Source organism: Aulostomus chinensis, chromosome 6, assembly GCF_037954235.1.
Source record: "Aulostomus chinensis isolate RoL2024-O1b breed Wild chromosome 6, RoL_Achi_v1.0, whole genome shotgun sequence".
In the NCBI taxonomy this organism is placed as follows: Eukaryota; Metazoa; Chordata; class Actinopteri; order Syngnathiformes; family Aulostomidae; genus Aulostomus; species Aulostomus chinensis.
The window spans coordinates 25,338,093-25,410,181 of NC_141325.1; the positions used below are offsets into that span (position 1 = coordinate 25,338,093).

General features: G+C 41.0%; 1 protein-coding gene across 1 annotated transcript; it reads left to right on the plus strand.

Moving 5' to 3' along the window:
• The first annotated feature begins 870 nt into the window (after nt 1-870).
• On the plus strand, nt 871-52,590 carry tacr1a (tachykinin receptor 1a). The gene is made up of 5 exons (XM_086205457.1): nt 871-1,578; nt 17,786-17,980; nt 42,896-43,046; nt 44,414-44,610; nt 50,680-52,590. The coding sequence occupies exons 1-5, from the start codon at nt 1,175-1,177 to the stop codon at nt 51,071-51,073; spliced, it is 1,341 nt and encodes a 446-aa protein (XP_086061583.1). The 5' UTR covers nt 871-1,174; the 3' UTR covers nt 51,074-52,590.
• Nucleotides 52,591-72,089: the final 19,499 nt, after the last annotated feature.

Here is a 72,089-nt window from a genome sequence, read left to right on the forward strand (position 1 = left end):
AGACAAGCAAAGTATTTCACAATCATATAAAACGGGCAGTACAGATTACTATCGCTGATCTTCACAGCAAATGCACACAGAGGCACAACTGAGCATGTACAGCCAAGGGAGAAATTTGGATAAAAATAATAGAAGCATAATCCCCCTGTGTGATTATATTTGAGGGGTAGGGGGTTGTTCTTGAATGCGTTGTACTGCATGATGGATGCAATAACATCATTTAAAGTGATACGTCACACAGAAAGTTTTCCATTTCAAGCACTCACCAAAAAGTGACTTGAGCTCATGGAGCCATTTTCTCACTCTGCATCACTTCTTCATGTCTCCGGAATGCAGAAAAAGCTTGGCATGTATGCTTGAAGCTAAAGGCTACGGGATTAACGAAGTCGTAACACTAACCTTTATGAATGTACTCTCATGGTTGAGTGCTATTGAATGGTGTTTGTCATATTCAGCCCCTCTGGTATGTTGCGGTCATAAATAATAAAAAAGTAAAAGTGCCTCTCATCACTGCAATCTGCATTCTCAATAATAAAGAGGTAAATTAAAACCTCTCAAACGATGTAAGTCCGAAGTGGACATTAATATCACTGTTGTAAAGACAGTCAGGCTGTACAGTTGCATCTCCTTAGGTGGCCGGTGACTGTCAAACGTACCATGTGTGATGTTTATTGCTGGCAAAGAAATTGAAGCAGGTGACGTATTTAGGCATGATAATCCTGTTAGTCACCTGAGAGGTTTGATTCAAATGGAATGAATAACTTACGGGCTTCATGCATAATTATCATGACAGTGCTTCAGCTCGCTTATTGGCCGGTGCGCAGCAGCACGCTCCATAAGCTGCTGGTGCTGCCGCTCAGTAGGAGCAGAAGAGCAGGAGGACAGACGCACAGAGCCGAGGAGGGAGCAAAGACGATCGAACGCAACTCTGAGATCACGTGTGACCCTCTACAGCAGCACAAATTCACTCTGGTTGCCCGCCGTTATGCGCGTAAAAGATCTGAGTTTTTACGCACTGTGAAAAGTTTAGGAGCTTGATTCGTGTGGACTGTTGCTGACTTCCCCAAGACAGAGGAAACTCTTAAGACCCCACTTATGTCTGTCAAGTGAGCACAAACTTTCGATCTTGCCTTTGAATCTGTTTCATCTGCTGTGTACGGTCCTAGACATCAACATGGATTTTTTATTTAATTCCACGAAGATGGTGAATTGGACCGGCGACAACAATGATACCAACAACAGGACTGACAGCGCGAACCAGTTTGTGCAGCCAGCCTGGAAAATTGCTCTCTGGGCCATCGCATACAGCTGTATAGTTATCGTGTCCGTAGTTGGTAATGTGACGGTGATCTGGATTATTTTGGCGCATAAACGCATGAGAACCGTCACCAACTATTTTCTGCTGAATCTAGCTTTCGCCGAAGCTTCCATGTCCGCTTTCAACACGGTCATCAACTTCACCTTCTCGGTGCACAACGATTGGTACTTCGGACTCGTCTACTGTCGCTTTCACAACTTCTTCCCTATCGCGGCTGTCTTCGCCAGCATCTACTCCATGACCGCCATCGCCCTGGACAGGTGGGTGGCCGAAACACTTGAGACATAATTACTGAATAAAGGTCCTTGAAAATCGTGTACTTTAATCAAACTGAAGGATTTAAAATATTATCTGTCCTTACATTTTAGGCAAAATATGCACAATTGTTGAGCCCTGGTGTGGTCGTTGAGAGAAAAAAATTCTTGTGGGAGCGAAAAATATACATATTTTGTAAAACATATACAGAAAGAAGCCAATAAATGCATTTGTTCGCTCAATTTAGTTGTACTGTATTGAAGCCACAGCACATTCCAAATTTTCTAAATTGAATTAATTTGCATCTCACATCTTGTACCTTCAATTTAATTATTTTATATTTTTAACTAAGATACATCTTATGGCCATGAATAATTACACTGAGAGATTAGTTCCATCTTGTCACCTCAAAACAATGGAATTATGGGAAGATTTGCTTTGTGGCCTCAAAATAACTCATTTGACTCATTGAAAATAACTCATTTGATGGCTACGCCAGGGCTCCACACAATAGATAAACACTGAATGTGAAATTCGTATTCCAACTAAACACCGAATAAGTAAGAAAAAAACACATCATTGTCCTCTCAAGAGTTTCAGGGTTAATATCCATCCATCACATGCTGCTAATTTGAACTGTCGGTTTTAAAGATTTTGAATGCAGATGTTTTCAAAATCTGTATTTCTCTCATTTGCGTTTCATAACCTCACATAAAAATTTAGTATGTATTCATGGAATATGTGGAGCTCTTGTGTGTCATGAAGATTGACTGATATGTTGAAGGAAGCTGAACCCAGCCAGTGAGTGCATACACTCTGCTGCAAGCTGCTGTGTGTGGTTTTATCTGCTCGCGCCAGATGTCTTTACTCTGTAGTGACTCTGCTGGGAAACACCGGCTGGAAGATTCATGTGTAAGAAGCCTATTCATCAATGGAAGGGTTCCTTGTGACAATGAGGCTAAATGGAAATGAGATACATAAAAAGCTGTGTGTGTGTGTACGCGCGTGTGTGTGTGATACAGAAAGATACCCTTACTGTATTCACACGTAAAGCTTTTCCTTTTCTGCCTGAAGCTTATCATGTCTAGTTCCAGTCATGTATCTCAGGAGATAACGGCCGATAACCCCTCCTCACGTATCCTCCTCTTGCCAAGAGAGCCATTAAATTGACCTTTTCCAAATATGCATCAACCTTTAGAGCTAGAAGGAGTGAGAATGGAAAGACAGATTGCAACAAGTTTCTCTCTCACACACTCAGACTCACACACACACACACACACACACTGAATCAGCACATTGCCAGTTAGGATGATAATTAACAGGTTCATAGATCATTCAGAAAGGTGGCGACCCTCCGACCTCCCTCCATGAAAGGCAAAGGTGTCATATAAATGTTGGTAGCGTCAACGCCACACTGACAGCTTCATGTTCTACCCCTGCTGTCGTAGGAACGATATATCAGAAATTCTCTTGTTTTGAGGTGTGATGAAAGTCAGTGCACTTTAGGCACTGGTTTAATATTTAAATATTCATTTAGATTTGTGGAGATGCTAAAGAGTTCCCATAGCCATGAAACATGCTTTGGCAAATGGAGCAGATCTGCAGGATCTCATCAGGGAAGGAAGGATTCGTGCAGCACTGCAGCTTTTACGTCTTTTTTTTTTTTTTCCATCCCCGTCATCAGTGTGATTATTTCTGGGATTTTTTTCTGTGCAACACAACCCAGCAACACCAGTATAAAGCTGAATGCTGCAGTAAGAGAGTGTGCTAGCTTCCAAGCTGATTACACTGAGCTAACTGAAAAATATAATATAGTATAGTATAGTATAGTACAGTATAGTATAGTATATCAAACTTACACAACAGAAGAAATCAATTTGATAAACTGTGTAGTTGAAATTCTGTTGTGGCAGGTGATTATGGACCTGTGGTTAAGACAATCAAACTTTTCCCAGGTTTTCAAAATGTAAATTTTGCAACAAAATGAATATGCACCATTGAAGTTACTATTTTCAAGCATCAACAACACACTGATGATCTTTCAACTAAACAGTTCTGTGTTTTTTTTCCATGGCTTCTGTGACAGCCCTGTTCCACTGCAGGTTATCTTCTCTTGAACACAAATAGAAAGGTTTCCGGCAAAAAATGTACCCAGCTTTATGTTTTCCATTACAGTTTTTAATGACAAAAAAACCCCAAAAATTCAGACTACAAAAAGTGAGCTAATTCCTGAGTGTTTAGGATTTTTTTTATTATCTATTTTTCCTCTTTTTAAAATACAGTATGTTCTGCTTACCTGTACAGTTCTCCGGTTTGGAGGTTGGGTAGTTTTCAGAAGTTCTTGTCTTTTTGAGGGGAAGTGTTTGTCACGGTGCCGTTCGAACCATATCCACTTTTATTATGGGCTCTTTAATTTATATTATTGACTGGTTAACTTTGTAGTTCTTGTTTTATTTTGTATTCATTCACCTCCTGTGTCTTCGCGTACTTTACACTTCCTGTCTTCCTGTTTTTGTATATGGTTCTTTGTTCCAGCAGTTTAGTTCTGAATTTCTGTGAAATAAATGTAGTGCCTCCTCTCATCTGCATTCGGAACCACCTTCTCTTCCTCATTAGATCCTTGACAGTGTTTTCTTTGTGATGGCATGAGATTACATTATTGAATGTCAAGTGAAAAGCATGTAGCATTTTGCAGGAAGCATGTTTAATTGAAGAACTACTCAGTACAGAAACATGTTTACGCTTTTGGTAATTTAGTTTTTTAGTGTGTAAACAGATGGTAAAAACTGTAAGCTAAGGTACTGAGAAGGTTAACTGATTATGTCATCTGATAGAGCTGATAAAATGTACATTTTTGAAAGAATGCGGGATTGTTTTTTTTCTTACCTTACTATGCTACAGTGACTCACGATTTGCAGCATTGCCTTTAATAGGTCTTTTTTTTTAACACGGGCCCAGGGCTTTGCTATTGTGCATATTGGATCAGTGTCGTGGCTGTTGCACTAAATAGAATGAGACAATAATTCATTACACCTGTACCCTGCCATAAAGAGAGAGCACATTTCAGTCCTGCCCACACCAGAGAGAAAAACAGTTCCCTGCTCCCCACTTCATGGGGGTCTCTGTCAGTTCTGTCAGCTATCTAAGAGCTGGAAAATACCTGTTAGCTGCTTTGTGGTGGGATGGACTGCTAAAGTACCGAGAAATAAGTTTTATAAGCTTCCAAACTGAAAAACGTAGACTTTAAGGTGATAAAGGTGTTAATGTGAGGCATCATCAGGATTATAGAAATGCAAAAACTGTGGGAGTCGGACACTCAGTACACTGTTAAACTAGCATTTTGACACTAAAATAAGCCTAATGTCAATTATAAATCGAGCTGCAACACGAACTTGCTAACAAGGTCTGCTCTTTTAGTTGCACTGCTGACGAATGACAAGCTAACACTTTGACAAGCATGTGAATAAGTTGCAACACTGTTTTTTCTCTATGTCACCTAATGATTGGGTGGTTCTACCCTTGGTTCAACATGTAGCACAGTTTCAGGGTAAGCATTCTGCCCCGTCTCTTTATGTCCAATTGGCTGCTATGAAAAGGGCCTGTGGAAGAGTGCTATAAGTGTTTCCAAAATGTACACATTGATAGCACAAAGGTTTGAAAGGTTTGCTAGTTGAAAGCCTCTCTGTCAGACATGGGTGCAGTTTGGGAACATGGTTCAGGATAAAACTGAGCCTTTCAAAAAGTCTTTGTGTTAGACAGGCTGTCTGGCTGAAAGCCTCAGAGGCAAATTTCTCCCTTGTGCACATTAATATAAGTAGTGAAACTAGTTGAAAGTTACTTCAAACTTAGTAGAAAATTGGTGTCTATTTTGCACTTAAAATTGTGATGAAGTTTTTGTTTCCAAATCGTGTATCGTATGTCTTGAGTCTTGTGTTTGGTTTCTGCAGCAGAATGCACCTGCTTTGCATATTTCTCCACCTTTCCCTAATTGCTTCTGCTTCTGCTTCTGCTTCTGCGGCATAGGAATGACAGAGAATGTAAAATGGATTGATGGACCATCTTTTATAATATTTAATGTGCTCATTACAAAAACGGTGTTCAAAGCCTTACTGAAATTTCTTCATCTAACTTAGCGAGGCTAATTTCTCCTCTCTGGGTTACTGTGTGGCTGCACTCAGCATCTCTTGGTCTTTTCACTGTTGATCTCTTTCCCTCATCTCAGCCTTTAGCAATGGCTGAACTGATCAATTCATACTTTGCTCTTTGACGTCATTTTGAAATTTCAGGCACCAATCATCCAGAACAAGCTGGCGGGGAGGCTTAAGTGTGCATTTAGAAGTACTCATTTGTGAAAAGCGATTCTTGATTGGGCTCATTCGACATGATGAGTGAAGCACAAGCAGAATATATCACATTTTTACAGGGAAAGAGACAAGAATGCTTTCTGAAATATATCAGCAACATTTAGACTTGATTAGACAGCCCAAACTTGGAGGTTCTCCCTCTACAAGTAGCTCATGTCTGGGTAGTTATATTTTCCCACCTGGAATACTTTAACAGAGAGCACAGTGTTGCAGTGGTTAGCACTGTCGCTTCACAGCAAGAGGGTTCTGGGTTCGAGACCCAGCTTGATCACGGGGTCTTTCTGTGTGGAGTCTGCATGTTCTCCCTGTTCCTGTGTGGTTTCTCTCTAGTACTCCAGCTTCTTCCCACAGTCCAAAGACATCAAGAGGGGATGAGGCTGATTGATACTCTAAATTGACTGTAGGTGTGACAGTGAATGGTTGTCTGTCTATATGTGTTGGCCCTGCGATGGACTGGTGACCTGTCCAGGGTGAACCCTGCCTCTTGCCTGAAAGCTGCTGGGCTAGGCTCCAGCCCCCTGTACTTTAACACCCTTTTTGCTGGGCTACCCACCTCTCCCATCACCTTCATCCAGAATGGCACTGCCCATCTGGTCTTAAACCAACCTTAGTTCTTATCTGGTCTTCAACCAACTGAAGTTCTTACAGGTCACTTCCCTCTTTTGCTCAGTTTTGTTGCTTCCTATCTCTGCATTAATAAATGTTCCGATGGCTGAGGGGAATCCCTGATCCAGATGGAACACAGAAGATGGAACAAGCTTCTATAAGAATGTCTGAGTCATTGCCCAACTTCAGACACTCCTCCACATACTTAAGCTAACCCTTTATTCTCATTGCTACTTACTCACTCATGATTATTTTCTTAAATAAAAACTAGCGCAACTACTGCAACAGTCGTAGGCTCCTATGACAAATTCATAGTTATTCCCATGAAAACAGATGCAGTATTATTTGTATGATAATTCATCCAAATTGTGATGCAGAAAGAGAAAGGAAATGTCTGGAAACAGTTTTTTTGGGAGATGTCAGCACATGCTTTTCTTTCAAAACTGGATGGTTTGGGTGAGAAGTCTTGATGTTTTTAACTGTTGCTAATCATTTACTTGTATTTCAACGCATGAGCCCTAGCCCTAACCCAGTGTTTTTTGTGCCTTAACCAAACCAGCAGGGGCGGCATGGCTCACAGGTAGAGTGGCAGTCTGGCAACTGAAGGGTCGCTGGTTCGATCCTCACTTCCCCGGTGACCGTGTCGAAGTATCCTTGAGCAAGATACTGAGCCCCTAATTACTCCAGATGGCCCTGGGATGGACTGGTGACCCATCCAGGGTGAACCCCACCTCTCACCTAATGAAAGCCGGGATAGGCTCCAGCCCCCCGCAACCCTCAGTGGATAAGTGGTGTAGAAAATGGATGGATGGAACCTAACCAGCATTGTCATAATTATTAGATCATTTTCACAAATGAAGTTGATGACCCCTGTCTTATAGGACTGCACAGACTGAACACAGTTGTCACGAGTGAGCGTCTGATCACGCATTGCTGCTCTCATATAAATAAAGATTCTGTTACCACATCATCTCTTTCACTCCTAAACCCAAACATACTTTAGCAAACTGTTTGGTTGTAAAATGACTCGTAATCTCCGCCACGTTGGAAACAACCAAAGCACCGCCCACTCGTGCAGAGCGTCATCAGTGACGTTGAGCAGAAACCTTTGCTGCTCCCGCGCCCATATCTAACTCAGCCTGTACACACACCGGCAATTTCCTACACTGTCACTTCAAGTTCCCAGCGCTTGAATTTCCTTTTAAGCGGAGACCTTGTGAGGTTTTCATTAGGTTTCATGTCGTGTGAAAAGACCGGATAAGCCTAAAAAGGACAAGACTTTGATGTCTGTGGCTATCGAGGAAACCTGACTCAGCTATTACACCGTAGATAAAGTGACCCCATAATGAAAATCTCAGGATGAATTGTAGCACTGAAGGAGAAAAAATGGGAGTGTAACTCTACTTTCAAAGTATTTCGTTAACCTTAAATGTCAGCGGCAATGGCACAGCCAGGTGGCGACGCTAAACTTTGTAAAGCACCACAGTTTTGACACTTAAAAAGCTTACAGCCACCGACCAGATTTTATATTCACATGTTTCCAAAAAGGCAGCATGATCCCACTGACTCAGTGACTGCTCCAGTAAACAGCACTAGACTGAGCCTGGCAGCCTGCTACAAAGAAGCCTGCAGGAGAGAAACACAGCAGACGTCAGACAAGTGGAGTCTGACTTTGCATTTCTCAGTCACACCAACTGTTGCATCTGCATTTATCAATATTTGATTTTATCAGTGCTTCACGGATATTGATGCAATCTGAAAGGTGTTGCCGCTGGCAAGACACCATTGAGAATGAGCATCCGACTTGATTTATTTAGTTACAGCACTGTATTTTTTTCTTCTACTTTTGTTGTTTCCGGTTGTTGTAATGAAACACGAGCATTTAATTTTTAAATGCTTGAGTAATCTGTATTTGCATAAACTCCAAAGGAAGTTCTTGACTTATCTTAAAAAAAATATGATCAAAAGTCAACTGAAAGGAGGAAGAAATCACGATATTCAAAGAGAGTAAAGTAAAGTTTAGATTCATCCTCAGTATCTATTGCTATTTCTGGCTAGACTGACTTCCTTTGAAGGCTGCTGCTCCATCTACTTTTATATACTTGGAGCCATTTTCTCCTCTAATCAGCCAACATTTTTCTGCCTTTAATGTCACGCTGCTTCCATGGAGACATCTAAGCATGTTTTGCACTATTATATAAATGAACGATACAACACATTTATGGAGGTCTTTCTTTCCAAAGAGAGCAACAAAATAAATTAAACATCTGCTACAAACAAATGATTAAATATCAGAAAATCTGAAAAGATGTCAGTCATACTCACACGCTCCCTACATGCCTGAATGTATAACAGGAAAAGGTGTTTTCTTTAGAAATGACTTAAATAATGATTCTTGATTGGTGATTCTTAATGTAATCAGTGCTTGCAGATATTTGGGTGTGCAGTCACCGCATGTGGCAATCAATAATAACACAGAGCCGGGCCGTTCACTCTCAGATTTGCCAGCCAATCGTCGCAAAATAGCAGTAAAACCGTCAAAGGACAAAGCAGTAACATTTTTTGGGGATTGTTCAGATATACCACATATAATTGGATCTGAGGGGTTCATCCCTGAATGAGACTACAGTATCACTTGGTGGTGGTGCCTTGCGAAGGGTTTTTGTCTGTTTAATCACAAACAGGTTGTTCAGACTTTTCAAAATATTTTATTTTACATTCATGCTTCTGAATGACAGTCTGCTGGCTTGGGATCCCGCAGCTGATTTATACCTGTTACCTCTCACACAGTTCACAATGCGCGCTGAGTCCCAGTTACTGGACTGTTTAAGTTTCCTTGAAGACATTTCTCTCATCCAAGAGGCTTCTCCAGTTCTAGGGAACTGGTGGGGAGTTGCAAGCTTTTACAGCTCTGTGTGGGTGTGGCCCTCTACAGAGTCGTTGGTCCCCACACAGAGTTATAGAAGTCTGCAACGCCACTGAAGAATCCTATTGGATGAGAGGCAAAACATCTTCAGGGAAACAGGAACAGTCCTGCTGACTGCAACACAGCACGTTAGAGATTCCATGACCTGGATGACTGAATCTTCGCTAACAGTTCACAATAAAGTACTGGGGAAATGGCAGCAGGATCGGCTGAGACCGGACCTATTTGGATCATTTATCCACCTGTAGCTATCAAGTCGCAGTTATTGCAGCAGATGCCTTCCTGTGCAGTGTATCAACACCAGCTCATGGTTGCCTCCTGTCTGGCTTCCCTACCTCCATCCTCCAATTTCCTTTCTCCTCTGTTTCTTGTCTCCAGAGGGATCATCCTGAGGAGTTAAGCTGCACCCTTTTGTATCTGGTTCTGTGTGATTTATGTTCCATGCATGAAAAGTGGAAGGAAAGAGTTTTCTCACTACAAAGAGATTATATGACATGAATAGAAATTGGCAGCAGGCTGACAGATATAACAAAGGGAAAAAATGTGGGTGGGTATCTAAATCTACCTCCATTCTGGCTGGATTTGATTCTAAAGCTTACCATGAAACTCACGATGCTGAGTGAAGTTTTTCCCTTTGAAATATGACGGCAGGGCAAAAATTTTTAACGTAACTTGAGATAAATTTGATAGAGGGGTATGTTTGACAAACTCTAGACATTACAAAGTAAGTGTAAATGTGACCATATCAACAGGAGATGTAAGGAAAAGGATACACTGATCCATCTGATGTGACACTAGGTCTTTTAAAGCTGGAAAGGTCCTGGAAATGTCTGTAGCCTCAGGGCCCGAAAGAATGTTAACGCACCTCTGCACTTGAAGAAAGTCGAAGGCAACATGCACAGCACTCGCTCGGTGTCTTTTTATATGCATTAAAAGAGCGCATCAGAATGAATGATGATAAACTGGAAATTTTGAGTTGATTTATATGAACGTTGTTTTTATCCAGTGGATGCAATGCGCTTCTGTCGAACACACCTCAATGGTAAAGAGTCCAATAAAATAACTAATATTGTTATGATTGCGTCAAACTAATTATTTTCAGAAGCAAGCAGGATATTGTGTTTCGTACCATAACTTAGTGATGACAGTGCGTCAATGGTTACCATGGCAATTTGGGGAGATATTGAACCACATTAACTAGAACGTGGGAGAAGTAGCAGACAAACAAATGAAATATTTTAGTATTTTCGGTCACGCTTCAGCTGTCCCCATTGTTATTCCTGATTTAGGGCAACTCACATAGTTCCGTACATTTTTCTGGCTCCATTTTGGAAGCTACGGCTGCACACATCATGTTGCCATTTTGCCTGTACATTAATGAGGACACTGTAGCTGAGTAACACGTTGAGCCATTGCTTTCACAAATATCCACCATTGACTCATGGAGGGACTTATTGGAATGTGGAAGACAAGGGTGACAGTGACATCATAATGTTCTGATCAGCAGAAGGGGTACACATAACAACGCCTTCTTTTCTTACATTTATTTAAAGTGCTGGTATTTATGTGATAGATGAACAGGATCTCTAACTTGAGGTTGGGGGAGGAAAACAAGTGTGAGGCTGTAGTTCAAGTTTTGTTCCAAAAAAAAAAAACATCCATGCATCAATCCAGATAAATTAGCATCAATGTTTCACATGTTGACAGTTCTGAAGAGTTGCCCCAGAGCCATGCCACCTCCAAATAAAGGACAGTCCAATTTTCTCTGAAAAATCAACAGTGATTAGGGCTTGAAGAAGGCCACTGAGGTTGGACTTGCTTTGTTCAAGGGCATTTTGCCAACTTTATGCCTGTTTTTATTATTATGAATAGTATTGATCCCTTGACGCTGAGTGTTGCCAATCTCAACTCATTGCTTCCACTTAGACCGCAGCTCATGTATTCCTCCAATGCCGGTTTGTGCACAATGCGTACCTAGGAACCTGTAATCTCAATAAATGTTTTGCCATTTTTACCGTTAATGCCTGTTGGTGCTAATTGGCATCATACCTTAAATTATATCACTATACTATATGCACTATGTCTTATAGACAAATGAACAATCTCCACTTAATTAAGCATCAGCTTGAAAGCAAAAACACAATTTGTTTTATATAATTGTAAATCAGTTCACGTGTCAAGGGATTAATAACCTAAATCTTAAAACAAGTGGTTAGACTGTTTATGTCCCTAATAGAAGTCTCTCTCTCTCTCTCTCTCCCTCTCTCTCATACACACAGAAAACAGAAAAACAAAAAAGCAAAGTCAAGTAGGAGGGGATGCTACATTGTGTGGGTGGATATTGCTTTTGCCGAGACTGCAGGGTGTCTGCAGGTCATTGATGAAACAGAGGCAAAGATATATAACAGTCATAAGAATGTAGACAATGATGGAAAAACTGAATCCTTCACATTTACCATGAACCACCCATACACACAAACTCTACAGGCTGTCACCTCCCCCCAGCTTGTCTCCTCTCGTGACGGGACCTTTATGTAACCTTCTCTGAAACAACAAAAATCCCCCGAGAGGCCAATAAACCAGAGGGGGGAAAAAAATCCATGATCAAATTACCACAGCCCACTTTCAAACACAATTTGCAAAAAAAAAAAAAAAGTACCAGCATGCTAGAAGGCATTTTCATCTGTCGTTTTATCTGCTCACTTCTTAATCACTTGCGTCTCTTCTGGACAGCTGCAGCACGGCAGCCTCATGGTGTTTATATCGAACCGCTGCTTTGCCGTTGTGGTTTAGCTACTATTTGTGGATAATTGGAGGTGTATGTCACCCCTGCAATCCAGCAGTGGCTGCCCATGCTGCCTGCCACTTTATGAGAAGCTGTCCTATTGAGAGGAATCAGACATTGCCCTCAGACAGGTATTTGGAGTGCTAAGTCTTAAAGATGGGCTTTTTGGGATGTGATGAACGGAGGAGAAACACAAGGGAGCAGAGCTCTTAGCCGACAACTCAATCAAAATGAAATACCTCTCAGCTAGCAGCAGTTGTTTGGATCTTAGAAGGCAGACACAGACATCTTTAAGGTGAGTAAAAGGAGTAAATACACCAAAGGTGGTGGAGTTGAAGTCTTGATTGGAGGTGGAAGTGTTTATCAAACATCCAATACTCTCAAACTGTGGAACAGGATGTAATGTGGATTAAGGCTCAAGGTTTGGAGCAGACATCGATTACAAAGAAGTCTTCGCTGCAGTTTTCGGCCTTCTCAGATGCTCTGAGGCAGTAACAGCTTTTTAAAAAAATCATTTTTACAGATTTGCATTAATTCAGGTTGAAATTCATACAGCATTTCTATGAGTTTATGTCTTAAAACACTAAGAGTTGGTAATAATGCCATTGTTCAGTGCCATGAACAGAGTTCATATATTGCAGCACTTTGACATCAGAGCAAAATACACTTGCTGCATCAGGGTCGACATTATTATACAGAACATTAAGCAGTTTTACGTCAATCATTTATTAATACAAATAGTGTCAAATATTGCTCAACATTGGAAAAATATGCATATTTAATCACTCATCAAATCATTCTAGTTGTTTCATTATAAATTGGAATAGAATTTGATTCTGTTTTTATTGATAAATTGTTGAGTTGCCCATGTTGGCAAAAACTAATTGATAAAAGTTGGAACCAACAGTTTATGCATGTCTGTTGCTTCACGTATTAATTGTATCATCAAGGTCTCATCTATAATTCTTCAACCCTTTAAAAAAAAAAAGCCACATCTACTCACTGGATGTCCCACTAGTCCGCACATCTTCAACGTGTTGGGTGTGACCCAGTCTGCACCGTGGCTGAGTTTACATTCTCAACTGTAAATTTTTTTAGAGCTAATTCAGACTTTGTGAGTGATGTCAAAGGACTTGGATTTGATGAGATAAACAGATTTGCTCCAGGATTGGGATTTGGTAAAATGCTGCTAATCTCAATCTTTGTCTACCATCCAAATGTATTTTGTCAAATTGGCAAGTAAAGGGCGAGGCTGTGATCTCCCGTTGTTCTGCCGGGTGCTGGGAGTGTTTTAGGCCTCCTCTTGTCTCTCGAATAATTAGTATGAGAACGACCATTTAGCAGATTCATTTAGTGGGATGAAGCCTTTAATTAGAGCTCTTTGACGCACTAGAAGCCCCTTCTCAAGGACCCCACTGATGTCAGCGCACGCAAACTGAAACATGCGCCCAGAGTTCAGCAAGATGATATTTGCCTGAATATTTTAATTGATGCCGTGTGCTGTAGCAGCGAAACTCTAATCAGCCAAAATAAATAAATCACATAAACAGACTCAATAAAAAAATAAAATACATATCAATCCCTGCTGCGAATCATAATAAACAGAAGTGATTTGGTCCTCACACCCTCAAGTATTGTAGTTACAGGGAAATGGATCAGGAAAATTTAAGCTAATTTGCTGATGTGGCTCAGCATTAAGGATGTACAGGGTCATTTTAGGTCTTTGTCTCTCTGATTAGGGGGCGTGATTATGACGATGTGAAATCATCAGTCAAATGCTCAGTGGAATCATCTGACAGGAATTCTAACAGCCTGTCTTCAGCTAGTTTTATGACTCCCTACTTCTGAAAAAGATATATTTTTTAACCAGTAATGTAAATCAAAGCTTCCTGTGTTTGTTTGATCAGAGTCTTGTCAGAGGATGTTCAGGCACTGCGTGGGCGAGTGTGTGTGAATACAGACTTTCTGCAGGTTGTGTTTGTGTTCAGTCTTCAGTATCCTTTCAAAATCTATTTCAAGTGAATGACACAAATGAGCAGTTTTGACACTTTGCCTACATGGAAGACCAAAATAACTTTGTGATTGCACTCTGAAGAATCACTCCTCCAGCGTGATCCCTCTTACGTTCAAACATGTTTGCATGGTGGGTCTGATTTCACACAGAAACAAATGTGGTGCAGAGTGTTGTTTAAGTAGCTTGAGCCCATGTGTATGTTTATAGTTTAGGCCAGGCTGTTTCCTTTTCGGATCCAGTGCAATACTTCTGATCAGCAACATCCAGGACAGCAGTCAACCATTCAGGATGTTGTCTTCTTCTTAAATGGCACATTATCCAGACAGATGCACCTACATAGGTGGGTGCACCAAGCATGAACACCACATGTCTAAGAGGGACGTTTATGCATGAGGCACTGTAGCATAACAATGTTGATTACTGACACACTGACAGGGGGATGAGGATCTAATGGTAATTCAAGTTCTGTATTCCAAAAGGTCAAACTCACAGTCCTGGAGGGTATTCAATCGAAGCAGCTAAAAAAAGCCAGGCCCACTTGAAAAAGGCGTGGCTTGAACTAACGTGTCTCCCAATTAAGCCTCAAGTGCTTCTGCTAATGCCATCCATCCTCATCTAACCAAGTCTGACTCAAGGCAGACTTGCAATGCCGGGCTTTGAGCCCACGTCTGGGGTAGAGGAGAGGCCCAGACGAGCGAAAAATGACAGAGAAAGATGGGTAGCAAGGGCAGTGTCCCTCAAACAGGCATGAACAGCCGCTACTGATCAAACTGTTCTGAGGATTCAAAGTGGTTGTCACGGGAAAAAAAAAAGACCTTCAGCCAAAAAAAGGAGAAGGACACTTCTCACTGACAAATAGTGGCGAAATTACACTACAATTCTGTCAGCTTCAGTAGCCATTCCAATACAGCTGAACACTAACTGAATACCAGTTCTGTGAAACAATTATCTCTGTAATTGCCTTTTAATTAAAAATAAAAGACAATTAAAAGAGGAAAGGATAATATAAGCAAGCACATTAAGACCAAAAACATAATAGATTACTGCATCATAGTTGTTGGCCTCAGTGGTGTTCCTGTCATGTGACATGACCTTTGACCTCCACAAAATTTTCTGGTCGTCTTTGAGTACCTGTAGCTATTGCTACTTTATTGGGAGATGTCACTTCAAGCTGTTGCAGAGATATCGTATTAGCATAATGGGAATGATATCACCCGTGTGAGGTGACAGTGACCTTAGCCCTTGACCTTTGACCCCCAAATCTTTTCAATTCACCTCAGAGACCCAGTGGACTTTGAGCTCTCACTTAAATACGCCACGGTTTTCCATAATCCGGTCTGACAAAGTGACCTCGGTGTTCATCTTTACTGATATTGCTTGGAGTAAAGCAGCCGTCCTAGTCCTGTCAAATCCTGAGTTTATTACGTGGAGCAATTCAAGCTTCCTGTTATTTAATTTTATTTATTTTTTTACTGCTTGTTGTACAAATTTACAGGTGTGACTTAGAGGTGCAACAATTCAGTGAGCCCATTGTTTCTGTTTCAGTTTGTTTTGTACATTAAGGATTCAAAACACTACGGTTCACATTAGAGAAGTGAACCTTTTTGGGTTGAATGGTAGAATTTTACATCTATATTCTTAAAAGAGATTTCTTTTTCTATGTTGGTTTTATTGTGTGAAGCACCACATACAGTAGTTGTGTGAAAAGGGCTGTATGAAAAAAATTGGGTGGATGGATTGATTTACAGCGAGGCTGCTGTCAAACTACTTTCTGCTGTTTCTTCAGCAGATACTGTACAGCAGAAGACATCAAATACTACCAGATTTTGCAACCAGATTACTAATTTTATTCTTTAACTAATTTGGATGGATTTGACACGCACTTGCTCCATTGGCTGTGGATCATAAATAGGAACCCTTACATGTGGCAGTGTGTGCATCATTTACATTGAAACTTCTCTGAATGGTGGCAAGTGGTGCAAACTTTCATTTGAACTACCGTATTTTCCGCACTATAAGGCGCATCGGATTATAAGGCGCACTCTCAATAAATGGCCTATTTCAAAACCTTTTTCACATATAGGGCGCACCGCAATATAAGGCGCATAGAATATAAACGACTGTAGTGGCTGGGGTTGCGTTATGCATCCACTAGATGGAGCTGCGCTAAAGGGAACGTCAACAAAACAGTCAGAGAAGTCAGTCGGTCAAACTTTAATAGAATACAAACCAACGTTCTGACAACTCCGTTCACTCCCAAAACAAGTTAGTGCATTCACAAACGTGGAGGGGAACTTTTCCCTGATTCAGTAAACACGTAAAAGAAACAGTCTGATACCGCTACGGTAAATCAAACGTTAGCGCAATCACAATATCGTAACTCTCGAAATAGTGCAAAGCAATAACAATACAACAATAACTAAATAACGCAACGTTGTTCAAATGTAAATGTCCATATTCACAATATCTCCCAGCCTCGTTCAGTTGTAAACACGTGGAAGAAACACGTAAAACTCACTCTTTCATTTCATTCCTCATCCACGAATCCATCGAATTCTTCCTCCTCAGTGTCCGAGTTGAACAGTTGGGCGAGTACGGCATCCAACGTGCCCGGTTCCGTCTCGTCAAAGTCGTCGTTATCCGAGTCAGTGTTGCTGTTGTTGTCTGGCAGTTCAGTGACAACACCGTTTTTACCGCCGTTATTTTGGCGACGCCCCCTGACTACGGTAGCCATAATGAACCAATATTTATCCATACATAAGGCGCATCGGATTATAAGGCGCACTGTCGGTTTTTGAGAAAATTCAAGGTTTTTGGGTGTGCCTTATCGTGCGGAAAATACGGTATTTCTTTATTGAATTACTGATCGCTGAAAAACAAGCAATGTTTTTATTTCTTCTTTACTTCTGCTGTTGTATTTAATCTAGAAGTTGGTCAGTGTACAGTCAAGGAGGTACAATCATAGCAGGTGAAACAACAGCAAACACAATGCATCTCTGGAGAGATGAGGAGGGGAAAATGTCTGACTGCAACCAGCTATGCTGCACCTATGGAAGCAACATACTTCTGTCAATAATTAGAATCGTCCCCATACACTGGGACAATGCAGTAGTCCAACTAAATGTCAGCTTGACTGTAGCTGTCCGTGTTCCCCCAGCAGGCCCTTTACATGGTGGACATTTTAACTTGTCAAAGAAGGAAAAGCACAGTGTCTCTTCTATTGCTTCAGTAGACTACCAGTGAGTGCGCATGCACAAGACTAATACCTTTGGTCCAGCCCCCTTAAACTGAATATACTATGCTTTTCTTCTCCACTGTGAAATACCTGATCCTCTCATTTCTGCAAGAAAGCCAATTAGCACATGAATCTGTCTGTCAAACTGTTCCTTGAATATCATAGCAGTTTATCAATCCTCTAATATTCTCCTGAACTATAATTTGCCCTCTTTGAGACTACTAACTTTGAATTCCCAATGCGCTTTAATGTCATATCTGTCTGCTTTTCTTCCCTCTGCAGGTACATGGCCATTATCCACCCGTTGAAGCAGCGCATGTCGTCTACAGAGACCAAGGTGGCAGTGGGAGTGATCTGGGTGCTGGCTCTGCTGCTGGCATACCCTCAGTACTACTACTCCAACACGTCCCAGATGCCCGACAGGGTGGTGTGCCACATCGAATGGCCACAATACACTGTCTGCAACTTTAAAATGATGTGAGTGTCTTTGTCAAAAAGATTTCACATGGTCTAGTCAAGCGCTGTTAATCACTTTTGAATTAACACCGAATGTGGGAGGATGCTGTTTGTGCTGAGTATAAATGAGGGAACGCTTCCTCGAAATAACACGGAAGCTTTTTGTGCTTTGTAGTGAATAAACTGAAAGCACATCACAGGGACTTGTGTTCAGGCTGAAAGGGAAAAACACTGAGTTTGACAAAGAAAAGAATGATTAGATGTGATTAAGGCCTTATTCCACCATCCATTTCCCATTTTTAATTCTGCTATTACAACTACAAAGGCGAAGAATCCATGCATATGTTTTTCAAAGGTGGTTTAATGAGCGCTTTCAGAGCAGGAGAATACACATCAACATTAGACTGTGCGTTGAAATGATTATTTTACAGAAAGAATCAAACATTTCAACTGTGCTACCAGCTTGTAAATGGTTTTTCGTCATTGCTTTTTACATGAAACGTTAAGTTGGAATGTCAGACTAGCGGCGAGTCTACGGGCGCAGCGTGAACTGATGAAGCCACTTGGATTGAAATGACTTCTAGACTTGTAACTGTATCCAGTTGACCTGAGTCAATTCCTTGGAATACCTATAACCTGGAAGAAAGAGAATATGCAAGGACATATGTTGGAACATTGACTTCCACTTCATTGCTTGTCTCTTTAGCTCTTTATAACTTGATGCTCTTTAGCTCAATACTTTGAGCCCCACTTAGTTCAGCTTTTCACACCTGTGTTAGCTCCCTAGCGTGCATCTCTGAGGAAAACACGTCCATTTCTCTTTGCTATGACATTCTTTTTTGTGACTTTTAGAGAATTTTGAGTTGAGCAAGCTAGTGAGCAAGCATGTGAGCAAAGCTTTTATACTTCCTGTTCGCGAGCTGCTAACAAAGCCTCGGGTCTGGCAGCAAATGACAAACCTTGTTTGCCAAACCAAAACATGAAATATTTGCACGCCTGCTGTGAACAGAGATCTCTAACCCCCTATTGGCTAATTAACCACCACAGATTGATGATGTGCTATCTGTTTTGAGGAATGTGTTTATCAGCACTATTGATCCCAACTTCTTCAAATGCCATCTGGCTTCACAATGTTGCCCTGATGCTTTACATGAAAGAGCTGGTTCAATAATCACTTAAGAAGCTAAATACAGAATCTGAGTGCTCTGATTGCAACAATTAATCCAGAGAGTTGAACCGAAAATGAATTTTTAAATGCCAACTGGTTTCCAATAATTTCATCCCATATGCAGGCACCTTGAAATATTTCTAAGCTCCAGTCTAGTCAAATGGTTTCTACTGGATGACATTCAGGCCAAAACAAAAAATGTGTGTGAGATCAAATATATGAAAAAAGTCCAGCAGTTTTAGTTTAGTTTAGAATTTTTGATTTACAACACACCAACCCAGAATGGTGCACATGATAACCTGGAAGCGCACTAGCATGCTAGCACTGAAATCCATGGAAACAATGCTTATAGAAAGTTATAAAATCGGTTTAAGGTGACACCTGGTGGGGATTCAATGACCTGACCTTTCAAGTCCCCATAACGATACCTGGACTTAGGGCATCCTCCCATACAGAGTACCACTCTAATACCAGTGTTGTATTAATAAGCTGTCTGCCTCTCTGTGTATGTGTAAGCCACCATTAAGCTGCTTTCCTAACATTGTTGAACTAAATGTAACAAATTAATAGATATGTATCAATTTATAGAATTAGTATTATTGGAATACAAATCGATTTTGGCACGGTGGTGCAGTGGTCAGCACTGTCGCCTTACAGCAAGAAGGTTCAGGGTTCGAGCCCTGGTTTGAGCGCGGGATCTTTCTGTGTGGAGTCTCCATGTTCTCCCTGTGTCTGTGTGGGTTCTCTCTGGTACTCCGGCTTCCTGCCACAGTCCAAAGACATGCAAATGGGACTAGGCTGATTGATACTCTAAACTGACTGTAGGCATAGCCATGAGTGTGAATGGCTCCAGCCCCCCCCTGGTTGTTCTTCGTTTTTGGTTGAAGTTGTTAAACACAGTGCTGAAAATGAGATCCACTGTACTTTATCCCTCGCTGCTAAGTTCATAGTTGTTGTTGAACCCCGGAATTCATGTACCCACATTGGCATTATTTCCTTGGTGCCACCACATATTTTAACATATTACCACCATGAAATGTTTGGCTAAGTGGTTGTTTTCACTTCACTTGTGGGTACATTGTTTCAAAAGTGGTAAAGTTAGAAGAATGATTCACTGATCTTTGATCAAGTAATGTTGTTGTAACTTGTGTAGTGACGCATGTATGCAGGCACTGCGGCATGGCTCTGATCGTGGCTCTGCTAATGGCAACCTCTCATCTCACCAGCAGCACTGTTTACCCTCTACTGGCTCGACTGCCAGCCTGCTGGTGCCTTCCTATTCCACTGCCTCTGTCATATTTCTCCATGGAAATATAATTTGTTGTGAATGACGCAAATGCAATTTCATTGTTCACGATGGGATCCCTGCTGCACGTATTACAATTTTAATCAAGCTAAATCAGTGCCACAAAGGAGTGGAGTGAAAACACACTCATTCCGGTTATCAACTGGAGCTGTAAAGATGATTAAAGTTGACCCTGGTCAACTCAGTGTCAACAACACTATCTGTGCCCGTGCTGCCTTTCTGGTTAGTGGGAATTAGCTGGAAAGGTCTCTTAGGACAGTATTAATAGATGATACTTTGGATGCTCACCTACACACAAACACACATGCGCGCACACACACACACACACACACACACACACACACACACACATACACACACACACACACACCTATTGCAGACATTATCACTCCATTAAATAGACATTATCAGTTGTTGTCACTGCCACCAGAATGCTTTGGATGGGACTGCATGTCATCTGTTATTATTGGCGATAAACCACCGCTGTATTCACGACTTCTTCTGGTAGTACAACCTTCCAGAACATAAGATATCGATCTTGATTTGTCCAGCCAATGTTTACGGCTGGTTAAATCTGGAAGACTGTGTCATTGTGAAACAGTAGCGATATGTCACAAGCTTTTCTTACATATCTGTAGCGGTCAGTGTTGTCACATTTCACGTGATTAGAAAGCTCACTGCCTACAAAGACTGTTGCTACTCTGATGTTGTGTATTGCGTACTGAGCCATCTCCTGAACAATACTTTAAACAATTATTAAAGTTACTGGAGGGTCAGGGATTAACTCATTGTTGAAAATGGGAAGAGAAGTTGGAAATCTGGTTGAAAATGAGAGGGGAAACCAAACAGCTTTTCTCAATGAAGTCTGGTGTTTGTTGGAGTTGTCTGGCAATATGGACTTCATCTGTTTTGTCTCTGTTCAGTAGTTTCTATGGTTACTAGAGGGCATGTGTCCCTTCAACGATAGGAGGCAGCACAATATTCCATCCATCCATCCATTAATCCATCCATTCACCCATCCATCCATTTTCTTCCGCTTATCCTGTTGAGGGTGTGTGTGTGTGTGTGTGTGTGTGTGTGGGGGGGGGGGGGCTGGTGCCTATCACAGCAGCCTTCTGGCGTGAGGCGGGGTTCACCCTGTACAAGTCACCAGTCCATCGCAGGGCCAACAAAAAGAGACAGACAACCATTCACACTGACAGCCACACCTACAGTCAATTTAGTGTATCAGTTAGCCTCTTCCCCATATGCATGTCTTTGGAGCTGGAATACCTGGAGAGAACCCACACAGGCACAGGGAGAACATGCAAACCACACTGAAAGATTCCGTGCCTGAGCCAGGACTCAAACCCGGAACCTTCTTGCAGTGAGACGACAGTACGAACCACTGCACCACCGTGCCACCCGCACAATATCCTACTGCCTCAAATCTATTTTCTCAATGGCAACTGATAATGGCCATTCAGTGTGCTGATAATATTTGGGGCTCACTGCACTAACTGGATTCCCTGCCACATTATCTATGGATGTTAATATAACTTTGAAAAGAATAACTGAGTTTCATTTTAGCCTCAGCAACATAATTACATGTATAAGTCTCAGTTTTAGTCTGACTAACATGATTAATCCACTTCTTGTAGCATCATCCAAACTGGCCCCTAAGACGTGTCCAAGTGACAATATAATAATAACAAGTTGGAGGTGACTGAGGCTGACCTGACAAATACAAATATTCAGCAACGACATAGTGCGACATGCACGATTACAGTCAGGTTACAGTCACTTTCTGTAACAGCTTGGCTTGAGAACAACTTTAAACATGGTACACATGTTTTAGAAAAGGACAATATCAGAGCAAGATTACACTCTAAAACATGATCATGAGTCCTGATCCAAACCTCCACACCAAAATTTATTCTAACAGTAAGGTGATGCAAGGCTAGCTGTACAGTGGCGGAGGTGCTAATGGGACACAAGGTCCATTAATACCTTGTTGCCAGACGTGAACATGACCTTAGAGGAAACTAGCTTTGTCCATTTATGGTTATCAAGTATGTAACCCAAGGGATTAGGTGTTTTAACGCTTACTGTTGTGGTGGCACTGAGGATAGAGGAACATTCCAGTGATGAATGCAAATGACCTGGCAACCACAACTTTACCAGTCTCTGAGGGAAGGTGCACTGTGAACTTGTGATTTTAACACTACAGGTCCCTTGTTGACCTGGGTTAGGTTAGGACTGACTTCTATCACTCGGGTCAGCTGGTCCAAAGTGATTATCACCAGTCATATTGTACAAATGCTGACGAATGCTTGCCACCCAAAGTTTTAACCATTAATTCGTTATAGCAGCAACAATCAATAAAATGCCATTTTGGGGAAATCTCTCAATCTAGAAAATAAAATTTGTTTTTTATTAACAACAAAAAAGAGACTACAACTAAAACACTCTAGAAAATGGATGGATATTATGAGACACACATGCAGAGAGTACATACACTGGATACTGTAAATAGACACACATCCAGGAAGTCACAGACTGAGAACACCTTGTTCTGTGTCATATTGCTCCTCTAAATTGGGCTGTGCGCGACGTGAGCCTGTGATTAGTGCCCGTCAGGCAGCGTGGAGCGTGGCGTCCTGTTACCTCCAGTTTTCTTTTGCCTCTGCTGGCAGGAAAAGTCAAAAGAACAGCTGCCTTTCCTCCCAACACACACACACACACACACACACACACACATTCATTAATTATTCATACGATACAAACATCCACATGCTTAAATAAACAGGTGCATGCACAGTTTAATTATGCATATTACATGAATTTCCTCCACATAACATGGCCTCCAATCCTCAAGTAAAGTTGTGTTAATATTAAATGGAACTGAGGTTGAACTCAGTAACTCCTCGCTCTTAGTATTCCTTCAATATTTGCTTGGTATGTACGTATTTGCGCTCTAATTTTACAAGTGCATATTCACACTCAACCATAAAATAAGGACATCTAGAGTATGCTTACTCGTTGAGAAGAATCCAAGCACAGGTTCCACATAATATAAGTGGCTGGATATAATTTGTCAGTGGGGTATGTGCTGAGCGAGGTGTTATTGATTCAGCTTGTATGACAGCAGGGAAACATAGGGCAGCTTCTATCCCCTAAAGGCCTATATATCAGTAGGCATTGCGGTGTGCTGGGTCTCTGTAAGGGACTCTGTCAGGGAGTCATTCTGTTCTTAAAAGGTAATACTTCGGCCAATCTTGTTTGCTGTGATTAGTGAGATTGGATAGAACTTGTGCTCCACGGAGGTGCAATAGGACCTGTGGGAGGAGGGTCAATAATAAAAACCAAGCGATGTTAACCAAGGTACTCTGCAATATCATTAAATAATATTCCATAGCCCTTCCACAAATAAACGTTTTCTTATAGGTTTTTTTTTAAATTCTGTGTCTGTGTGAGACACAGGAGGCTGTTACTTGAGCAGTGGAAACCAAGTGACATCAATGTAAGATGTGCTCACCCTTTGACGTCACCGTCATGTGCAAAGGTCTTGGTGCTGTAGATGAGTTTTGTAGCTGAGATAGATGTTTGATTACCACAACAACTGACCAAAGTTTACAACAGCTTCGAAAACAATTTTTGAAAATTATGTTTTATGTATCAGTGTAACAAAAATGCACACTTCTGTCAGGCTTGCTGTGGCTCCAATTTTGTGTGTGTGAGTCGTCATTTGAGACGGAGTCATAGCCAAACTTGAAGTGTTTACATTTTAGCAGAAATACCAAGCTTTCTGTTTTCTGAATGGGCCAAAAAGCAACTCCTCTAGATGTCTGGTCAATAGACTCAACAAATAGCTGGACATAAACACAAAAAATACCAAGATTACTTTAGACCTCTCTTGCAACTATTGTAAAGGATTATTATTCTTGTATGAAGGAAAACCACCAAACAGACTCTTAGTCTGTAGGTTTTGTGTAAGTATGCGTGTGTCTCATATAAAAATACTGTATTAAGATCACTTTTATTCCTCATAAACCATGCAAACCTGGTAAATGCTAAAATATTAAATCCAGCTTTATATCCTTCCATGACTGTTAGCTGTGCTTTGTCTGTGCTGACATGTCGCTAAATGTCAATTACTGGAACAGTGCGAGACATCTGACAAGAAGCTTTAAGGTGCTGCCACATGTGTATGCATGTGTGTGTAGCTGTGATACAAATGAAACAAGGGCAAATTCCAAAAGAAAAATCACTGCTCTGTAATGGTGGTCAAAAACATCACATGGTCTTATTCAGATGTGGTAATAATATCAAGGGAATTCAAACAGGGCGGCATGGTGGTGCAGTGGTCAGCACTGTCAGCTCACAGCAAGAAGGTTCTGGGCTCGAGCCCCGGCTCAGGCAAGGGATCGGTGTGGAGTCTGCATGTTCTCCCTGTGCCTGCGTGGGTTCTCTCTGGTACTCTGGCTTCCTCCCACAGTCCAAAGACATCAAGTGAGGACGAGGCTGATTGATACTCTAAATTGACCGTAGGTGTGACTGTGAGTGTGAATGGTTGTCTGTCTCTATGTGTTGGCCCTGTGAGGGACTGGTGACCTGTCCAGGGTGAACCCCGCCTCTCGCCCGAAGGCTGCTTGGATAGCATTTTTTTTATTACCACATCTGAATAAGACCATGTGATACAGTATTTCTATACGGATAGACTCCAGCCCCCCCCCCCCCCCCCCCAATTATTAGCAGGGTAAGCGGTAGAAAATGGATGGATGGATGGATGGAATTTATAGAGCCAAAAATAATATTACAATAAACACAGATAATGAGATGCAAACCTTGATGAGTTCTGATAAATTCCTATCTCAAGGATTTGCATAGTAATGTTGAGGAAAAAAACATATAACATGATTAAAAAAAGTTCTAACAAATACTTCTAGTTTAGAAAAGATGAGTCTGTCTCGGAGGTTTAAAGGAGGACAGAGTTTGCCGGTCTGAGATCTCACGTACGGTTTCAGCGTACTAAACACCATGTTGGTAGGGAGTCGCACAGCTGAGGGGCCTGACTTCCAATGCTGGGTCACCTTTAGTGACAAGTTGAGATGCTGAAACCAGTGGAAGTGCTGTGCTGGAGCATCTGAAGCAGCAATCTGGCTTATAGGGAGACAGCAGATCGTAGATACAGGCCAATCAACAGAAAACTAATTAAAGAAAGAAGTAGGCTTGTATCAGCAGATTTTGTGCAGTTTTAGCTAAATCCTATTTAGCTTTGTGAAAATATTTAATTCTGAACTCCAGAGGAATATAAACTAAAGGCAAGATGAGTCAAGAGTAAAACTGTGTCCTGTTTTATTGTAAACTCAACAGAGAAAGTGTACACAAGTACCCTGGACTCTATTATTGATAGCAATCTGACATGGAATGCAAACACTAATGCTAGCTTTGCAAAGTCTCAACAATGTCTCTTTTTAACAAAATGCAGGAGTTTTAGTGTGAACAGAATGATGCTGATGGTGTTTTACAAGACCTTCATTCGGAGTCCGTGTATTGACCTTTTATATTCAGTGTTGGAGGAGAGAATGTAAGTAGCTGCAAAACACAAACAAACTAGACAGCGCTGTTCGACTGGGTGGTCGGAACACTGTGGAATCAAAGTGCAGTGTTATTTACATGACAGACCGGTGCACCGAATAGCTCACAAGAGACAAGCAGACCTGCTGCACCCTGTATGGTCTGAATATGCTCCCCTGTCATCCTGGACAATGTAGAAAACACCGTTTTTCCTCCAAATTGAGGACTGCTAAAAATACGCATGATGTCTTTTATATTACACATTCAGCTATTCATTGTATGGTCTGAATATGGCAATATTTGATCACTGACGTCTTCTCTACCCTTTCTCTCCTGTGTAGAGCAAATTAAATGGCTCAGAGTTAATATTGCATCAGAAATAGCTGAACCAACATTGGCTGCTGCAGTTTTTGTCAGGTGACAAACTATAAATAACCCAGTTATAAACTGACTGACATGGGATTATCTGGATTCCATGTCCGATTTTAGCTCCATATTGTCTGTATTTAAATTTAATTTTCACTTTTCTGTTGGTGTTTTTTTGATGTTAAAGTAAATGCCACATCACAGTTGTACGCCTCCGTGATGTGACCTGACCTTTAATCACCTACATTTTTACATCTCATCCCTGAGTACCAGAGGATGTTAATGCTATATTTGAATATACTTCCTAATTCCTCAGTAACTGAGTTAATAAGAATGGGACTAATATCACATTCTCCCCCCCCCCCACCCACCCACACACACACACACACACACACACACTCTAGCTCCTGCTGTTACTATCAAGCTTTCCTTTCCATTTCCATGAAAAAAAAAAACAGCTTGAAACCAGCCCAGGTAGAAAACGTCATTTTACCTCTAAGTTCAGGACTGCTGGGTTCGGTAGTGGAAAACATGATGGTTTAGGTTAAAATAGAACCTTTCACACTGTTAACCACATATTACAAAGGCTTTCAGCCAGGCTTTGTGTTAATAAGACTTTCTGGCAGAAAACCTCCGAGGTAAAACTTCGCTCCTTTGCAGCTCTTTCTCACATCTCACTGACTTTATAGTACAGGAGAACAACTACTTCTCCAGGCACTATGGATGTTTGACATTTATTGAAATCATAAAAGGAGCATAAGTAATAATAACCAGTCTGAGAAATATTTCCACTCTGACCAAGCCATGTATTTTCCCACTGTATTGACACTGGAAAAAATGTTATTATGGCCGTTATTATTAAATCGGGAGAATCCTGCTGAATAATTCAGCTGATATTCAGACTGGCACTGGTCCATTTGCATGCAGCAGCACATCTTTTGAGCTTTGGGAATGTAGGTGTCAAAAAGTGGCACTCTTCAATATTTTTGGGCAGCAGTGAGCATTTGAAGTCACAAAAAAGCCATTGAATTATCTCTAATGCGGGGTTCTTTCTACAGTTGTAGTGCACACATGGCAGTTTCTGACATTGGAAACTGGAACTGTGAAATAAGAGACTTTGTTAAACACATGATTTCCTGTGCTCTCAATAGAGTGGTTATCTACATTGTTTAGTGATGGGATGATAGACGTGTCCATTGACTTGTGGATGAAGACTGATCTTCTACATGTTGAACATGACCATTATCCATCCATCCATCCATCCATTTTCTTCTGCTTATTCCTGTTAAGGGTCGCAGGGGGGGGATGGAGCCTATCCCAGCAGCTACGGGCGAGAGGCGGGGTTCACCTTGGACAGGTCACCAGTCCATCGCAGGGCCAACACATGTAGACAGACAACCATTCACACTCACAGTCACACCTATTATCAATTTAGAGTATCAATCAGCCTCGTCCCCTCTTGATGTCTTTGGACTGTGGGAGGAAGCCAGAGTACCAGAGAGAACCCATACAGGAACAGGGAGAACATGCAGACTCCACACAGAAAGATCCCGTGCCCGGAACCTTCTTGCTGTGAGGCAACAGTGCTAACCACTGCACCACCGTGCCGCCTTACATGACCATTATCTATTATAATATTAAAAATTGAACACAGATATACCGTATATGCTATTACAAGTGCTGTGCAAGTTCAAGAACAGCTCACGGCTCAGTTCACACAAATTAAAATGAGCTCTGTCTAGTTCAGAGTTCACAATTTTGAATTGAACCACACGAAACCCCTGTGAACTTCCTTTAAAAGCTGTCACAAGCATTGATTGTCCAAATCTATTCCATACCATACCTCTACCATAATTAAATTAATCATCAGATCTTCCATCGCTGTGCGGTAGAGCTCAGCATCATCCCTCCATACCTGCCTTACCTAGTTGAACATCCACTCTAACTTCCTTTGTCTGTGAGAAATCTACAAATACATGTGCAGCGCTCACTCACATACGGTGAAAATGTCCATACCAAACTGTACAGTACACTCTGCTCTGCACCTTGTACAGAGCATCAACAAAGTGATACATTAGCTTAGATATTGACAGTGTGTTGTATTATTACACCAACCTCTTGGAATATTGCTCACATTGCACTGCATCTTGTCTGTGTTGTAGTTGCCGTTGCTGCTGCTGGCAACTGCGTTGTTGTGTTGATGATAAAGTCCTTGTAAATTCTTACTCTGCAAATAAATATCTGACATTCCTAATTTTGACACACTTACCTTTGCTCAACCTCTGAGGCCATATAGTGTTTTTTTTTTTTTTCCAAAAGCCAGAGCAATAACACCTGCATTACATGCTGGTGGCATGTAATGTGTTGAAATTGTGTTAGGAAACAGGGCTGATTGATATCTATTAGAGAATGATTTTATTGTGGGCGCACAGATTCCCAGGTTCATTCATGATGAGTAGTGGTTACTATTATCAGAACATGAAACGGTGGGTGTCGGGCAGGTTTCGGGGGTGACTAGTACCAGGAAACACCTGATTGCATTAGGGGAAAAGTGTTGGAGTCCAGTTTAAATTCTATTTTCAAAAACTGTATTTCACAACATTTTTTTTTGCTCTTAACCATGACTTTTTTTTGTCCTTAAACCTTACTAGACCATAACTGTAGAATCATAAAACATTATTTTCTAATAGTAAATTTCATGTCACATTGTTGTCAGTCAATAAAATAAAATGAAGTTTTTGAACCACAAAACAACTTTAAGTGGCACTCCATCCGTCCATCTATCCATCCATTTTCTATACCACTTATCTATTAAGGGTTGTTGGGGGGGGGGGGGGGTCAGGAGCCTATTCCAGCTGACATTTGGTGAGAGGTGGGGTTCACACTGGACGGTTCACCAGTCCATCGCAGGGCCATCAGGAGTAATTAGGGGTTCAATATCTTGCTCAAGGACACTTCGACATGGTCACGGGGGGAAGTGAGGATCGAACCAGCGACCCTTTGGTTGCTGGATGGCCACTCTACCTCTGAGCCATGCTGCCCCTAAGTGGCACTCAAGAGTGCGATGCTGTTCAACGAGGGGTTTTCTGTGTGTCCACAAAATTATCTCGAAAGACTTTCTATGTTTTCTTTTTTTACTGAAATGTGCTTTTAAAAGCTGTTGTGTCACCACCCCATAACATGGCGTTAAGAGTTTTGTGGTCTTTTCTGTGACATTTTTACTTTCTTCTATGAGAGGACCCATCATGCCACAAGCCTTGACCTGAGAGAGATTAGTTTAGATTAGATTTGATATCACACTTTAAAACGCACCACAAAATATTATTAGTTAGCAGCTAGGTATACTTTTATCTTTCAATTTTCTGCTTTCCTTACCCTTATTAGAAGATCAACAACACTGTATTTACATCAAGAAGCAACAGTGTCGTCTTCTTCACATGTATTTGTTTTTCCTCATAGAGGCCTTGTTATGATAAGAGTATTGTCATCTTTGCTACTTGGTTCATTTGTTGTAGCTCAATCGTTGGTAACATTGAGACAAGGAAGTGTAAAAATCCATCCCACCAACGGTTTAAAGCCACTTCAATCATGTAAATTAGTAACTTCATTCACTGAATCTGTCATTTCTTTCTGCATGTTTTACTTCTCATGAGTCACTGCCTGGCAGAGGGAGAGAAAAGACGTGCTAGAATGAGTGGGTGTCACATTTAGATGGCATAACTTTTATGTGACTTTTATCCAAACATCACATCAGGTTGCCTGAGTGCCCAGGTGTTAAATTTTTAAAAGACACTTCCAGGGTACTGATAATACCTCCAAAATAAATGCAGCTTTTTTTTAATCATTCCAACACAGATCATGTAATACTGAGGCTTGCTCAATGCTGTAGCATGCATGAGCCAAAGTCTCTGGTTTGAGCCCTCTGCTTTATTTATGCAGGACGTACCCGCCCTTCTCCCGGTCTTACTACTGTTATCCTCCACTACTATTTGAATATCCTGGTCTTCCTCTTCATTTTTTTCATTCCTCCTTTCATCATCTTTTCTCCTGCCTGGGACAATGCATGATAAAAATATAACTTATAAGGCTGCTCCTAACTTCCATATGTATGTCAGTGATGGGGAGTCAGCCATTCTCTCAGACGTTTCTAGCCAGTGCTCTTTTCCCGAAAGTTGGCAAGAAAGCGTCACCCTAAACCACAACAGCTGACTGTCACAGCAACTGTGGTTGAGACACCAAAACAGAGGCTCATCATGCACACACTCTAATTCAATAATGGGAAAAAATTCCGCTCTCAAACTCCCATTTCTAGTTTTGTATTGCTATTATTATTGGATGATAATTGACCAAATGTGCTTTTCCTAAATGGAACTAAGAAGTTGCCTTGTGCGGTGCTTTGTGTCGGCTGACTATTACATTGGGTTATGAAGGTGTGAAGAAAAAGAGTGGTGTTATCTGCACAGAACTGACTTTCCACATCCAGGCAGACAGATGGCAGCTCATTAATATACAGTGAAAACAGAAGTGGCTCAAGTACTCATGCTTGTGGTACCCCAGTCCACAAGTCATAATGAAAGTTCACATATCAGGAAGGAATCAATCCAGGTGAGTACAAATGGGGAGAGTTTGTCCATACGGACCTCGAGGCTGACTGTGAAAGGCCTTGCAATGGTAATGTCCCCTATTGGAAAGTTAATAGGTTGTGTGATAAGGCAGATATTCTTTAGAGATTTAAGCATTGTAGAATCCAAACCCCATACATATACTTAGCCAAAGTGATTTCAAGAGGATGAATAATTGCTTTGGTTTTCAGTTCAGACACAGTCTGAATACAAAAGGAAGTCTTCTTTTTGTCAACTTTAATGACATTTCTCGTGTTGTAAGACAATTCCTTGCACTTTAGCCTCAGACTTGATAAAATATTTATTATGCTGTAGCAATTTGTGCAGGGCATTAGCTGATGTTTGACTTCCTCAATGGTTCTTCGGCCTGTGGTTGATTCCCATTAAGTTTGTAATCTGTTCCCATGTCAGTCCAGTGTTTCCTTTTGCCTCATTAATAATAGGTGTGAGAAAGTTCACCTTTCTTATTGCTTTTTTAACTTTGTGTAAAGTGAGGTGAACTTTTGCCACCCACTTATTCAGCCATCAGAGCTTTTTTCAGTGCTAAGTCTATTTCCTTCATTATGATCAGTGCTAAATCTGTTTCCTTTATTTCCTTAATGTCATTTCACTTTTCCAGTGAACTCCTCAGACAGATTATATAACTTCTCTGCCTTCGCTTTTCTTCCCATTGGAATACCTGTCCAGTCAGTCCACTGGACTGCTCAATTTTTTAGGAGCATGAGTTGCTACATAGGATTATGAGAGTGATAAAAGTACTTTGTTGTGAGTTTTTCAGTGCAAATTCTTATTACTAAGTGGTGTTTGTCTGTTTAACGTCACATTCTTTAAGTATGATGAACTGCTAAATGAAATGAATGACTCCATCCAGTCTAGAATACCTGAGAAGATCATACCAAGTAAAGCAAATAAAAAAAATCCCTGGCTCATAAAAACAAGCTCTATAAATGTTGCATAAAAAACCTAATCGTGTAAACAGGGAAAAACAAACTTACATGCATAATAAGAAAGAGTAAAAGTGATGATTATGCAGACCTCATAACAGCATCTCAAGGTGCTTCCAAAATGTCATGGAAAGTACAAAACAAGGTCCTCAACAGGGGTCAAAAGAATACAGTACTCTCGGATACAGGAAATGTTGGTCGCTAAGTTCTAGCAAACTACTTCAATAACTACTTTGTCTCCATTGGTGAAAACTTGTCTAGGGAAATAAAAGAACCACAGGGTGCCACATCCGTTCGCTACTTATCTGGTAACTATCCAAATTCCTTATTTGTGAAACCTACTGATAGAAATGAACTGTACAAGATTATTATGAACATGAAAAGCACACATACTGCTGGACAAGACAATATCTGCAGCAAAATATTGAAAGGTATTGCCGATGAAATAGTGGAGCACACTGGCCCATTGTATTAATCTCTCATTGTCAACTGGGATTATGCCTAAAAAAACAAAAAATGCCAGAAATGTTCCAATACACAAACTGGTGACAAAACAATCTGAACAACTACAGACCAATTTCTATCCTGCCAACTGTCTCTAAAGTGTATGAGAGAGTTATGTAAAACAGACTTAGCAATTACCTTGATAAATTACACATCCTTGTCAAATCACAGTATGGATTCAGGAAAAAAAAAATGTGCATGGCAATACTTGACCTTACTGAAAAGATAAACGATAGCACTGAACGAGGCAACTGTGGTATTGGTATTTTCTTGGACCTGTCAATGGTCTTAGATACTGTTGATCTAGACATATTGTTATCAAAGCTGCATCATTATGGTTCAGAGGAACAGCTCAGGACTGGTTTAGAAGTTGCTTAAATAGAAGAGAACAGTATGTTTGTATTAATGAATGTCTCATCAAAAAAAAATCAGCATACATAGGGTCCCCCAGGGGTCCATTCTGGGGACTCTTACTCTTTATTCTTTATAGCAATGACATGGAAAACATCTCTTAAGATTTTACACAAAGTAATACTCGCAGATGACACAAATTTTTACATGTCACATAAAGATCCACTTGTCCTCCAGCAAATGTTGAATCAGGAGATCATAAAGGTGAACACCTGGTTTAAATGTAAAAAGTTATCATTGAACATTAAAAACTAACTATATTGTTTTCACCTCAGTTCAAAGTCAAATTAACACTGGTCACATAACATTAAAGATAATTGGACAGGAGATAGAGTGTGCTCCACAAAAAGATAGAGTGTGCTCCACAAAATTCCTAGGGGTCTTCATTGATGAGTCCATAAATTTTAAATGTCACATTGAATATATGGGGCTGCACGGTGCACGGTGCAGTGGTTAGCACTGTGGCCTCACAGCAAGAAGGTTCCGGGTTCGAGTCCCGGCTTGGGCACAGGATCTTTCTGTGTGGAGTCTCCATGTTCTCCCAATGCCTGCATGGGTTCTCTCTGGTACACCGGCTTCCTCCCACAGTCCAAAGACATGCAATTTGGGTACGAGGCTGATTGATTCTCTAAATTGACTGTAGGTATGACTGTGAGTGTGAATGGTTGTTCGTCTCTGTATGTTGGCCCTGCGATGGACTGGCGACCTGTAGACGCTGGGATAGGCTCCAGCCCCCCCGCGACCCTTAATAGAAAAGGAATAAGCAGAAGACGATGAATGAATATATGCTGACTATCAAAAGTTGTTGGTCTATTCTGCAAACTAAGACTACCTTCCTCAGTCTACACTGCTTGTTTTATACAAGGCACTGTTCGAACCACATCTTATTGTCATGTCATCTGGCGTAATACGTTCCCTAGTCACTTATCCAAATGCCTGTAGAAATATTACAGAAGAAAATAATGTGGACCATATCTTGGTCCAAACCCAATGCCCACACTAGACCATCATTCCACCATTTTGGTCAATTGAGAATCCATGAATATAATCTTCTTTGTCGTCTACTGCTTTATCCGGGGTCCGGGTCACAGGGGCAGCAGCCTCAGCAACGAAGCCCAGACTGTCCTCTCCCCAGCCACTTCAAACAGCTCTTCCAGGGGAATCCCGAGGTGTTCCCCAGCCAGCCGATAGATATAATCCCTCCAGCGTGTCCTGGGTCGGCCCCGAGGCCTCCTCCCAGTCGGACATGCCTGGAAAACCTCCTGAGGGAGGCGTCCAGGAGGCATCCTCAGCAGATGCCCGAACCACCTAAACTGACTCCTCTCGACATGGAGGAGCAGAATGACTGAGCTTGTCACTCTATCTCTAAGGGAGAGCCCAGCCACCCTGCAGAGGAAACGCATTTCAGACGCTTGTGTTCGCGATCTCGTTCTTTCGGTCATTACCCAGAGCTCATGACCATAGGTGAGGGTTGGAACTTAGATTGACCGGTAAATCGAGAGCCTCACCTTTTGGTTAAGTTCCCTCTTTACCACAACAGACTGGTTTAGCACCCGCATGACTGCGGATGCTGCCCCAATCCGCCTGTCAATCTCCCGTTCCATCCTACCCTCACTCGTGTACAAGATCCCGAGATACTTAAACTCCTCCATCAAGGCAGGCACTGTACTGTAAATGATTACCTGATTGTCTAGTGCCTGACGTGACCTGTAACTTGTAATCTACTTGAATGTGTGTAAGGAGAAATAAATAAATAAAATAAAAAAATATATAAATAAGCAAGACATCTTACAACAATGAACACAAAGGAGGCAAGAACATAATTATATTCAGACCAATACATTCTAGTTGAAGTGGTCTTGGTGTAGTGCGACCAAATCACTGACAGGCATAAACAAATCAAAGTTAGACTCACAGAAGATGATGCTCTTCATCAGCTTTAGCAATGAGGCTATGAATGTTAGTAAGTCCCACAAAAATGCCCTTGGGTTTGTATTGTTGATCCAAGATCACTACAGAGTGATTGGCGGTTATGAAGAAGTTTAACTGGAGAAGTTTTTTAGGAGCTTAATAAGCAGGGAGGTTTGGTGGGCAGCACAAACCAGTCACTCTTTGCAGGGAGGTAGATATTTGCTCTGTGGCTATTGAAGCCCCATTGTTGCTCTCTACATCTGAAGATGGTTGGCCTTGTTCCTCGATGATGCCATGTACCTGAGTTGCTGTTGTCTTCACAGTATGTATTTCCAGTACTCCAGCCTGGTCATGGATGTACATCTCCAGATGGCAGACATAGTTTGCCTTAGACCTCACCTATTTTGCTTGTTTTGATGGGCATTTGGCATGTTTTCCATGACCACAATTCTTAGCTTTGTCTTCATGCATGTTAAGTTGCAGGAACATGTCTTCAGGTTTAAAAATGGACAAATGTCTAAAATGTTTTAAAATGAATCCAACTTTTAAAAGTGTTTTTGCTCTGAATCAAAGAATTTAGAGTCATGATTCATCTGCTCACTGTTTTGCTTGGCCCCAGGCTTAAAACTCTTCATATCAGAGTTTTCTGAAGTGTTGATGGAAAAACTGACATTTACAGAACCTGGGCGGTCATGTTTGAGCTCTGTACTGCTGCCTCTCTGAGGATACAGACCCAGTATGTCCGGTGTTTAATCAACAAGAAAGATATAAGCAATTTTTTGGGTTCATCTGAGGCAGATGGCGTTCAACTAATTATTCATCAGTTAAACAATGATTCATCTGGGTGAGAAGTCCTCGGCTGTAAAAGCTATTAAAAAAAAACCTGGGTGCTGGGAGAGAAAAAGACAACTGCGCCGGCGGAAAACCAGCTGACCAGGCCCTTTGTTTTCAGTAAGTCTGACAAGGAACCCCAATGAGAATGAGGCATGTGTCAACAGTCAGATAATTGTGATTCAATTTTTAGCTAAACAATTGTGACTATCATATTTACATTTTGCATTGTATGATGCAATGCAGTTACCCTGCCTTCGACAGATGACAAGGCTGACATTCCCTGGAAAGAAACTTTGCTGAAAAAGCGAGTGAAGAAAAAGGTTGTTAAAGCTGAATAATAACATGTCAGCAAGAAAAGAACTAAGAGTGGCATGGAGATGTTTCTGCTTGTTTTGTTTTTTTTCACCTCCACATCTCCAAGTTTATTAATTCATTATATTCAAACTTTTTTTAACAGACAGGGAGTTATTTTTACCGGCAGCTTACCTGTTCTATATATGAGGCCATATATATCCACTTGTTTTTAAAGCATGCAACACCTTGCACAGCCAATTTCATGCTTCCCTTGACAACAAATCACTGAAGGATGCCAAAGAAGAGTAAAACATAAAAATAATCAGATTACCCTCCCCTTCAAATGTAAATTGTATTCAGCCAATTTAACCTGAACTCCTGGGGAACAACATCCACGCGCACACGAAATCCACGCGCACACAAAATCCACTCACTCACACACACATGCACACACACACACACACACACACACACACACACACACACACACACACACACACACACACACACTTACACAGACAAAAGGATTTACCTGAGAGTTTTCGTCTAAGCTCATTACTCCTTTGGGCACTTGTGTGCATACAAATCACATTTTTGCTCATGAGTGGATTGTCGAAGCTTCCATTTCCCCTGAATTGATTTTCCTCAGCCATATGATAGAAGCCCTTCTGTGACCAGCTCCTGCATGTGTTTGCTTTAGTTAGCACCCTAAACAAGGTAGCAAGACACTAGTCAGGCAAAACGCTTGGCTTACTGGTTTAATTAAGGACAAAATTAGATTTCAGAGCATTTCTCTCATCTGTTTGGGTGAGGAGAGTGTGTAAGAAAGCACCGGTGTCACCAGAAACATTAGTGACGACTCTGTTCCATTTTGGGAAGCCAGTGACCACTGCTGTGTTCCTGCATGCAGGATTTAATCTCACTTTGAAGTATGTCTTGGAAAAGGGACACAAATAAATGTCTTGAGTTGGTTAGTATTATAATATTGCAGAAAAATTGTAACTTGACACAATACGGTGTTATCCACCGAGAATTGTAACTTGGAGTACTTTTACATTACCAAATGAAAAGCCCATTGCATTCCTTTCCCATGTCAATCATATTGTCCAGAGGGCTTCACAGCTCTTCATTTTGTTGATAAAGAGGTTACCAGGGTAGCTTGCCTTACATTGAGATGGAAATGCCACAGTTGATAAAGATTCTGTCCTCCATCACAAAACCAGCCACTAGCTTGTTATTTACCCTGGGAGTGACAGCTTAAAAGAGAGTTGCTGCTTTTTCAGAGCTGCTGCTCCAGCAGTGACAGGGATGGTCTTGTTCGAGTCACCCAGCACAGTGATATATCAGACTACTGCAAGTGCAATGTAAATAGAAATGGTGTGAATGTGCAGAGATTTTCTACAGTAGATTAAAATAGATTCATTATTTCAAAAAGTAGGTAACGCCTTATAAATAATTTACCCCAGAACTAGTCTTTATACATACGTCTACATCAGTGAAAAATCTTAGATGATGGCGGTGATTATTCAGTGCTCTGAGAAAATGGATATTAAAATGAACACACTGCACCCAAAATTCAATACCAACATACCATTTATGTCAAAAACCTTAGCATGAAACAGAAACTCACGAAGTGCACATAATATACACACGTACCACCATCCGTCATCACAGAGGCGAGGTTGATGGTCAGCCATCATTGCCCATCTCCTACCAGCCAAAAGGGTGTGAAGAAGTGCATGGCTGTTATTCATTGATCAGTATATTCAGAAAGATCCATTTCTGTTACTGAGCCACTTGTGTTAGTTTTGACTTGACCTGATGTGACCTTTAGTGTGCGCAAACTGTGACATTTGTCTCACTGTTCTGTTTACTCATACTGGAGCTCACTCTCCATTCAATTCGACCAGAAACCTGGCTAGATGCGCTCACTCCTGGGAGCAACTTTACCCTGCCAAGAGGTCATTCTGACCAAACTGAAATGTTCAGCCACTTGGAGAGATGCAGGAAATACTACTGTTTTTTTGTTGTTGTTGTTATTATTATTATTATTATTTTTTTTTAGGCTTATTCCATAAATGCACAGCAACTAAATACAGGCAGCAGGGGAGTTATGGGAGCTGCTTGGCAGTGGTGACACTCACAGCGCCATTGTGAAGTTACGTAAACTCTTTTGTGAATGCTGTTGTTACGAATGTTGTGAACTTTTCCTCCAGATAGGTTCCAAATTGGCACCTTTTGATAAGAGTCTCCTCTGCAGCAGTAGTGAAATGGAAGACTTGTCTCACTCACTTATCTCATGTAACAGACTTAAAGAAGAACTGTAACTTGTTTGGAATTTTCTCATTGTCCATCCCTCCTATTGCTGGACATCAAGATTCTCTCCTGTGAGCATCCTTTAGGGAACTGAGCACCACAGAGACCTGCAGGTTGCTAGTTAGCTTAGAACAGTGGTTCTCAAACTTTTTCTGTCATTCCCCCATTTGGAGGAGGAAAATTTTTCATTCCCCCCCACGCCATATTTTTTGACAAAATAGGCCATGTTTAACTTTATTGACTGATTAAAAATTACAAACATTCCTTTAGTTTTATGTTTCATTTTATTTCATTTTTTCAGAATTAGAAAAAATGAAATGAAATGTGTTTCATCCCTGTCAAATATCTCACCATTTTAAAACACACCTGACAAAAGTTGCTATGAAAGAGGTTTAAAGCGCGCTTTAAAAAATTCCGACGTCCAAATATTAGTTGCCCCCCTCCCGTTTTCCCCCGGTGAGGGGGGCAACTAATGTTTGGACGTCGGAATTTTTTTCGCGGCGGAACCATAAACAAAGAGAAAGGTGAGGGGAAACTAATGTTTGGACGTCGGAATTTTTTTCATGGTGGAACCATAAACAAAGCAAAAGGTGAGGGGAAACTAATGTTTGGACGTCGGAATTTTTTTCGCGGTGGAACCATAAACAAAGCGAAAGGTGAGCGGAAACTAATGTTCGGACGTCGGGCGTCCCCCCCACGCCACACACTTTGAGAAACGCTAGCTTAGAACAATGAATGGTCGTGGATGCCCATAACTCTGGGCATAACTCTGTCAAAAGTCATCAAATATACTTTTCTCTAAAATGTTTGTCACCTGCATTTATAAAACAACATATCAAATAATAATTCAAATTTGCAAGATTCACAATTTTTTCTTACAATCAATAGATGCATGCGACTAGGTTTTACCAGGTGCATTGATTTAATGCGGGTCCTTGAGTGGTCAAAAAGGATGCTTGCCGGCCCATCCACTTTTGTACTAAGCTATCAGGTCCAAGCTCCCTAACAAGCGCACAGAGGAGAGAGGGGTATCTACCTTCTTATCTGGCTCTGGCGATAACGGTAAAACAAGCATATTTCCCAAGAAGTCGCCTCCATGACAACCTTTCACCAGCTGCTTCTGAGCCTGCAGAGATACATACTTGGGCTGCAGCTGGGCAAAAACAAGTGTGAGAGCAGTGAGGGAGAACGGGGAAGCTGCTGCAAAATTGCTGGTAAATCTCTGTGGATTTAAGAGCAACACCTCTCACATTTGGCCCATCATTGAATCTTGTCATGTTTTCTTAGAAAAGCATTTAAATGAAAATGGAAAAAATCTTATAAAGATTCATGAATTATGCACTGACAGCCAATCTGTTGTACAGATAAACTCATATTATAAATGTACTCCAGTGCAGTTTATTTGAACTGTGTATGGCTCAGTTACATGTGTTATGTTATGTTATGGTGGTTTCACGGACCAGAGCAAGCTATGGAATGGAATCTAGTGTGTGGATCAGCAGCACCATTATAATATCCAGTGTGGGAATAGCATCAGTACCGGTGCCTGATTCTGGTTTTCCTGATCAGACATCTCATCTTTACTGGCTAGCATAAAAATATCCCTATTTAACAGAATTTACTGAGCAGGATTACCTTAAAGATGATGAGCAGTCATCTTTTTTTAAACATTAAAATAGGTTAAAAGGTCTAAGTTGCATTCAAAAGTATTATCAGTGTAAGCTGGCCTTGTGCATATTGGCTTGTTTGGGTGAACAATCCCTTTACCATGCCCAGTGTTTCAATAGTTTTGATGAGTTCTTCCCTGGCTCATCCTCCCTCCTTGACCATTTTTCATGATAATTTCTACAGTAGAATTAGTGTAATCCTGTTTAGATTTAGGCTGAGATCTGGGTGAAAAGACATTATATTATAGCCAGCACTTCAGATCTAATGAATGTACAAGACATTTTCCTGAAAAGTTCAAAAACAAATGAAAGGCTATCTCATAAGTACTGTACTTGAGAGCATTTTCAATGGCCATAATTGATTTAGCCCATTTTACATCCTCTTAATGTTGAGGCAGGCAAACAGCAATTATTAGCTTGTGTGGGATGAGTTCAGCAGGAAAAGACCGAGTCAACCACAAGCCTGTACTTAAAAAGACAATATACTGGAAATGGTCCTCGCCCATGGGGAGAGACATACTTCCATTTATCTGAAAGATGACGTCCCTGGTTTTATTTTATCATGCTGTACTGATTCCTCCAACCATCATATCCAAACTGCAAGTTCAACACAATGGTAATCTTCATGTTGACCAGACTGTTCTCCATCTACAACAGCTAGAAGTTTCACGAGATCCCCCCAGGCAGCAGAGTAAACCTAATAAGCTCTCAAGGTTCTGATATTAGTTCTTCCCCTTCGATCAGAAACATCCCTTGCAGTGTTTCTACATGTTGGTGTGTGTGTGTGTGTGTGTGTGTGTTTGATGAAAGCTCCTGGGTATTCAATGATATTACCATAATTGTAGTTAATAACCAAGGAAATGGCCTGTGAGGCTCATCTGCAGCATTCGTGGGAGAGAAAATAGAGGGTCCCCCTGGAGGTGTTGGAGTCGGGGGGGTCTGTTCCTCTTTGAACATGGTTAAACATGTTATACACATGGCACAGAGTGACATAATACTATTTTCTCACATTGTAATTGACAGACAATGGATGGACAATACTAAAACCAGTGCACCCATGTAGTAACATCCACACATTAACAGGGAGGGAGTTAATTGGCTAAAACACTGTGGTCTGTGATTAATCAACCGAACCTCATTGGCTAAGTACTGAAACTGTCAAATTTGATTATTTCATAAAGGGTTTTATTACATTGGACAGTCATTGGAGCAGAGGTTGGAATTTAGCCCCTAATGTCTTAAATTGAGTTACAAAACAAAACTATTTGAGTCCCCCAGCCAACACACTAATGATGATTGATTCAACCCTCACCCCTAATGAGCAGCTTGTGTATTATAACTATGCTCCAGGTGTGTCAGTGTTTCAAGTTTTGGGGGCTCGGCAGCTGTGAAGATGCATCTTCCATCCTTTTAAACAAACTCTACATTGCAGTATTGTAGTATAACTCTGTCAATAACTGCAAGTCCAATTCAAAGAGCGACACACACGTTATACCTAAAGTGGTGAGCAACCGTAGTTCTTTAGAGTTGATGCATGTATCGAACCTTTTGAGTTTTGCTACTTGTCTATGGTGCCTGTTTCTCTAAAATTGGTAAAATAGTCAATCTGATTGATTTATCCTTAGGGATAAATAACCATGTGTGCTCAGCCCCCTCCTCTGCACTGTATACACCCACAACTACTTGGCTTCCCACAAACACCTCTGCAAATTTGCAAATGACAGCCATCATTTGACTGTTGAGAATGATAATGGAATTGAATACAGGGACAAATCCAGAGGTTCACAGTGATGTCTGTTTTACACAACTAAAATCTCAACAAAAAAATACAAAAGAAGTGGTCTGCTTAGCTCAAAAAAGGTCCCTACACAACACAGTCAAACAGCTGAAAAACCCCATCTATACAGTTTCTTTCCCAACCTTCAATGTCCATCCATCCATTTTCTTCCGCTTATTCTTGTTACAGGTCTCGGGGGGGCTGGAGCCTATCCAAACTGCTTTCAGGCGAGAGGCAGGGTTCACCCTGAATGTGTCGCCAGTCCATCACAAGGCCAACACATATAGACAGACAAGCATTCACACCCACAGTCACACCTACAGTCAATTTAGAGTATCAATCAGCCTCGTCCCCTCTTGATGTCTTTGGACTGTGGGAGGAAGCTGGAGTACCAGAGAGAACCCATACAGGAACAGGGAGAACATGCAGACTCCACACAGAAAGATCCCATGCCCGAGCTGGAACCCTCTTGTTGTGAGGCAACAGTGCTAACCACTGCACCACCGTGCCACCAACCTTCAATGTATGAAAAGAAAATTCTGAAGCTCATATTCCAATAAAGCTCCTCTGATTGGAGAGAAAACATATCAAATGGATATTAAATTTCATTTGAGCTCTGCTTCTCTCCATTTGTTTGAAATTATTTGTTAATTTATTTTCCCCTACCACTTACTATTACATAGTATTACTAGAAAAAAAAAAACACCAAACCTATGTGTCAGAAACCCTTCAGGGTAAATTTCTGTTCTTTTCTCATGTGCACTGTCTTCTTCGTCTTCCTGTAATGAATTTCAAGTAGACTGGGTGGCGATAGCGACAGGGTCCATCCGCTCACTGATTAAAAGGAAATACTCTTGCAGGTGAAATGTCTGCAAGCAGGAGAGCAGTGATTTTAGTGGTGTGATTGAAGTAAGAGTATGAGCTCTTTAAAAATTTGTTGTTTGAACTCAAACCCTTTTTTTTTTTTTTTCATTTTAAAGGAAGTCTAGACGGCACTGTCTATAAGGAGACCCAGCAACTCTCTTGTGATCAAGCACCTGATGAAAGAGAGAAAAACATGAGAGCAGAACGGATGGGCAGCCAACTGCTTCAACCAGTGGTGTTGAGCCATAACAACATTGATAGATGAAAGTCTTTTCCCCTCAGTCTGGGAGCTTTGCACAACCTTCCTCTCTCTCCCCTGATCAGCATCGATACCTGACCCTACAGGTTGCAGTTGAGGATACAGATAACATTTTTGTGCCTGTTTTTTTTTAGGTACCATGTGTGCGTGGCCATCCTGATATACTTCCTTCCCCTGCTGGTGATGGGTTGTGCTTATCTGGTAGTGGGACTGACCCTGTGGGCCAGTGAGATCCCTGGAGACTCTTCAGACCGCTACAGGGAGCAGCTGATGGCCAAACGCAAGGTACCCTGCACTTCGGCTCACCACAGCTTTTCGATGGCAAACAATAATAATCCGCTGACTCTGCCATGCGCTCTCATGTCCTTAGGTTTGGTGGGTTTCCGGCCCACCTGCTCTTCCCTTTCCCTTCCTTCAACACCTGTTTTGCGTCTTTTGTTTTTTTCTTGTTCATTTGCCTGTCATGGCCAGATCTTAGGTGTGTCCACAGCTACACTGTTGCATTTCCTTAGAGATTACTGTCCTTATGAAGACCTCACTTATCCCATAACATGACCTGTATGCGTCCTTGTGCATCTCCAATCCGCCTTTTTTTTTTCCAATGCATGTTTGGAATTAGCACATGAAAAAAATTGAGTGGAAACACTGAGAATTTGATAAAAAATGCCAGAAATTGCAGAAAATCTTGTAGGCCAAGGGAGGTGGATCCGCCTGGTTGTTTTTTTCTCCTTCATTTGTATCCGTGTTTGACTTGCGCTCTTTTAGTTATAACATCTCACTGCACCCTCTCCTTTATTTCACCAAATACCTTATATTCCCATAGAGTAGTGGATGGAAATATGTGGAAATTTGCCTTTTTCTATTGCTGAATTACTGGAAATTACATTAAAGCTGATGATACATTTGGTCTGGGTAGAAACCTGATGAGTGACTTACTGCAGTTACATATTTTGCAGGATGTCATAGACAACACATTATGTATACATATACATTAGCCTTCTATATTTTAGATTCTTGCTTTTATTCATGACTTCACATATTTTCAACCTTTTAAGCATGATGGCGTCATAGTTGTCATTTACGATTACATTAATGGTTCTCAAATCGTTTGATCCCTGTGACTTTGATTGTGAGGTTATGGTTTTTGTGTGAAATAACTGGACATGAGATGGATTGCCGTGAAATCTTAAGCACTTAATGGATCAATTTAATTGTAATTTTGCAGTCTCTGACCACATTTTTCTGAAACTCATTCATGAGAAGACCTGAAAATGTCAGAATATAAGGAAAAAACTCAATTTTGCTTTCAGTTTAATGGTTTGTGCACAGTGATGACATCATTCTCGCTCTCTTAGCTTCATATATCCACTGTTAAGGTTGAGCAACATCTCAGTTCTATACTGTTGTCAATTCATTAGGTACACCTAAATAAGACTAACCCAGTATATAATGCCCAGACCTGCATTAAATCATCCCTTTATGATGATCATCCAGGCACATGAGGTCTCAGGAAGGGAGCAGTATGTGTTGTCCATGGAAAAACACAAGTCTTATTACCTTGATTGGTGGAGCACACTGGCAACATGATGATATCCACAATGTGATTAAGCAAATGCATTCAAATGCAATGCATGTGTGTGTTTGTGTGTCAGGTGGTGAAGATGATGATCGTGGTTGTGTGTACGTTTGCCATCTGCTGGTTACCCTTCCACGTCTACTTCCTGCTGTGCGAGTTTTTCCCCGCCTTGACTGAGGAACCGGTGATCCAGCAGGCCTACTTGGCCATCATGTGGCTCGCCATGAGCTCCACCATGTACAACCCCATCATCTACTGCTGCCTCAACGACAGGTCAACAATTATAAACACACACACACACACACACACACACACACACACACACACACACACACTCTTGAGTCTTCAAGTCATTGAGGATCAGAACATTTAGCTTAAAATCATGTATAAGATATACAGTATATGTGTAGTAAAGTAGAATTCTGTAATCTAGAAACACTAGAATACCAGTATTCCAAAACAATAGTCTATTCTAACAAGTAATTCAGATCATGACTAAGACTAAAACATCAGTATCAGTCACATTGCACTTGTTCTACATTTTGTAATTTAAAAAAAAAAAAAATTGGTAATTTTTTTTGATAAAAGATTGTCAGTGAAACTCAACATTTCATGCATGTTTCATAACGACAACAATATGAACAACATGTGGGCGGCATGGCTCAGGGGTAGAGTGGCCGTCTAGCAGCCGAAGGGTCACTGGATCGATCCTCAACCCTGGTGACCATGTTGAAATGTCCTTGAGCAAGATACTGTACCCATAATTGCTCCTGATGAGTAGGTTGGCACCTTGCATGGCAGCCTCCACCATCAGTGTGTGAGTGTGTGTGTGTGTGTGTGTGAATGGATGAATGAGATGACACTGTAAAGTGCTTTGAGTGCTGCTAAGGTAGAAAAGTGCTATATAAAAAAAATTGTCCATTTGTCCATGAAGTGTTTCCAACAAACACAAAGCAATAACAGAATATTCCATGCTCCATTCAAATGAAAATCTTTTTCTGCCTTGTCTTTGCCAGAATGGTGTCTTGATAATTAGTTGGGATCACTTACTTTAAGTTCTCAGAGGAAGGACATTTGGGTTGTTGTTTGTTTTGCTTGATAAATATAGTTTATGATAGATTGATGAAGTTATTGACATAATAAGCCAGTATTTTTTGACCTGCAGGTCATATTCTCTCAAGTGCTTGGGTTGAAATGATCCATACAAACTTAGATCATTTGAATTGTCACAATATTTAGTGACAATGCTTTGACCTCGACTGCAAAACACTGCAGTGTACTGTTGACTAACAATGGCAGTTTGATTGGTAGACACAACAGACCGTCTTCATGTGTGAACTCAGCAGAACAAGTGATGAAATGGATCTAATATCAGCAGGTTTACTATTCCGATATTGTTATTGTTATTATTATTATTCTAACTATTCCGATTGGAAAGGGCTTTTAACAAAAAAGTTGTTTTTTGCCAGTTGTTCTCATGGCAAACAACAACAAAATCAGTTCAATAATTGTGTGTGATAAGAAACAGGTTAATCGTTGCAGTTCCCACATGTCACTAAGAATAGACACTTCCAGTGGACAGACTTTGATGCGGACAATTGCTCAGTATGATTACACTGCAGGACTCTAGTTGTGGTCGCATCATTCATGAATGGGACGACTGCTTTCACCTTGGTCCCCATTTCAACCAAAACACCTGAGAAAAATGTCCAGCAGGTTGAAAAGAATACTTAGCTTAATCTTTCAATAGATTTGTTAATCTACCATCAACTTTATTTTTCAAGAAAATACAAATAACTTGAAATATCCTGCTTCTGAATACTCAAGGTAGTAATCCCAACGAATTATCAAGACACGACCCAGAGTGAGACAAGAGAAAGACATGATGTGCAGTGCTTCCCAAGGGGTTTCAAGATGAAACGCATGAAACTTTTAGTGTGGTTGCTGATGTTTTATCACCCGTGAAAATCAACAGGCATGTGCAATGAGACTGATACAAATGGCATTTAAGACTTAGTCATGATTTGAATTCTTTACAACAGTAGGCTATTGTAACTATACTTAAAGTGATGGGGAATTATTTCTGAAGGTTAGTATGATTTACAATTGGCTGATTTCCCTGCTTATCATGTCATGAATTAAACAAGCTGGTACGATTCTAATAGACACTCGTGATTTGTGATTTTATCCTCATTGTCATTCAGAGGTAATAAAAAGACAATTTCCATCCTTGTAAATAGTCAACATAACAAAGAAAGTGTGAATGCCCAATGAATACTCTTCGAAGATAAGCAGCCGGAAGACATCTTGCTGTTTTCTCCTTTGTTCTATTAGAGAATTTGACGATGCTTCAGGGGGATAAAATTATTTTCCCTGTATAGCGGTGAATATATCACTCTTTGGAGCTTTAGCTGATGACAAAAACACACCCGGCTTCACACCAGACACCAGAATGCCATCCATCATCCACTGCTGCCTCTGTGACCAGCAGTGGGAAGTTCTGCCACAGAAGAGATGCTGCTAATGCTCAGTTTGAAATCAATTGTCTGGAAAGAAACTCCACTTTTCAAAGCCTGAGGTTAAAATAAACTTAAAACTTTCAAAAAAAGAAAAAGTCTTATTGTGACCGAGTCCCTCTGTTACCATCAACAGTTTCATCTCAAACTGAGACTAATTAGCATTCACTCCGTCAGCAGAAATGTCAGTAAATTTTGTTTGGCAAATAAAGACAGATGGTCAGCATGGCTTGATGTCGTTCATCGGTTGTTTCCTATTGACTTCCATTGTGGCCGCCTGTCAGAGACGTCAGCTTTCGTACTTGGCTGTTTTTCAACTCTTAGGCTCATTAGTTACGTAAAACTAAAAATATGTGATTTTGATTTAAAGTTGTCACTCTGTATAAGTTATGGATCATCTTTCATCTCTATCAGCCCAAGTAACTCAGTGGCTGATGATGGCTGTCTAATCTCATTGCTCATCGATCCCATCTCTCATCTGCTCGCAGTTTATTGACATTACTCCCCGTTCCTTGTTTCATGACTCGATGGCTGTCAGCTCTTTGTGATTTCTTCTACTCAACTACCCACTTATTCCTGCATTCCTTGACAGTATGTGTTTTACCGCTTCATCTCAATGCAACGTTTAGAGTGATTTTAACGCTCAAATTGACACCTTCCGCACGCCAAGAGAAGCTAAGATTAGCTGATCCGTCTCAGGTTACGTCTCTTGAAGTCTCCAGCGATCTAAGTACAGACACTGTGTTCGCCAGACTGATGCTCTGGTCCTTTGGAAAGAGGTAGTATGTAAATGGTCTTGTGAGTTAGGGATGTTCTTCAAGTTTGCTCTATAGGATCATGAACATAAATGTCATGATTATACAACTATGCACTAATTGCAGCATTAAATTTACTAGATTACATCAGAAACAAAATAGATTATGATATAAAGTGGCGAGAAAAAGTATGTGAACCCTTTGGGATTTCTGCATATATTTGGCATAACATGTGGCCTGATCTTCATGTAAGTCACCACAATAGATAAACAACTTCTGTTTTAACTAATACGGCACAAAATTTTATATTTTCATCTTTTCACTGAACACATCATGTAAAAAACTCACAGTGCAGGGTGGAAAAAGTATGTGAACCACAGGCGAAGGACTTCTACAAGAGCTAATTTGAGTCAAGTGTCATCCAACATGGAGTTCAATTAGTGTGACAAGTTTGCAGGAGTCGATTCAAGCTGCCCTGCCTTTTAAAAACTCACACTAGTTTTGAAATAGCTGTTCAGAAGAAGCATTGTCTGATGGGAACCATGCCCCGCACCAAAGAGCTCTGAAGACCTGCGAGCAAGAATTGTTGAGCTACTTAAGGCTGGTAGGGGATACAAAAGTATCTCTAAAAGCCTTGATGTCCATGTCTCAACAGTTAGACAGATCATCTACAAATGGAGGGAGGTCAAGACAGTTGCCACTCTCTCCAGGCGTGGTCGTCCTGCAAAGATGACCGCAAGAGCACAGCGCAGAATGGTCAGTGAGGTGAGAAGGAATCCTCAAGCATCAGCCAAAGCCTTACAAACATCTCTGGCACATGCAAACATTTCTGTTCATACCTCCACAATACGTAAAAGTCTGAACAAGAATGGAGTTCATGGGAGGACACCACGGAGGAAACCTCTGCTGACAAAAAAGAACATTGCTGCACGTCTGAAGTTTGCAAAAGACCACCTTGATGTTCCACAGCAGTTCTGTTCAGGACAACATTCTTTGGACAGATGAAACAAAAATTGAGTTATTTGGAAGGAATGCACAACGCTATGTGTGGAGGAAAAGTGGCACTGCACACCAGCATCAGAACATCATCCCAACTGTGAAATATGGTGGAGGGAGCATCATGGTTTGGGGCTGTTTTGCAGCCTCAGGGCCTGGACGGATTACTGTCATCAATGGAAAAATGAATTCCAAAATGTACCAAGACATTTTGCAGGAAAACACAAGACCATCGATCCACCAGCTGAAGCTCAAACGAGGATGGATGATGCAACAAGACAACGACCCCAAACATACAAGTAAATCAACAACAGAATGTTTCAAACAGAAGAAATTACGCCTTCTGGAGTGGCCAAGTCAGAGTTCGGACCTCAACCCCACTGAGATGCTGTGGCATGACCTCAAGAGAGCCATACACACCAGACAAAAAAAAATATTGCTGAACTGAAACAATTCAGTTAAGAGGAATGGTCCAAAATTCCTCCTGGCCGTTGTGCAGGTCTGATCTGCAACTATAGGAAACGTTTGGTTGAGGTTATTTCTGCAAAAGAAGGGTCAACCTGTTACTAAATGTTAAGGTTCACATACTTTTTCCACCCTGTATTGTGAATGTTAACATCTTGTGTTCAATAAACAAAAATCAAAACATTTTTTTTTGTGTGGAGTATTACTTTAGGAGAATGTACGATTGTATTGTTGTGACTTAAATTAAAATCGGAACACATTTTATGACCAATTTATGCAGAAATCCAAGAAAGCTCAAAGGGTTCTCATACTTTTTCTTGCCACTGTAGTTACGTATCAATGTTAGCACGTAAAATAACCACGCACTGTATTAGTTCTCTGTTGTTTAAATAACATGCTAAGCAAAGATTGCATTCTAAATTCTTGCTATGCCCAAAACAGACTTTTGTAACTGAAATGTTTTCTTTATCCAAGCAATTGAATAAACTATAATATAAATATAAGGCGGCACGGTGGTGCAGTGGTCAGCATTGTCACCTCACAGCAAGAAGGTTCCGGATTCGAGTCCCGGCTCGGGCACGGGATCTTTCTGTGTGGAGTCTGCATGTTCTCCCTGTGCCTGCTTGGGTTCTCTCTGGTACTCCAGCTTCCTCCCACAGTCTAGAGACATGCAAATGGGGACGAGGCTGATTGGATACTCTAAATTGACTGTAGGTGTGAATGTGAGTGTGAATGGTTGTCTGTCTATATGTGTTGGTCCTGTGATGGACTGGTGACCTGTCCAGGGTGAACCCCGCCTCTCGCCCAAAAGCTGCTGGGATAGGCTCCAGCCCCCCCCCCGAGACCTTTAACAAGAATAAGTGGAAGAAAATGGATGGATGGATGGATGGATGGATGGATAATATAGATATAGTGTAAGAGAAGATTATATTAAAAAGATTAATTTTATTCCATTTCCTAATTCTTCTACCACACATGTATTTGTTTTACCTCCCAAGAAATGGATAAAACAGATCAATTAAAGAATTCACATCACTACAGCAAATCTGACACTACAGAGTGCTGCAGGTTGGATGTATTCTTGTAGGCCAACTCAAAGGTTATCATTGTCAGAAGTTCCCTTGACTAAAAGCTGACGGGAACGTAAAATTAGATTCTCAATCACTGCCCGAAATCAGGTGTGACAAAAGTGCATGGGATTTGCAAATTTTTTCAGCAAGATAATCTTAAGAAATGACCACCAAGAATGAGGGATGCTCAACAATGCTTAAATATTTACAGATATTAGAACTCATTCCTGTACCATTGCATGAAGTCCTACACTGTATTTATCATATAACAAATATAGGCAGAGGTTTAGAATCTCTCTTAGTAACTTTGTTTCATGTAGTCGATATGTGGTTTTTCTGTGACTTCATGGTCTGAATGTTCTGCATCAGTTTGTGTAGTTCTTAGCAGTAGCAATAGCAACACATAGTTTGGTGAGTCTTTTGGTCTCATGTGGCCACTGTATTTGTTAATTCAGCATCATACATGTCAGCTGTTGCAGCAGTTTTAAACATATACTTAGAGTGAATTAAATCAACTGGTTGTGTGCTTTTCTGTCACAGGTTCCGAGCTGGTTTCAAACAAGCCTTCCGCTGCTGCCCTTGTGTCCCTCAAGGCTCTTATGAAGGCCTGGAACTCAAGTCCACACGTTACTTTCAAACTCAGACCAGCGTTTACAAGACTAGCCGAATGGAGACCACCGTGTCCACTGTTCTCCAGGTTAGTGATGAAATGGAGCCACCCAAGATCAAGGCAGTCACTGGTCCAGAGCCTGCTGGAGCTCCTGCTGGGGCAGGACCACAAAGCTCCTCACTGGACCTCACCTCCAACGGGTCATCATCCCGGAGCATCTCGAAAACAGTCTCGGAGACATCCAGTTTCTACTCCAGTAATAACCTGCAGGAGCAGACGTCAAACACAGGCGGCATGTTGTCGGACAGCAGTGAGCGTGTGTGAGATGACAGCTGCGTTTGCCCCCATGTGTTCATGCAAAAGAACAGCATGAATGTGTGAGTTCGTCTGCCAGTGACTGGATGTTTTTGATGAATACATTGGCAGTGTTTTCACTGAAACATCTTATTAGATAATTTACAAGTGAGACTTCCTATTCACTGAGCACTGTCCTCTCACACAACACCCTCGCACAATAGGACTCCTGCTACTCACAGTTAATGATCGGCGCCAAACGAGCACTTTGACGATGTGAGCACACTCCAGTTCAAAACTGAGGCAGAGTCTATGCCTCGAATCTTCACAGCTTCTGCTTCTCGCCCGTTCTCTGTCAGTGCAGAGGGAAGGTTCACACATTCTCAATCACACAAGCTTTGTGACTTCACACCGTTTATTTTGGCGTTGAGTTATAACATGAGACCACCGAGATGTGAATAGAGCTGCTCCCCTGCAAAGAGCTCGGAAACGTCAGATTTCCAGAATGTACTTCCCGACAGTTTGAGTGGGAAGAACCTGGTTTTCACAGGTACAAGTGCAGATGGCCGTCTCCCATTAGAGGTGGTGTGTGTGTGTGTGTGTGTGTGTGTGTGTTTGAGAGAGAGAGAGAGAGAGAGAGAGAGAGAGAGATGTTTAGAATGCTAACTCTTCTTCCAGTGCTAACAGCTTCTTCACCTATATGGGGTTGAAGAGGTTCTTAAAGGATCCCCAGCAGGCATGGCTGAAGCCTTCTGGCGTTCTCCTGAATCTCTGTCAGCGTCTGGCTCATCTTTCATCTGGCTAAATGTGGACTTTAACGGCTGGGGACATCTTCTCTGGATCATCGAGAAGCCGAGGAAACATCAGAAAACCTCAAGTGGAAGCAGACTTGATACTAAACCAGCCTGCGTCTGATTGCTCAGTCCACAGATGTGTAGCCTTCTGACTGATCTGCGTGGGAAATTAGATGAGTTTCCCTAGGGAGAAGGGGAATGTCACAATAATCACTCCATCAGCTGTCCCTCTGTCAGTCCAGCTCTGCCTTTATCAAACACATCACTGGGTTATGATGAAAATGTTGTGAAACGTTTGTGTCTCATGTGCCGCTCTACTTTTACCTCCTGACAACGACAAGACTGGATCACACCACTCATCTTTGCTCAACACTTGTCTCTCTGAGAGCCTGATACAGGATATTTAAGGTCCGACACCCATATTAGAGAGGAAGGAAACTCCATCATCACAGATACGTGATGGAGTCACTCTAATTTCCACTTGACAATGAATGGTAAGACCATTTAACATAATACTGTAGTCTGAACTTGATCAGTACTGGATATATGGGGCTGATTCTGCTACCAATATAAGGGATTTAAAAAAAAAAATATACATATATATTTATATATACACTTATGTATATAAAATACAAGATGTTTTTATAAGCATCAATACACTGAAATATGATGCTTCACTGGAAATCTAATCATTTAAATTTAAACTGCATTATCACATTAAAAAAAGGTCATATTGGAATATGTCAGGCACTCGGAGATGCAGTTGAAGTTGATGTAACGTGTGTGTGTGTGTGTATATATATATTTATATATATTATATATATATATATATATATATATAATATATAATATACAAAGTAGGACACAGCAGTACATCAGGCTATCCATCCATCCATCCATCCATCCATCCATTCATTTTCTATACCACTTTTCCTGTTAAGGGTTGTGGGGTGGAGCCTATCCCAGCTGTAATTGGGTGAGAGGCGGGGTTCATCCTGGAGGGGTCGCTGGTCTGTCACAGGGCCATCGAGAGCAATTAGGGGCTCAGTATCTTGCTCAAGGATACTTCAACATGGTCACCAGGGGGAAATGAGGGTCAAACAAGCGACCCTTCAGTTGCTAGACAGGTGTTCTACCTCTGAGTAATGCTGCCCCTATGTCAGGCTATTTTTTTCCCTTTATTTTTTAGGTTATTGTGGATTAAGTCAGCTTCAACCACATCTACATGTGGCTCGGCTCCGAAAATAATATTCTTTTATGGTCACATTTCACAATATTTTGCACCAACTAAATGTTATCCAGTCATAAAATGCAAGTTAATTTCAGGTTCAAGGGGCTTTGATGAAGAGCCAGTCTGAAACGTGCGCATCTAGCCTGCTAGCTCAAGCGCTCTCCTGTATGCTGATGTGCCTTGCTGCTTATCATAATGTCTGTCAAAGGACAAAGACAGCAGAGAAGCAAGTCACTCAGCTGGAGTCCAGGAAAAGGACAGTTAGGTAACAGAGTCTTTGAAAGCCAATGAAGGAAAACTAACCTCCTGTGGGGGTAAAGGAACACACACACACACACAATAAACACTGTAAGAAATGGCAAGCTGTTGTCAGCTTTTCTCCTACAGTCAAACATCCCAAGAAACTGACACGTTTAAAAGTTTAATTATGGAACACAGATTTTTTCGGCCACTACTAGAGAGCAGTAAGTGTGTATATAACAACCACACACACATACACATTCATATACTACATGTGGAAACTGTCATTTATTAGACACGGACACACACTGCACTGAGGCACAAAAAAGAACAGTTTTAATAAGCTTAAGTGAAGCACTCAAGTATAAAATCATGCTTTTTTTGTAAACCTGTAATCCAAAATATTTTTCTTTGAGAAAATTTTAAACATTGATATTTTTTGCAGTGGGCAATGCACACAGACAGAAATCACCTGTTGACATTCATCATTGGACTGTCACACACACTTAACCTCCTGACTCTTGATCTATTTCAGGACACAAAAGCTGTTGTTACAAATTCCAACGTCAGCTGATGTGAAACTGAGGAGCCAACATGGAGCAACATGACAACAGGTGTTGTCATATCACCTTTTATTAAAAAACAAAACAAAACAAAAAACAACTTTGTCTCTGTAACATGGAAACATGAACACAGTGGCACGTTGGAACACGGTGCAGGGACAAAAAGGAGGTCAAATTCAGTGCACAGATACAATCTGAGACTTACAGTGTTCAAACCATATTTGGTGTTCAACTCTGTCAGAGGCTCGATAATAAATTTTCTGTAGGGTTTCGCAAGATAGTTCAGTGATGGGGACTTAATAATGTAGGTCTCTGCTTGCTCATGCGTTTCTAATAGAACTTTTACTTGAAACTCAGTAGACCCATTGAACATGAGCTTTTTCCTACAATTTCCCTACAATGCAGTTGGTGACTATTTGATGAGACACCAGTGAATGCGATCCGTAGTGATTTGTGCCCGCACACAGGCATCACTCGCTGCTCCATCCTTAGTGTGGAAACGCAAGGATATGTTTGGGAACACGAGGAATAAAAACCCTGAAAAAAGAACGGTTATTCTAGCCTGTTACTCATCCAGCTAACACCAGTGATAAAATGTTTATTAATTATACCAGATGTGAACACATTAAAAAGAGAGCTGGACCAAAATGTACCACATTGAAGGTAACTACTGTCCTATCCTAAAATGTTATTATGTTCTTATTAACAACACACAATTGAGAAAAAAATTCAAGGCTGTACTTGCTTCCCATTATTTAATCTCTGTTATTTCATAAAGAAGTGAAAAATATTTCTTATGAAAAGAAATGAGCTTTTTCAGTCTAAGGTGTCTACTTTTGATACAATGTATCGTTGTCTCGAAGTGTAGCCCAGCACGATTGTACTGCCACAGTACGTCTTGAAGTATGCTAAACTCCGCAGCAACGTTGTGTCAGTGCAGCTCCAGTTAAGTAGATGAAACAGTGCCTGTGTTGCTGTGTGTCGCATAAGACAAACACAAATGATAGGAAACCCAGCTTCGTGGCAGAGGGAGTCACCAACTGATCTTCTGTCCCGGGCTTTTCAGCACTGATTTTTGAATCAATCGGGCAGTCAGGCCCTTTTCACTGCAGCCATAACTGGCAGTATAACACGGGTCTAGTGGATCAAATTAATCATTGCCCAGTTGCATTTGGTGTGTCACAGCCATCCAGTGGGGCAGAATGCACAGTACACCAGAGCCCTGGGCTACCTAAATGAAAGAAGCCCATAGTTTGATTGATACTTGCACAGTATAGAACATATATAATTGCATGACACTTGAGGCACTGATCCGCTCTCCTTGATGCTAGCACTGAACAAGAGGTGTTACACTCAGTCTATTTTTGATTCAAATCAAGGTGTTTGTGGATTGCTGAGCATATGGCTCGATAAATAAAGTGTGATGCACTTGAGGGTTCGTAAATTGATATTTTTGCTGCAGTTACACATCAGTGGTCATTAGCATCAAGCTCAATATACGTGGCTGGCACTTTCTACATTCTGGAGCCACAAAGAAGTGATGCAGGAAGGAGCTCAGTACACCTCTCTATGAGAATTTGAAGGGAAAATGCACTCTTTGGGTGAAGTGTCGCTTTAATGTTATTAATTACATGTCTGACATGTCAAAGCGGTTGGTTTAAAAATAGTCAATGGTGCATTAAAGATTAATAAGGCAGACGCCTGGTGCTGTGCAGTCATTCATCTGAGTCCACAGGTGAGGTTGATGTGTTCTTATCGTGAGGTGGCGCAAACCCCATTGACCAACAAAATCCAGGCCTAAAATCTTGACACTTTACATCCAAGACACACCCATGATTAACTGATGCTAACCCCCTTTGCTCAAGACACCATTTGTCTTAGACCGTGTGAATTAGAAGGCTCAAGTAGGGTCCCAAATGGGAAATCATTGCACATTAAAGTCTCCACTCTAGATGCCATTTGACAATATAATATCCAGTAAAGCATGATCAAAGACGAATGTTTGAATCCTGTCATTTGTATTACTTGGACTGTGTTGAGGTTCTTCTGTGTTCTGGAGAGCTGGAGTCGGTTCAGGTAAATCCTCTTTATCTGCATGTTCGGCTGCATGTCTTTCAACAGCAGAGTGTAAATTGGTGTTAGGTTTTGTTTTTCTTTGAAATGGCAGTTGGCAAGGTTGATCCACACTGATATAACTATTACTGGACAGGTTGCCATGACATGTAGATTTATGGTGACAGAGGTGAAATCCTGATAGAGATCTCTGATTTTCTTACACTTCCATTACATTTCTCTCATGTGTATGTCAACATCATCTCAATAAATTTGCCATGAAATTTTAAACAGACATTCTTGACACCAAGACAAAAAGATGCACTGACTTCAATTTTTTTTTTTACTCAATATCCTTCAAGTAAACATCTTCTTACCATTTGTCAACGTCATTAATCTTAACCTGTAGACAGAGGAAGTTATCCAGAATCCAAGATTAAACCATTTGAAAAGAATCTGGATGTGATTTAAGTTAAAAAATTATGCTGAATTTGAATCCCAAGGAGCCCTACTAAATTACATTTCAGAGGCAAACGAGGTTTAATTAGATATAACACCATCCATCATAGTCGAGTATCAACTGTTTGAGACAGTGATCGAATGGCAACATAAGCTTTAAAAAAAGAAAGGACCCATCATATTATCTCGACATCTTATTTATTTTTAATTGAACTGCTGTCCCCTAATCCTAACATACCAGGAACAATCCCATCTGCCATCTGAATGCAGATTATATAGTCTCATCCACCTGTCACTTGGACAGGTCAAGTGGCGTACAAGAGGCTGCAGCTTTAATGAATGTGTAATCAACTTTGTTCAATGAGTGCTTCTTAAATAAGCATACAGCAGGCTCTCTCTCTCTCTCTCTCTCTCACACACACACACACAGCCATCATTGATAAGAGCTGCAGCGATGAAGACAAAAGATGGCAGCTTATTGCTGAGGATAGGCGCCAGGCAGGCAACACAGTGGGGTGAATCGTCTCATCAGCACCATCTCTCCCTGTGTTTCTTTCCATCCCTCGCTATCAAATCATGGTAATCACAGCTGAGAAGTGGAGAAGGCAACCAGCTGCGCATGCACGCATGTAAACATGCACGCTTGCACTCACACATACCCACCCACACACGCACACGCACGCACACACACACACACACACACACACACACACACATCCTGCTTGCAGGTCTTATGTTTGACTAGACTAGTGACATAGTGGGTGCACAAGCATGTGTCTCTGTCTGTGTGTGAAAGTAGCAACAGATCATGGTGACCAAAGTGTTTCTGTCATTCAGTGTCCGTACATTCGCTGATATCACTCTAAGTGCACTTCATGGAGAAAATCATTTCTACAAATGTCAGAGTTTAGACAAAATGAAACTGCATACCTTGGTGTAAAAAAAGAGAGTGGCAAGGGTCAAAGCCAGAGCGCATAAATACCCAACTAAAGCAAAGAACAGCTTCTGTAATATATAATCAATGCTGAAAAGTGCAAATTGCTGTCAGGCTTTATATTGTTGCTTTGTGGAAATATTCTACCTACAATCTCTGCCTTTGTCTTCTTCCAGTGGTCCCTTTTGTGCGTTTACTTTTGGATGTGAAATTTGGATTATGAGTTGAAAACCGTGAAATATGACCAAGAAAAATCTGTATCAGTGTTTTTATGTTAACAATATTTACAGTGTATAGGATGACCATGTCCTTGGAGAAAATGTGCGGAAAGACGCCAATGCTGTGCCATGAAGCGACCTCTTCTTGCAGTACTAGTGCCCGTGACATTACATTTTCATATACAGTGCATATGGAAAGGTTTTACATCGAAACATTTTCAAATTGTTTCAGTTAAAAATTTCCCGCCAATCTACGCACGATATTCTACACGACTGATGAGTCAAACAGGATCTTGAGAGATAGTTTTCTCGAACGTTCACAGTCACAAACACTAAAAAAACGTCGTAAACTCATTGTGCATCTCTTTTGTACGCCTCCTCAATATTTTCCCCATCACTTTGATTAATCTGTGATTCGTGGTACTGTTGAGTTGTATCAGTTTATTGTTCATTTTATCAAATCTGATCACTTGAATGGACACATTTACGGAACACCTCTTAGTGGAACTCAGTCCACCATCAGCACAACTGCAGGCTCCTGAGTGACCACTAAAATGGATGAATGCATCTCTCAAACAGACTCCATGAAAACAGAATATTATGATTTATCAGGGTTGTAGTTGCTCTAGGGGGACCTGTTAAATTCATGGGTGAGTGTAATGTGGAACATATTTACCAGAATGGGAACCGGACTCTGGCAGTACTGAGACATTCGCACACTTCTCGTTTGGGACTTTTATCGAGATTTAAAAATGAGTTAGCAAGTCAAATGTTGTCCCAGTCAAATGGAGGACTTAAATTTAAAGACAACTGGTAATTTATTTTTTCCGTCCAAAAATTTGTCACTTTACTTTTGCTGCGATGAAACCTTCCTTGACTCCTCGCTGTTCAACATCCTGTTTAAATACCGCCACTGGACTTTTGAAACATTTGCAGAATGAAGTACAAACTGTCTTAATTTGATCAGTTTGATTTAATAGCATATGGACGGTCAAGCCAAAAGATGGAATCATTTTATCTCCATTCAAGAGTGTTGGGAGGCATTTCCTTTATACCTGGAAGCGCAAATCATTTCAACTTCATGTGCCGCTAAGCAGCTTGCATTGGAGTGAATGAGGCCCCAGCTCAGATGCACTACCCAGTGAACTTCATACGTCCATGAGTATAAATGTGAAGTAAATTGACCCCCAAATGTATGTTTTTCAGATGTTGAAAAGTACAATTTCATTTTAATGGTCCAGTTTTCATCAGACCAACAATAAATAAAAACATATTCTAACTTCATGTCAGCAGGTAAACTGTCTAAGTTTACGTTTATTATTTGTCTATTGTCGGTATCATGACACAACAATAAAACTTCATTCCAACTGCACTGTATAGGGGAAAAAAAAAAAACTTTTAATCACACAGTGTCTTGAGATTGAGTCGTTACCATCAGATGGATGTGTGTGTTAGTCTGTGCTGTGTTGGTGTTTTGCTGGTTCTTGTTATGCGTCTGTTAACCCGGTATGGCCCAGTTTCTCCAAGACCCAAGTCCTGCTTTTGTATCTTTTCAGTGGGAGCGCTTCTCGAGGTTGACTGTGTTGGCTATCTGTTGCTGCCTCCATTAAGACCTGCCATCTACTGTGCGGTGGCTGTTATTATTTGTGCGTTTTGCGAAAATCGAGGTGTACAGTTCAATGTCTCCTATTAAAGAAAGAATGGTCACAGTAGCAAATTACAGTGCCTGATTGTGTTTGTTTCATTTCATCACACAAGTAGAAGAAACAATGGAAACAAGCACCCGGCACCGACTGTGCTGCACAGCGTCAGCATGTTCTCAGAGGGAGTCGACCAAAACTATTTACTTTGAGGATGTATCTGGTGCGGTTCTATTTATCTATGTAAATCCTGGCCTGCAAAGAGATGAAAGAGGAGCATGAGCAAGAAGTGGTCTATTTTGCCAGTGTGTTGGTTTAATCAACCAGAATAAAACAAACAAACAACACAAGCTGAGTGTGTTGCTCCTGTCATGTAAAAGTAGATGATATACTGCTCTCCACCTTTAGTCAGAACACACTGCATGCATAACAGACCACAGATGCTGGGTCTGAACCATTTAAAAGACAGTTCCAGTCATATTCCTGCTTTCTTGTCTGACCTCCAACTCAAATCTGATCTGAAGGAACAAAAATAAATGACGTGAAATGTATCGAGAGAATTTTATGCTTTTAGAACTAGTTCGAGTCAGCACCATCATGCCAGGTCAGTGTTCTGAGAGAGTTGCGTCTCAACTCATTTCACCCGATTAAAGAAAGGTCGAATTAAAACAAGTAAGCCAAATATTTTAAACGTAAAATAGGAAACGCGTGTATCATCATGCCAGCCTTCCTCAGACACAGCGTTCTTTCAGAAGTCGTGATATCACAGAATTAAGCTTCTCACTTGCTCTGAACATCGTAGTTTGTGTTATTGTTGAGTCAGTTTTGTCATACTGAAAGCAAGACAACTTTATCAAGTCTCCTTGCTGTAGGAAAAACAAATCTGACCTTTTAAAGCATCCCAGGAACCTGTTTTACATTTGATTTGCAAACTGAACTCACATCCCATTACATGTCTGCACATGCAGCAAGAACACGCATAGTCCCAAACATACTGGGAACTAAAATAATATGATCGATATGAGGGAGCCCTTGATACTATATTTTCATGTATGATACAATCACTGCCTTGAGTATCGTGACACTGACATCAGTCAGATACAGTCTTTACTCGTCAACTGTCAATAATACATAGCTTATGGAACAGGCGACACAACACCAGCTTGAGGGCTAATAGAAGTATGCATATGTACAATTCTGCAAGACAGCTAAGCAGTCAATAACACATGTATATGTTTGCATTTTGTTTTACATGCATTCTACAAAATAACTACACTTGACGTGAAAAAAATATTCGACTACATTTGCTACTTCCATAAAGAGAGAAAAGTATGCAGTGACTCAGCAATGCAGCGCTTGACACAACTCTGACTGGCTGTTGCAGCATAGAACTGTACGGTGTTCAACGTTTAGCTGAGCATTGTCATGGGAATTCAGGATAATGGAATGAATTGGATAACACTTAGATATAAGTATGCTGTCCAATATTTGGGCCTGTATCAGGCCATACCAATCCCGCACACCGCATCGGCACATCCCTTGGATTATTTTCCATCAGTCTTTCAAAGGTCAGGGAGTTTTATTTTCATGCTGTAGTTCAAATAAAATGTTAACAACTAATATTTTCATTTGATTATCAGTGCGTGATATTGATTATTTGACCTCATAGTGGTGTGACTTTGCCAAAACTATACAGACTCCTGAATGCATACTACTGACAGCACAGTGGGATACATTTTATGGAGATGTAGTTTGTCATTAATCAATCTCAAACATGCAGAGCTATATTATTTATCAGTGTTTTTAGGATAGACGAGCCTCCAAACCAAATTCCTACTGTCTGAGACTGAGGCATATGAGATTTGAATGATGGTCCGAAAAAAAACCTAGTGTTTTGGTCAGGGAGGAACTCACTTGACATTGTATAAGAGATGAACAGGAGGTAATGTAGTTTTTTAATTAAAGGCCATCGTAATTATGTCTAGCAGCCCTCCACCGCGCTGGTTCCTGTCACTTTCAAAACCAGTAATGAACATTTAAGTTTCATTCAATATCTCAACCTCCAGCGAACCCCGTCTGCACTTCTTTTCACATCTTTTCACCTTTTGTATCCCCTTTCCATTCCATTCATGGCATGTGATTGGAAAGGGACAAAAAGCAGCATATATCAAGAGCACCATCAAGCATGGCACTACACAAGATTCCAGGATACATCCTCTTTTAATACGAGCTTAAAATTTTGTTTCCTTTTTAGCTTTGACCACCTGCCCTGACAAAGACAACATTTAACCCGCTACTGAGCAGAGGAAATTATTCGACTCGTATCAAATGATGCACAAGATATTAAAATTATTGAAGCTCAGCCACAGCCGGAAAAAGAGTGTAGAATAAGATGGTGAATGTTTTTCCTCCCAAGAATGAGTCACATCATAAAAGATGGATAAAAAAATAACAGTGAACTAATCAGCGATGAAGTCCAGTCTGACAGAATGAGGGATGTATCAAAGCCATATGTTCTGTGGCGAATGAATTCACCTTGGCTGAGGGGCTTAGTTGCTAGCAAGTATGAACAAGTGTCTTGGGGTCCTGTTCTCCAGTGAGGGGATGCGAGAGTGTGAGACGGGTTGGAACTTGGAGCAGCAGGAGCAGTTTTACACTGCATTGTGATGAAAATAGAGCAGAGTCAGAAGGCACCGCTCTTAATCTACACAGTAAACATATAGAAGTCCTTCTGACAGCAAGCTTCTGGTCAGTCTTCAATCCTACCCTCACCTGCGGTCATGAAATATAAATCATGACCAAAAGAACGAGATCATTAGCACAAGCAACCTGAATGGGTTCCCTCAAGATGGTGGCTGTACGGGTCTCTCTTAGGGGAGAAGTCATTTGTTCGGAGCTCAGAGAGCCGTTGATTCTTTGCATCAAATGGAACCAGTTGAGGTTTTACAGGCATCTGGGATGGTACCCTAGGGAGGTGTTCCAGGCGTGCCCAGCTGGGAAGAAGCCACGGGGAGACAGAGGACCCGGTGGAGGGACTACATCTCCATGCTGGTCCGAGGACATCTCAGGATCCTCCAGCCAGTGAAAGTCTGGGGTTCCCTGTAACTCTGTAGTCATTTTTGTTGTATTCTTCGGAAAAGAATATTGGTATTCATTTCTTTTATATTCATGGTTTTATTGTCTCAGAACTCAGAAGGAAACCATGGAATCAAATTTTAGGATGAGGCAAATTCTATTATGGCTGATTTTTTTATTTTATCAAATACTATCAATATAATATTACATTCTATGCCTCTTCAAGACACTATATTTAAAAAAATACTCCACAAAAGTAAAAGGGTCCATGTTTATTGGAATAAAGAACTCATAAATATATTAGTTTAAAAAGCGCTCCCTCAGTTTGTTGGTACATCCTTTAATTTTAGCCTTTGTTTTTATCTTTGAGAGAAATACAGAATATAATAATAAATACAAATTACATAATGGCTGTGAAGCTCTGAATGATACTAATAATCGGTAAAGTAATCTCTTCATTATTGTGAAGCGTATCTTTTTTCCCCCTGCGAGATCAAGCAAACAAAATCCTCTGTAATCAAGACGCTTTTAAAAATCATTTCACCACAAAACCAGCCTCTGTTGAAAGAGTGAAATGTGACATTAATGACAATGTGATGACAGTTGAAATATTAATTGACTCCCTCTATCATTTATAAACACAATACCATTTGTCTAATTGAAAAGTTCAGTCATTAAACTAAGATATTATTCAGCATTTAGACAGTAATTAGATGTTGGTGGCTGGCAATCACTCATGGAGCAGAAACAAAGGCGCCAGACGGAATATCAAACAGAGAGAAGAGTAATGGAACACGATGAAAGCAACAGAATGATGGGAGATCCAAACTGTAGTTGACATCTTAAGAGACAGAGGAGAGTGGGGAACAAAGAGTGATGATGGAGGGGAGCCACAGGAGGCAGGAGGAGAAAGGAATTAAGGGATGAAATAAAAATGAACAGAGGGCCCAGTGAACGGGGAAGAGTAGGAAGGAGATGAAGAATGTTGGTGGGAGGGGAAATAAGAGAGAAAAGCTTTGGGGATCTGGCAAAAGAAGGGCAGCAACAAGAGTTTGAAGAGTGGTGGACCAGTGGATAAAGAGAGAGAAATTTGAAGGGAATGGGTTTATTTCAGTAAGCCTGATTATCATATCTGGATGGCTGGGTTGCACCTGCAGCTCACGATAATGGGCCAGAAAAAACAGGACCACATGGTGCGTAGATTTAGGCAGAGGTTTACGAGACAGGCTGGGAATTCAGCAAACTGTCAGTCAGACAGCGTGAGTCAACATGTTTGCATTGAGCAAGCACACTGGTGAAATTTCAACACAGCTACGCAAATTTACTGCAATATCTTGTCATATTTTGGGTGCCTCCACTATCCAGCTGGGGTGGGGTGCTGTATAGCAGAAGTGTCATTTCAGTTCTAAACCAGAACGAGTTGACGGGCTGCGTGGATGCAGCACACGACATCATCGAAGTCTGTTCATGCATTTTCTTCCCATCTGAAAAACACACCTGGATTCATACCTTTGCTCAAAAAAGCAATACATGGCCTTATCAAATGTCATCAAAATATGATTAATAATTAATTAGTTCCTTGTAATATTATTAATCTTTTCAACCAATTTCATCAAAATCTGTTCATATTTGAACTTTGATCTTATTACCTCATTGCTGGAGTCCATTTTCATATCCGGGTGTGCTGTCATTTACAGCCAAAGATCCTCAAATTTACATAAAAATCTTGTAGATTTTAATTTGAGAAACATCTGCCCTTGTCGTCACAGTATGTGGTCGTTGCCTGTTTGCAAATTTTGAAGATTTGCCATAAAAACAAAGCTTTTTTTTTTAACTCGTCCATCATTGTTGGATGTTTTTCAAACTTCACAAACTCCAGTCTGCATCTCATTAAATTATAGGGCCAAAAAAACAGCAATCAGATAGGCTACTAGTAAAACATATGATTTTGAAGTGGCCTTTTTACCAGAGAAAGCCACTCAACCGCCTGGGTCACAGGCAACCTATGAGGTTCACATCTGTGCGAAAGTATCGAGTCTGTCCGTGCATTAATGCTGGTGTGAGTGTAATACCATCTGTGAGTAAATGAATGTGTGTGTTAAAGGACCTGTGTGTATGTGAGCGTGTGAAGGAGAGAGGGAGAGCTGAGGCAGGTGATGAGGAGCCAAACTGAGTCCTGGATCCTTGGAGGTGTCCCCCAAGAGACCAACTGAAGGGCCATCATTACACTTGGCTGTCAGCAGCATCTCTGCCTTCTGCACTGAGGGCATAATTGGCCACTCACACTCTCACACACACACATATACACACATACACATATACACACACACACACACTCAGCTTTACAAAAGGTTTGCATTGTGGAGTGTCTCTCCACTTTATATTCAAATGTGCTACTAGCACCATAGGTAAGGCAGCCATTGACACATTTATTAGATTTCAGTCATTGACATCCACCTCCAACACGATGGTGGATCCTCCTGAGTGGAGAGCAAATCTCAGACAAGCGTTGGAGGATTTCCTCAACCTGAGGAAGTGTGACCCAAATCATCGTTCTGGAACATTATCTTTATCGCTTAAATAGATCGATTTATTACTGGTGTGTATTCCTATAAATTGTGACATTTGCCTTTCTACTGCTTTACCATTTGCTGTACAGTAACAGTGCGATGACTCACACTTCAGCCCACGCTCATTCACCAATCAGGAGTCGGATATCATTCACAGTTTGACCTCTCAATCTGCAGGAACCTCGCAGGAATACGCACAGCCTCTGTAGTAATTTTAAGATAAAGAATTGCTTAAAATGAGTAACTTTTCTCCCTTATATTCATCCATGATAGGATGCAGTTAGGGATGGCTGATATTGCTTTTTTTTTGCTGAGGTTTTACAACTGATTCTGTTAATAACAACTTTACTTGATGATTATTTATAGCAACAGTTAATTGGCAAAGAAAACTAATAGCAAAATTGGGCTGATATTTACCTGCTCATCGGAATTATACCCATGTAGGAACTAATACTAATTTCCAGATTATGTAAATTTCAAGTCATTAGTTTTTAATTTGACTCAGACATAGCATTCTTTGATAAGAGTACTTTTACATTCCCCTTAATTTTTTCATGATCATGTTCCGTCATTGTCATCTAATGGAGTAGTCCAGTGAATGAGACAATGTTAAAACCAACTGCAGCCAGGTTAGCAGTCACGTGTTGCACAGTGATGAAGAGTTTGAAGTGTGTATCTGGCACCGCAACAGACAACTGGAGATTAGCATTGTCTGCGACCTTCTTGTTGACCTTGTCAAGTTTGTCATGTAGCCCAGGGCAGTTGAAAGGTGGTGGGGGTAAAAAGCTGGATTTTGGTTGCAGAAGAAACAGCACTGAATAAAAAAAAGTTACACCAACAGAGAATATAGAAGCAAAACACAATCTGGAGCAGCAAGGTCTCATGGAGGCAGATTTGGCAGCAGACAGGTTTTTCTGATTGTGATGGCCCAAATGGGATTTTCTTGTAGAAAAGTCAAAAAAAACCCACCACCAACAACAACACACACAGGTTTAGGCAGAAATAAACTTTGAGCAGGCTTCCATATGAAATCCCAGCATGTTGTCACAGCTCCCGGCCAGCCACACCCCCCTCCACCTGTTTTCCATTCCCCTAACGAATACACCTGCAGCAGATCCCACTGGAGGTGCACTTATTCTCCAGCCCCTCACCCTGTTCTCCGCCAGATTGTTGAGTTATCTCATGCCTCTCGCACTTCTGAAAACAGCGGTTCCTAATCCTTCCTGACTTTCCTGACTCTCTTCTTCCCTGTCAGCCCACCTGCTCTGCTTCCCTTCCTCTCTCCCTCTCCCACCTACCTGGTGTCCCTGCCCCTACATCTCTGGATTTCTCTGTACCAACCAAGGACTGAACCTCGGCAATGCACCTGTCTGCCCCTTCCCCCTGAATCTGTTTGAAAAAAGACTATTTTGCTCCAGTTGATGCATTTGGGTCCCGCTTCATGGTTCTTGTCTTATGTACCAGTAACGTCTCTGTGGAAAACATGCAGTTAATAATTTCAAAACGAAGAACTGAGCTGCTACTCTGGAGTCAGGAGTCAAAACCTCACTGGCTGCCGGGACAACAAAACTTTTGCGTTGCTGTTGTGATCAGAGTTCATGTATTTTTTTCCTTTGTTGACCAAGACTAGCATAGTATTTGGATGATTTGCTGTGAGGTCATCAAAGGCATGCCCAGGTATGTGAGACTGTCTGAGGGACCCCAGAGATGGGTGAAGCAATCGTGTATGGGGCCACCCTGGGATTAGAGAAGTGCGGCATAGAACGTATGTGCAGCAGGAAAAATAAGTGAATATATGAATGAGCTTTCTTGTCATTGCAACTCGAGATTTGAGTACCAGCCTTTAGGGACATACTGTACGAGTAAACATTCAAGACAATAAAAAAACAACAACAACAAACTAATGCTTAAGAAACACAATAGATTAAGCAGCATAAGAGTTTCAGAATAAAAAAAAATGCAGCTCTTCTGCGACCTGTAACTAAAGTCCTATTAATAAATAAACAGAATAGTAAGGTGCAGCTATTCTGCGACCTGTACTAAGAACCTGTTTATAAATAAGGTGAGGGATTGTTGTTATTATACACAGGTATAATTGCACAGAGTTATCATTGCACATAAGTCCCTTGTTACTGCTATTGCAGTGGGAGGACTTCCAGTATCCAGACTATGTTTTGTTTTGTTCAGTTATGGCTCTGGGATAGAAGCTGTTTTTCAGTCTGTTAGTCCGTGCTTTCATTGTTTTATAGCGTCGGCCTGAGGGCAGTTGTTCAAAGTGAGAGTGTCCGGATGGGCTGGGTCTCTAAGGATGCTGTGTGCTGTCCTGAGACAGCGGGAGCTACCGCCTCACCATATTTCTTGGTAAATATTTTTCTAAGCTTAGATGTCCATAAATTAAGTTATGCTTGATAAAATGACACAGGGAAAAAGTATTGAACACACCTACTTAAATGTATCTAATACTTTGTACAAAAGCCTTTGTTGGTAAGAACAGCTTCAAGATGCCTCCTGTATGGAGAAACAGGCATTGCTCAGGTGTGATTTTGGCCCAGTCCAACAGTCTTCTTGTCTGGTCCTATGTTTGTGACTTTCAAATGGACATTTTGGTTTTTGTAGTTTTTAGTTGTCAGATCCTTTCTAATTTTCCCTTGCACCTTTGTTTGGCTTCCTGTCTTCACTTGTTCCTAATCAGTTATCAACACTTTTGTTTCTCATCCAATCAACTCCTTCCCTAACCTGTTTGTTGTTGTTGTCTCATTAGTTGTTTCCTGTCAGATTGTTTGTGCAGTGAGATGAGGATGGAGATTAAGATCACCAGTCTGGTTCCTGCTGTTTTAGATTTAGTTCCTTCCAGCTTTTGCAGATACATTTTCCTCATTGTGAATACATTTTACACAACCCCGGTATGTATTTAGGGGAACCAGAACAAGTATTTGTAGTATCATCTGAACACACCCCTAGACATGATACTTTTAGTGAAAATAGATTTTTAAAATAATAACAACCTTTATTTTGACAATTGTTTGACATGTCAGTGCAGGGCAAACACATACGTAACAGATAACTGATTATGGGCCGGCTCCACAGAGGCAGGCCGGGATTCGGCTGAGACACCGCTGCTGTAAAAAGGGCCTATAAATGGGTAGATTTACTAGATGTTTAGACAGTGAGGTTGTTCTAATCACGCAACGATTAGCGCTTCTGCTCATATAAACCCGAGTCAGGTCCTGACGCATTTATGTGTCATGCTGTTGCCATCACAATTTTGTTGTTGCATTGGATTTGCATTGGAAAATGACGGCAGAGGAAACTTTCCTCATTTACTCCTGAACTTTCCTTGCAATTTTTCAAAGTGAATCTTAGTTTACTGCACTTAATTTAGCAAAAAAACTATGATCCAAATATTCTATGTCCGCCTCCTTCTCTAGGCCCACACTGAACTGATTGTGAGTATCATCTGCATTATGCACACTCATCCCCTTTATAAAAAGCACCATTAGTGACAAAAAGAACATCCTACAATAAATGATACGATACCCAAATGTCCCTGCACTCACTTTCTTCTAGTCAGTCTGGATCACACACAAGAGCCAGACACAACAGGAAAAAAATCCATGGAAGAAGTGCGGCAACTTGTTTAAGATACTTGGAACATCACTCAAAGACCCTTGAAAAACTGCACCAGTGAACCTCGGAGAGCTGATGCAGTTTAAAAGGCAATAACTGTTGGAATGCTTTTCCAGGTTCTGGTCTTCATTCATTAATTTGTCAGTACCAATCAATAATCACGACAGGCCCAACAGTTATAAGAAGCTGCTTTCTTCTCGGAAATATATTTCCTTGTCGTTAGAATACAGAGGTCATCAATGGACAGTCATTTAACTGACTGTGTTAACATGCTATCCTATCATTTATACCATGTTCACCGGATGAATTTAACGAGTGCAGAGTCCACCGGGAATCTAGGAGAAGACACGTACTAGATCAGAACTTGTTTAAAGTGGCTTGTTATCCAGTTGAGAGTCATTTAAAGCACCATCAACTATAAAACAGGTATGTTAGAATTATGATGATGTAAAAGTGTCAAAAGTTTTTATATCAAGATGGAGAACAGTGTCTTTTCTTTTAAATGGGCAGCAAGGTCTTTGCCCTGCTGGTTGGAGCATTAACTCTGCATTGGCCCCGTTGCGGTCCATTCATCTAAGCGCTGACCCGTCTTTCCTGGGTTACTCATCCTTCAAGTCCCCATGGAGCACTTGAGACAGGAAAGGAAACAGCAATTAACAGCACTACAAACCATGCACACACCACACTCACAAATCAGAGTCCTTCTGGCTTTTTTATACTCACGTGACAGGGCGAAGTTTAACTCGTCAGCCAGTCACCGTACTCTTCTCCTGTTTGCGAGCCACCATTCATTGACGTAACCGTGGAGGTGAAGCACAGCTCTCCTTTGTCACTTCAAAATAAAAGCTTGCATCTAAAGTAAATAAAACCAAACCATTTAAACACACGAACATCATGCAAGGTAAAAATATAAAATTGTGTACAATATAAATACTTCCACCTCTTAAAAGATACATGTTCACGGATTTTAAAATAATTAATAAATGCTTACTGAGGCTTAAGAAATACTTGTTCAACCCTTTCTTATATATCTATGTGGGTGGGGGGCTCCAGACCAGCTGACTGACATGAACACATCTCTCTGTCGCTGACAATTTGGAGCAGGATTTGGTTTCGCATTCCAAAATATTCCAGTGGTTTTGTCTGCAGCACTGCCTACTCCTCCATATAGAGGACATGATATTTATCTCTCTCTTTTATCTGCACCCTCGGGGAAACAAAGTTGCATGAAATCAAAGATTTCCATTGAACGTATGAAGAGAAAACCCTTTGATCTTGTTGTGAAGAGAGGCAAAGACATTATTGAGAGGCACAACCCACTTTTAGTATATTGCTCCCTTTTGCACGATCACGTTCACACCACTACAAGGGATCTACACAACAACCCTCTGGTCACACGCTTGCTTCAGAGCCTTGGACCACCCCTGCATGTTAGAGCCTGTGGATTTCTCTGCCTGGAGTTTTCAACAAGGAGAACTACATTATGATATTGACTTCGTCTTTTGAATTCTCTTTATTGTTCATTTAGGAAAATTAACCCAGACAATGTTGTCGTATGATAATGTGAGTGGGTAACCATGGTAACCGAAGGGAATAAACTTGAGGGATGAACTTATGTAACCAGGTGCAGATACACAGCAGCCAAAGCACATCAAAGCTACACTGTGTTTCACAGCATTCACACCAACATTTACGTGAATAGCCTACAGCTGCATAAGTCCAGGCCTTCATCTGCCACATCAGAGGCAACTGGTTTAAAGCAACAGATGGGCAGAAGGTGTAATATCCTGCTCCAGTAATCTCAACAAGTCTCAAGCCTCCAGTTGACAGATATACAACTCCTCCCACCACCACCACCACCCTCAACACCGCAACCTTCTCCCTTTGCATGCTTGGTCCCCTGTCCTTTTAGGCTGTGAAAGACAAATGGTAAACTGTTACGGACAAACATTCACTGTTTGACAATGACTGAACACTGCGCTGGAACAAGTTTTGGCATCGATTTTGATTCTGTATACATAGCAGTGACAAATGAGAGAGGGATTTCTCAGGAGCATGGCGGGGCTAACAGAGAGTAGAGTTTAGTGTCAGGAAGACAAACTCCCATGCTGGGACATATCTGATAAATCTAGCTGAACCACCATTGCCGTTCGACACAATGTGTTGTGAGCTCCACCTCGTTCCTTCAGAACATAATGTGCTGATATTGTTTTTAAAACGGACAGCACTGCAAACATTTTTGAACTCGGCGATGTGCATTTAATCACTTAGGGGAAGTGTAAAAAGGGTCCTCTTGCAACACCAGGCAAGCAGGTCAGATTTAAAATCATTAACCTGTGTTTTATATCGTACCACCATACTGATTTCATTACTTACTAGACAGAAAACCATTAGTGATATAATTACAGCAAACACTGCTGTAAATTAAAACATCCATGTTGAAGGTTGTTAAAGGAATGAGACAAACAGCAGCTGTCCCCTTAACATTTATAAATTCATGGAGCAGTGACTGAAGCCAAGCCAATTATATTAATCAAAAGCTGTCAGCGGATTCATAAAAATGCATCATACCCGCTGACAGTTGCCACTGCGACTAATGCAGCGCAGCACGTAACTCTGCCAACCGCCTGAGAGGAGGCACCTCCTGCTGCTGTCAGGTGAAGCCTGCTGGTCGCTGGTTTTGGAGGTGATTTTATTTTGTCATCTGCTTTGTTATTTGATTGGTTACATGTTGCTTGATAGGATGAGAAGAGCACAGGCTGGGATTTGTTAAACGCCAGACAGAGGCACCTAACAGCAAGTTTACCTGAATGAAGTGTTTTTACAATTCCGAGTGCTCAGTGGAATCCAAAATAATTGAGAGTGACTGGATCCGTCTCAAACACTGATGGGTTTTGACTAGATTTTCAGCGGTTGATACTGCTTTCAGAGGCTTTGTTTAAGAAAAAGTACCAGTGCAAAAATGTAAGGATACTTAAACACAGGGGTTTTCAAAGTCTGAGATGGTGACCACCTCTTACTCACATTTCAACTTACCACAAAATATAAATAGACTGTAGCATTGCACACGCTCACACAACTTGATCAACCCCAAGATTTCATTTTCTCTCTGACCTTTTCGGTTCGACCCTCTTGGACTTGTGGTCATTTCATTTGTTTTTTCGATTCAACCTTTGATTGTTTCCGTCTGACCTCTGACATTTCATGGATGGATCCACACTGAGTGGTAGGGGAGGAGGCACTAGTCGCTACTACTGATTTAAAATATTTGGTATGATGTAACTCTTGATGTGTGCTATGTCTGTTAGTACCAGACAAATGAGATGGGCTGTCAACTACAGTTCTAGTGACGGTGGCAGTTGTCACAGGGGATTTTATGACATGGAAAAAAAATTACGCTTATTTTAATGTCCTCCACTTTCTGATTGAAGCCTCATTTTAATCTTAACTGTCATCATTTAATTGCTCTAATTATTCATTCAACTCATTAGTGTCTCTTTCAGTTATATTTTTAGTAATATAACTGCAGAATATGATTTATGATGATAATGATTGTATTGATAATTCTAATATCCACAACATCAATGCTAATTTTTGGTTTGATTTTGATGAATATTTATATATTGCCAATTATATCAGGATT

Excerpts from the sequence above, each read along its gene's own strand:
- tacr1a (XM_086205457.1), top strand. The coding sequence starts at position 1,175 with ATGGATTTTTTATTTAATTCCACGAAGATGGTGAATTGGACCGGCGAC. Across the intron at positions 1,579-17,785 it reads ACCGCCATCGCCCTGGACAG|GTACATGGCCATTATCCACC; the intron begins GTGGGTGGCCGA and ends TTCCCTCTGCAG. Across the intron at positions 44,611-50,679 it reads TACTGCTGCCTCAACGACAG|GTTCCGAGCTGGTTTCAAAC; the intron begins GTCAACAATTAT and ends TTTCTGTCACAG.